This window comes from Coffea eugenioides, chromosome 11, assembly GCF_003713205.1.
Source record: "Coffea eugenioides isolate CCC68of chromosome 11, Ceug_1.0, whole genome shotgun sequence".
Lineage (NCBI taxonomy): Eukaryota > Viridiplantae > Streptophyta > Magnoliopsida > Gentianales > Rubiaceae > Coffea > Coffea eugenioides.
Genome location: NC_040045.1, coordinates 41,639,241 through 41,709,054, shown reverse-complemented (window position 1 = coordinate 41,709,054; position 69,814 = coordinate 41,639,241). Strand labels below are relative to the sequence as shown.

The 69,814-nt window shown below is 37.1% G+C and overlaps 8 protein-coding genes and 1 pseudogene across 10 annotated transcripts; 6 read left to right on the top strand and 3 right to left on the bottom strand.

The window, feature by feature from the left end:
- Positions 1-1,211: 1,211 nt before the first annotated feature.
- Positions 1,212-5,557, top strand: LOC113753316 (HD domain-containing protein 2). The gene is made up of 8 exons (XM_027297438.1): positions 1,212-1,644; positions 2,670-2,794; positions 2,906-2,943; positions 3,796-3,906; positions 3,995-4,074; positions 4,200-4,236; positions 4,972-5,013; positions 5,127-5,557. Exons 1-8 carry the CDS (start codon positions 1,357-1,359, stop codon positions 5,210-5,212), a joined length of 807 nt encoding a protein of 268 aa, XP_027153239.1. The 5' UTR covers positions 1,212-1,356; the 3' UTR covers positions 5,213-5,557.
- Positions 5,558-10,412: 4,855 nt separating this feature from the next.
- Positions 10,413-12,577, bottom strand: LOC113752606 (annotated as a pseudogene).
- Positions 12,578-13,716: 1,139 nt separating this feature from the next.
- LOC113754158 (proline-rich receptor-like protein kinase PERK9) lies at positions 13,717-20,060 on the top strand. Its single transcript, XM_027298510.1, has 8 exons — positions 13,717-15,793; positions 15,942-16,352; positions 16,437-16,523; positions 17,150-17,220; positions 17,300-17,376; positions 17,483-17,630; positions 19,323-19,484; positions 19,588-20,060. Exons 1-8 carry the CDS (start codon positions 14,542-14,544, stop codon positions 19,786-19,788), a joined length of 2,409 nt encoding a protein of 802 aa, XP_027154311.1. The 5' UTR covers positions 13,717-14,541; the 3' UTR covers positions 19,789-20,060.
- Positions 20,061-20,849: 789 nt separating this feature from the next.
- Positions 20,850-21,704, top strand: LOC113754351. The gene has a single exon (XM_027298742.1). It carries the CDS (start codon positions 21,138-21,140, stop codon positions 21,621-21,623), a length of 486 nt encoding a protein of 161 aa, XP_027154543.1. The 5' UTR covers positions 20,850-21,137; the 3' UTR covers positions 21,624-21,704.
- A 2,825-nt stretch (positions 21,705-24,529) lies between these two features.
- On the top strand, positions 24,530-26,068 carry LOC113753761 (probable calcium-binding protein CML16). 2 transcript variants are annotated; one of them, XM_027298002.1, is made up of 2 exons: positions 24,530-25,117; positions 25,722-26,068. In XM_027298002.1, exon 1 carries the CDS (start codon positions 24,613-24,615, stop codon positions 25,093-25,095), a length of 483 nt encoding a protein of 160 aa, XP_027153803.1. In that variant the 5' UTR covers positions 24,530-24,612; the 3' UTR covers positions 25,096-25,117; positions 25,722-26,068. The 2 variants fall into 2 exon arrangements, with proteins under 2 accessions (XP_027153803.1, XP_027153804.1); XM_027298003.1 differs by lacking the exon at positions 25,722-26,068 and adding an exon at positions 25,567-25,650.
- Positions 26,069-26,613: 545 nt separating this feature from the next.
- Positions 26,614-33,892, bottom strand: LOC113752990 (putative phospholipid-transporting ATPase 9). Its single transcript, XM_027297064.1, has 11 exons — positions 32,823-33,892; positions 30,957-32,302; positions 30,590-30,700; positions 30,167-30,443; positions 29,969-30,057; positions 29,770-29,878; positions 28,988-29,188; positions 28,756-28,881; positions 28,555-28,653; positions 28,162-28,353; positions 26,614-27,686 (listed from the first exon to the last, which is right to left on the bottom strand). The coding sequence occupies exons 1-11, from the start codon at positions 33,231-33,233 to the stop codon at positions 27,054-27,056; spliced, it is 3,594 nt and encodes a 1,197-aa protein (XP_027152865.1). The 5' UTR covers positions 33,234-33,892; the 3' UTR covers positions 26,614-27,053.
- Positions 33,893-50,438: 16,546 nt separating this feature from the next.
- LOC113753989 (tRNA(adenine(34)) deaminase, chloroplastic) lies at positions 50,439-56,427 on the top strand. The gene is made up of 4 exons (XM_027298285.1): positions 50,439-54,010; positions 54,096-54,183; positions 55,535-55,662; positions 55,844-56,427. The coding sequence occupies exons 1-4, from the start codon at positions 50,715-50,717 to the stop codon at positions 56,115-56,117; spliced, it is 3,786 nt and encodes a 1,261-aa protein (XP_027154086.1). The 5' UTR covers positions 50,439-50,714; the 3' UTR covers positions 56,118-56,427.
- Positions 56,428-57,674: 1,247 nt separating this feature from the next.
- On the top strand, positions 57,675-59,049 carry LOC113754033 (lysine-rich arabinogalactan protein 19). The gene is made up of 3 exons (XM_027298347.1): positions 57,675-58,209; positions 58,246-58,598; positions 58,719-59,049. The coding sequence occupies exons 1-3, from the start codon at positions 57,885-57,887 to the stop codon at positions 58,812-58,814; spliced, it is 774 nt and encodes a 257-aa protein (XP_027154148.1). The 5' UTR covers positions 57,675-57,884; the 3' UTR covers positions 58,815-59,049.
- Positions 58,881-60,874, bottom strand: LOC113754034. Of its 2 annotated transcripts, none has more exons than XM_027298348.1 (4): positions 60,674-60,873; positions 60,248-60,380; positions 59,731-59,859; positions 58,881-59,135 (listed from the first exon to the last, which is right to left on the bottom strand). In XM_027298348.1, exons 1-4 carry the CDS (start codon positions 60,826-60,828, stop codon positions 59,028-59,030), a joined length of 525 nt encoding a protein of 174 aa, XP_027154149.1. In that variant the 5' UTR covers positions 60,829-60,873; the 3' UTR covers positions 58,881-59,027. The 2 variants fall into 2 exon arrangements, with proteins under 2 accessions (XP_027154149.1, XP_027154150.1); XM_027298349.1 differs by having other exon boundaries at positions 59,044-59,128; positions 60,674-60,874.
- Positions 60,875-69,814: the final 8,940 nt, after the last annotated feature.

Genomic DNA, 69,814 nt, shown 5'->3' with positions numbered 1-69,814 from the left:
TGATTCTCATTTTCAATTTACTTATTACTCGCTTGGAAGAAACCGGGGAGGGACTCAAAGCTCCTGAAAATTGTGTGTTGGAATCATGAAAAAGTTTTACTGGGGAGTACAAGCCTTTTTACAACCAAAACTGCAAAAATCTGGACCAAAACCGAAACAAATTAGAGGAATATAAAGAAACACTACCATTTATTAAGCAAGAGGAAGAAGAATGGTACGAAAGTTCTAACAAATTAATTGGATGGAGAATTAAAGGTCTGTGGATCTTTAACATCGAATAACATTTATCACTGTCCTGTTCTTTAGAAAAAAAAAAAAAAAACGATGAGAGAGAGTCTAAGAATTGAAAAATCAAACCAAAAATGATATCTTGTAAACAACATCTCAAAATCCATAAGCCATTGCTTACTGAGTGAGTATTGTAATTTGCGAAATTGATAAAATTGAAATTGATTTCTTTTTTTCCACCAAGGCTAAAATAAGCACAATGAAAAAGCTGATTAATTATTGTTCTAACTCTTTTTTGGTAATTGATGTGGGAACGACCTCAATTGTATCTGTTAACGGATTTTTTTTTTTTTTTAACTACTACTATTTACTAGACTTTGGCTAATTGAGTAATTTCCAAATTTCATAAGATCATTACTTTAAAAGACCTTCTTTCCCCAAAATTTTATTGATGGATGTTAAACGTTTATCTTAACAAGATAAAGAAAATGATTACTCGTAAATACTACATATAAACAAAATCTTCGGTCAAATTTTACTGAAAGCAACTCTCATAAAAATATTCGTAAATCTCAATCACTAAACTCACTGAAAATTGTCTTTCCTTTTGCAATTCACATACCATGGAATTCTTTCTTATTCTTTTTCGATTTAGATCACTACTATTTGAATTTTACAAAATAATAAAAAAGAAACCTACTATTCAAAAAAAAAATGCCAACACTGATCTATAAATTTCTTCAGGGCTCTTAATTTGGGAGACAAAAGCCCACTAAATCACACTGCACCGGCGATAGTTTTTCTCAGACTCTGACCTTAGTAAGAGCCCATGGAGGCCTTAAAAGTTAAGGCTGTCGTTTATCAAAAGACAGCCCAAAATGCTATTTACAAACGCGTAAATCTCACGTGGACATAAACAAATGAGAGGGAGCCCCGCAAACTTGGCCCAGCATCCCAGATGGCCTCCCCACTCTCCCCACCTTCTTCTCCCCTTCGCCTGAAAATATAAGCCAACAAAAACAATCACGAAATCAAATAATCAAGGCATTGTCACAACAAACTGAAAAAGGGTCCTTTTGTTTTGAGCAGAAAGTTTAAGTTTTATTCATTCTTTACGTAGATTTTTCCATGGCAGCAGTTAAAGGATGCCAATTTTCTGCTTCTTTATCAGGGAGCTGTTATGTAATGCGCCCTCGTCTTCATCGATTTTCAGTAAAGGTCCCATTTTTTGATGGCCCATTAAGGTCTAGATTGGTTTCTCTTTGTTGTCACAATCCCAACCCGGATTCTTTTATTGTGGATCAAACTGTACCCTTGTCAAAGAACCCGACCCATTTGCCGGATGATTGTCCACAGGCCTCTGCTTCTTCTCCTTCCTCTGCCATTGATTTTCTCACCTTGTGCCACCGTCTTAAGGTACTATTTTTGAGTTTTTTTTCTTTTTTCCAATAAATCCAGTGAAGAATACGATGCTGATTGTGCTTCCAATTGATTATGCACTTTTCTTGCAAATTAGTTTGTCATAAGAAAATGTAAAACCTTTTCTCTTTTTTTTTCTGTTGTTGGAATGCTTTTAGCTAACCAGAAATCGGGTGATGTTTTTGTATGAGGGTGGTGACGCTGTTAAGTTGAATGTGTAGGTAACAAGCTGAAAAGCCTCAAGTTGTTACGTTTTGGTGTAGAATTTAGGAGTACCATTCTACTAGGCGTGATTTTTGGCACTACTAGACTACTTACAAGGCATTTACAGAATATGCAGTCAGGCTGGCGTTAGGCAACTGATTAGTACAGCTACGGGGGGTATATGTAGGTTTTGGCCATAGTATCTAGTGATATAGTGCATATGTTATGTAGGGGTTGAAGAAACATGGAATTTGTGAGTAAAGTTTCTTCACCTTGCAAAGGCGCTATTCTTAGGGAGTAAGATATGTATGCACTAGGCAGTTGAAATTGAGAGTCTGAGCATGATTGTGCTGAATACATTGGCTGTAGTTGAAGTTAATACAGTTTGTACATTTATTTATCTATGATGTGAAATCTGGGAGTAGGATTGAGTAATTTTGTTTCCTCGAGACATGCTTGATTTGGAAGGTGGTAGCTTTCTGAATATGTGAGATATGAAGTCACTTGAGTTTTGGGATGGCAAGTAATTGGGTTTTAGAAAAAGAGTTAAAAGCTAGGACATACTGGATGGGTTGCTCTGGAAAGGGATTTTATTTTTTTTGGTTGCTTGTTTGTAGATATTTGAGTTGTGGTAAAGAATGAAAACAATTGAAACTCAGAAGAACCAATTTACCTGGGAACCGCTATTTTTAAGACCTACTTCAGAGTACAAAGCTTTTTACTAGAAGTAATAGTGCCTTTAAATAATGCTTGTAGATGTGTTTATAGTATTCCACAAACACCAAGAGCAAATTCTTAACATATCTGTCTCACTCTAGACCACGAAGAGGAAGGGATGGATTAACCATGGCATAAAGGGTCCTGAGTCCATTGCAGATCATATGTACCGAATGGCCTTGATGGCTTTGATAGCCGGTGACCTTCCTGGTGTCAACAGAGAAAGGTTGAGCCTTGGCAAAATTAGCATATTACTCATTAGTTAACAACGTATCTGTTATCTGTTATTCATTTTTTGTACATCCTCTTAATCTGGTCTTTTATTCATTCCAAACAGGTGCATCAAGATAGCGATTGTTCATGATATTGCTGAAGGTACTTCATTTTCTGACATCTGAGCTCTGACATTATGAATTCCTTCCCAGCTGCATCTACTGTAACTTCTTATTAGGCTCCTATATATTTGTTGACCTTTATAAGGTATTTGGGTGTTAAAATGTTAGTACCTAGGCTCCACACAATAATTCTTGATTTCTGAGAAAATTATGTTAAGCAGAACATCATTTTGCTATATCAGAGAAACTATATGACTGAACTATATGTTGATTGCTCTGAGAGGAGCATGCAGTAATTTGGCTTGAATCAAAGACTTCCTTTTCTTATTGTTATTAATTCCAAAAATATATGGAATCATTGGTTCTCGTGATTCTCAGGTCCTTCTCGAGCACAAGCTCTATTACTCAGTTGGGGTACTAGATTTCTGCAAAATAAGTATAAAAAACGTAAATACTTGGAGAACTGAACACGAACCAATTGTGGTTTCCAATTTTGTTGCCAATTGTGTATTCTATTTTAAGGAGAGTAAGCCTGAAAGCTCTGCAACTGAGCATCATTACCCAAGACAGATCGGAAATGTAACCGGATCCTTTGTATTCGAATAAGCTACTATATAAAGCATGTTAGTTTCTTCATTTGATAGATTTCATGGATTGATGGAAATCAACTTCCAATGCTGATTTTCCATGCCTTGCCATACTGATTTTCCACGCTTGCCATGAGCATGAGCAAATGCAGTCAGTATCTTGATAAATTTGTTGTTGCTTCATTTTTCCACTTATGTTTTCTTTCCTCTCATAATACCATCAATTTCTTTGGCCTGGCTACCCAACTCTTTTTCAACATTTTTGAGCTCTAAAGCTTTGAGTTCTGCTTTTTATTGTTTCACAGCTATTGTTGGAGACATAACTCCATCTGATGGTGTGCCAAAGGCAGAAAAAAGCAGACTGGAGCAGGCTGCTTTGAATGAAATGTGTGAGATTCTTGGTGGAGGAATTAGGGGTATTAATTAACACTTGGGATAGATTACCAATTTTTGTATTTTGTGTCCTATCAATCAAACACAATATTTTCTTTTGTGTCTTTGCAGCTGAAGAGCTTAAAGAACTCTGGGAAGAATATGAAAACAACTCTTCCTTAGAAGCCAATCTTGTTAAAGATTTTGACAAAGTATGTAGCCCTTGCATTTGATTTTATTGTCTCGTTTGCATAAAGAATCTGTTGTAATTACTCGTGACATTTTCAGTCTTTTCTTTTTTATTTTTTTTCCCTGAACCATTTGATATCTTTAACAGGTTGAAATGATTCTGCAGGCACTGGAGTATGAAACAGGTTAATTTTAATTCATGAAAGTTGTGCTAACTATTTATTTGAGTAAATTATTTTCATGATATTGTTACCTGAGCTTTTAACAAAGACATTCTTCAAAGAGTAATTTGTGTGTGTCACATCTATGTTTTTCTTTTTCTTTTTCTTTTTTTGTTGTTGTTGGGGGGGGTGGTGGCGTGGGGAATTCTTCATAAGTTAAGGCTCTTCGTACCCTCTTATGCAAATTTACCTGTCAGCCAGTGCACCAAGACCTCTGACTTGACCTAATGCACTTACTTTTCTCAAGATCTCTTTAGGAGCTTTGGTTACAAACTTCTTTGCAGTCACTGTCGTTTGGATGATTCGATAAAAAAGTCATGATCAGAAGGAAAAGCAACCATTTTTGCCAGTTAAGCACCATCTGAGCTATAAAATTGATTGCTCATTGCACCTCTGCTGCGATGTTCAGTTTAGTATATTGATGAGGGACATTTATCAGATGTGGGGTGCATCTGTTTGATGTTGTTATTGAGGCTTTGCTTTGGATCACCTTACTCCATTAGTCCACTTCATTGTTAAATTTTGGATTCTTGAATAGCTCGTCTAAATTTTTAAAGGTTCTTAAATATTTACCAGATGGTAATGAGTTCATTGCACAAGTAGAAAATTCTGGATTTTGTACACCAAAAATAATTAGTGTTACTTATTTTTACAATTGAATCATGTGATATCTCTTATCTGGTGTTAAAACTGTTGCAGAGCATGGGAAGGTCTTGGATGAGTTCTACCTGTCAACTGCTGGTATATCTTTCATTTCCTTACACATTAGCATATGAACAACATTTTCATCCCTTTTAAGTCACAACTACAGCCAGTCAATTTGATCTTGCTTTGTGATTTTCATCCGCATGCAGGGAAAATCCAGACTGAAATAGGAAAGAGTTGGGCAGCAGAGATCCATGCCAGGAGGAGTTCAAGATTGAAGAACAAGCTCAATTGACAATCTTGTTCATAGGCTTTTTTGTTTCACTTTTGGCCTTGCCTTTGCCTACTTTTTGGCTCGAGGTCGCCTCAACTGCTCTAACTGTTAATACTCCAACAAGGGATGACTAAATTGTAGTTAGATATTGAGGTTTAACCACAGATAGAGGTGGCATGATGCCCTTGATTGCCCACTGAGTCACCAGGGCTCTTTTTTTTATCATAGTAAGACCACCTTGTAGCATGGTCTACCAAGAGTAGCTAGCTTCTTATCAGCCAATTTTCCTCTCAGATGGAGAATGTGGTCTGATGTATTACTGAAACATACCATTACCAGAGCCTGCATTATTTTCTGACTCGTAAATGAACTGTCATTCTTAACAAATTAAATGCAATAATGAGTTGTTAAGCATGTGAATCATCATACGAAAGTAAGAGAACTGACAGTTGAATTTTGGCAATTATGTGTCGAGCTGCATTCGACAAACTAAATTAGTATTAAACCTTTCATCTGTTATGGAATACTCTTTAATTAAAATTAACCTCCCTTGTTGATGACATTGATGAAGAATTGTTCAACGATGTATTCGTGACATGGTGCAGAATCCTGGTCCACTGCGGATGGATCTATTGTCTTGATAACGATTACTTTTGAAAAGTCCAATTGGTTATAAAACCGCGCTCTGCTTCAATCAAGTCCACCAAAAATGTCCCAAATTCTTTGCCATGTTTATCCAATTTTGTTTAATTTACTGTATTCAAGAAAAAACCCTTTTTGGCGAGAAATAAATTGGATGGTAAGGGGAAAGAGATGATTTTGGAAGAGGGATAGATTAAAGGGATAATTTCAGAAACCTCCCCTGAGGTTTCTGACACTTTCACTGGCACCCCCTGAGGTTCTCAAAATTTCACTGACCTCCCCTGATAGAAAATTGGGCCCCTTTGCTGATATCATGAAGGCCAAAATTACAAATATATCCTATGAAGTTGGGTTTTATTACTGAAGATGGAGTGTATTACTATCGTTTAGTTGGAGAAAAAGACATCTAAAGTGATTAATCAAGCTTAACAACAATAACACAAACTTGATGGCTAATACATGAATTAAAGCTGGATTAGGGAGTAAGGCGCCACTTTTGTGCCTGCTGTGAATATATAAATGTTTTTAAGTAAAATTCAAAAAATGTTACAGTAACTTTTTACGAAAAAAAACTAGTAAGTTATCTATTTAACATAAATTAAATATTTTTTAAAAAAGAAATATCCCATAAAGTACCAACTCTTTATGGCTTTTCTCTATTACATGAACCAAGTACCAGGTTTTATGGGCATTTTATTCTGAATCATTTAATTTATGTTAAGTTCATAAATATTTGCAAATAAAATTCAAAAGCCGTTACACAAGTATTTTTACGAAAGGAAAAGTAGCATGTTTTGTATTTAATATAAATGAAGTATTTGAAAGTAAAAAAAAATTTCCATAACATACAAATTCTTTACGAGTTTCTTCCATTGTATGGAAAGTACTAGCTATTTATGAGCAATTTAATTTGCATCATTTAATTTATATTAAATACATAAATGTTTATAAGTAAAATTCAAAAATTGTTACACTAATATTATTACGAAAGGGAAACTACTAGGTTTTGTATTTAACATAAATTAAATACGTGAAAGTAAAAAAATAAATTACCCACTTTTTACTAGCTCTTTACGAGTTTCTTCTATTATATGAATAAAGTACTAGCTATTTATAGACATTTTACTCTGAATCATTTAATTTATATTAAATATACAAATGGTTGTAAGTAAAATTCAAAAAGTATTACACTCATATTTTTACGAAAGTGAAACTGGTAGGTTCTTTATTTAACATAAATTAATTATGTGAAAGTAATACTCGCAGGTAATTTAATTAGTTTAATTAGTTACTTAAGTTATGTTAAATAGATAACATACTAGTTGACTTAAAATTTATGAAAACCGGCATTTTCCCTGACACATCTAGTGCTTACAGTTTTTTGTATAGTACTTACACCCCCTCAACTTTAGTAATCATTCTAATAATTTATTATTCTTTCAATCTTCTGCTAATACAAGGAGCAAAGGGGCAGCCATGGAATAAAAATTCCTTCTCACACATGAAAATAATATTGTAATCAGATTTGGACTGTATTGTTACCAAAAACTCAAAAGCAAGGGAGGTCAGTGAAATTTTGAGAACCTCAAGGGGTGCCAGTGAAAGTGTCAGAAACCTCAGGGGAGGTTTCTGAAATTATCCCTAGATTAAATGGTACGAGAGGAGGGATTGTAAGTGAGAGGTTAGGTTATGGATTCAAGATCTTTTATTTATATTTTAAAAAAATTAAAAAAAAGACTCGTCTATCCTATCTTTCTTTCTTTGTTTTTTTTTTCTCTGACAATGTTGGCAGACGTGAAGATTAATATGTCAATAAAGAACCCACATCAAAATTATAAGTGCATCCATTCTTGGGAAACAAAATTGTTGGTGCAGGCAATTAGACGTGCTTACAAATACTCAACTTGGGGTCGTAGGGCCAAAAAAAAAATAAATGAATAAAAACGAATTTGTCATGGAAATGCTTATACATTTCAACCGACGAGAAAAACCTTTCTACCACAAAAGTTGACATGGAGCAGAATATGAGATACGAGACTTCTTCCACGTCTAGATATTTCGGAAAATGCTTAGGAAAATTTTATATTAAATGACATACTGAGTTAAGCGGTATAGAAACAAATTAAACGATGTCTCACCTTTTTTAATATAGTAATTCTCATATTTATATTTATTGCTTAAAAAAAATATCGTGATTTCACGATTGCTCTCTGTAGGTGGATTCGCAAAGAGGGAAAATAGAAAGAGAAGATATTTTCGAAGAATACGAGATAAAGAAAAGTTTCTGCTCAAAGGGGCAGCGTCTGGGTCAAAAGTTAACGACCTGGGTCAAAAGCATTTTGTTTCTTCCTTTTGTTTTAGGGTTCATGAGAGCATATTTTGGTCTGTAGGTATCCACAAAAGAGATCAATGATTCTATCTCACACTCTCTGGTTCTACTCTTTTAAAAAGTACCAGCATAAGATCATCTTCTAATTTGTTTTTCTGTCAAATTATCGAATCACGTTTCTCTTTTTCTTGAAGCTACTAAGTTAAGTACACCCCCTGGTTGAAATCTTGATGCAAAAGAACGTAAAAAGACACAACTACTACTTATTTAGGACATTATCATCGCTAGTAGAGACAAATCAAACAGGGGTGTATTAAGATACAGTTACTCCAGTACACATTATATATATTTATTGTGCAAACACTTCAACTATTTTGCTAGTTAAAGCTGTGATGCTGACCTGAAATTCCGAGACCACACAAAATATTATAATTTCCCAAGCATAATGAAATCTTGATGGTGCTATCAAAATTGTTAATGCTTTACATAGTTTAATTAATTACGACTATGAATGAAAGATAATTTGTTTGCTCAATTCCAACCTAAACAGTCCTCCACAGGTAACTCGATTGGGACTAGTCGTCAGTCTTTGCTGTCAAATCCAGGTTTGATTCTTATAAAATAACTCGCTGGTATCTTTGAGCCGAGCTCTGCTAGTCTTAATGTATTAGTTTGGCCAAATAAAAATTGGACCACTCCTGAGTGAAAAGAAAAAAAAAAAATTCCAGCCTAAACCCGTAATATACAACATATACTATAACCCTTATTTCACGAAGGGTGTCTGAGACAAAATTTAGAACTAGAGCAAAAGACAAAATTGAGGATCGTTAAATGTTTTCCAGCTGTATTAATTAATACATGATTTTCTGATAATCTACGTCGGCGGCAGACTGGCAGTGAGAAGATTGAAATATATATTAAAAATTAGTTCAATAAATGAATATGCAATTTGAGTCCAATAATTATTCGACAGGAACAAAAATATATCACGAATCACAATTCAGATTTCACGAAAAAGTCAAGGCAACAACATCAAATTTTGGTCTCATAAATATGTTAATGCACCGACAACTTCTATTGGCTGTCTTTTTTCCTTGTGGATAGGAATAATCTGTCATATATGAAAATCACACGTTGTTATGACTTATGACACGGTAGAATATTACACAAGAATGTGTGCAGCAGTTCTCTTTGAATCTTCCCTTAATTAATCCTCCTCTCTTCATTTTTTTTTATTATTCTTAAGAGTATTTATTTGGGGCTGGAAAAGTCAAACTTGGTTTGTTCTTGCAAATGAATCAGATCTGTGGCTAAAGTATCCAGCTTTTTTTTAAAAAAAAAATACACATAGTTGTACCAGAAATTACAGAAATTCTTTCAGTATTATACTTTTTCAGCCGAAAACAAAAATGGGTTTAGATTGTAATTTTCTGGAGTTTCTATGAAAAAATATACGGTAGCGATTAGATGTCTGACGATTAAAATATACTATAACGATTCTTCAAACGGAAAACTTCAACCCATTAGGACAAAACTAAAACTAATTAGGCACTTTCAATAGGTTACGAGGGGGGAAAAATGAAGAACAGAAATTTAAGTACTTTAATTGGAAAGCAAAGATTAATATATAATAAGCTGCCTGAAGCAGAACATGCCTTTGCTTAAGTGGCAGTCGATCTGAAGGCAGCATCCTACTATTTAGGGACACTTTTTGTGAACCACATTTGGTAAGCACTTAGTTTTAGCTGCTTATGTGGAAACAACTTTTTGGAATTTAGCAAAAACTTCTCAAGAGATGGGATGATGAATAATAACAAACACATTATCTTGATATAAAGTTACAGGATTATTTTTCGTTAAAGTTGGATTAGCATGTAAACTTGGCATAGGGTTACATTGATTAGATGTTTATTAAAGTTGCATTAGCATGTAACCATGATTACATAGGCGTTGAGCCCGTGATTATTAACTCACAACTTTTGTGTTTCACGGGATTAACATATGGTTGATGAGAGTCGTGAGGCTTGGGAGTAGAAGAAGTGTTCAAGGCACACAAATTTTTTAAGGGAAAATGGCCATTTTCGTCCCTAAACTTTTTATTTCTGTCGATTTAGTCCCTAACTTTTATTTCTGGCCAATTTGATACATGAACTTAAATTTCGAGTCCAATTAAAGCCTTCTACGGCGGCGGCGCCATCTAAAAGCAATTTGGCCCCTAATTTAACATCAAACAAGGGCATTTTGGGAACTTTAAATTATCTTCTCTCCACTACCAACCTCCGTCACCAACCACCCACCTCCTCCTCCTCCTCCTCTTATCCTTCTCTTTCCATCCACCTTTGAATTTGGATACGAGGGTGACAATATGGAGGGTCAAACTGAAATCCGCAAAGGCAAAGGTTGGTGGTGTCAAACCACACGGCTTTGTTGTTAGGCAGCAACTGGAACTGTATGGCTGAAACTCCAGCATTTTCAGAATGAATCTCCCAATGACCTCGGAAATTTGTACGGAATTCGGGTTCCTTGCCGGAGGGCTGCTGGGTGCCATCAGGAGGTTGCTGGAAGCCATCAAAGTTACTGCCATCTTGGCCTCCAAAACCAAATTGAATGCTGCCGAAGGGATTTCTTATGCCAAGGGAGAAGCCATCCTTTTGGACTTGGCTGATGGGTGTCCTGGCAAAGGTACCAAGGAACGCAAGGGGAAGAACAAGAAAGGCTTTGAACAGAACAACCATTAATTCCAAAATCCCCAATATCGGAGAATGCCCTTTCATGGGTTCCGTGAAATATTTGTCTCCCCTCGCACAGGCCCCCGATCTCCGTTGGCGCCATAGGGTCCTCCTCTGCGTACCAGTTGGTTCGATGCCAGCTCCGCCAGCTCGTGCCCGATCATGCTTATCATTCGCATTCGGAGGGGCCAGTGCTCCTGGTCCGCGCCTCCGGGCACTGCTTCTCGGAGTTGCCCACCCAGGTGTACGGTAGTGTGTAGCCCACCACGGACGGGAAGGTGAAGTAGTGGAAGCCGCAAACAGCCCGGCAAAAATCTTGGACAGTGACACCCCCGGAGGTAAGGATGAGGTAGATGCCGTTCTTGTGGTCGACGGGGAAGCGCTTCGATCGGACCGCTGTGGCGATGACCTGCTGCATGGAGAGGCGGGTGAGGTGGGTGCCCTAGGAGCAGCGGGGGTCGGAGTACTCCCCAACGACGAGAACGGAGCTGGAGATGTTAGCGCTAGTCTGGTCGGTGTAGAAGGAGACGGTGTGCCACCACTGGGAGACGGAGGGGGAAGGAGCGGCGCGGCGATCGGAGGTGGAGATGGAGAGGAGGAAGTCCTTGATGAGCAGCTGGTGGGAGGCGGCCCACCAGCCTTCAGATGAGGTAGATGTTGATCGGGGAGGAGAGGACGAGGCCCATGTTGTAGCGAAGGTCGACCAAGTCGGAGGAGCCCTCAAATTTCTTGGAGGCGGAGAGGGACTTAGGGGCAAGCTTTGGGTTGAACTAGGAGTCCGACTGTGTTTGGCAGAGTCTGCTGCTTAGCGGAGGAATTGGAGGTGGCAGCATCATTGTTGAAGGGGACGATGAGGAGGAAGAGAAGAATTACTACTGTTTTAGTAATCAACATTTTGTGTATAATTCTTGTTTAATGTCACTTCTTTTTAATTTTTGTTACCGCCCCATCATTAAAATTCCAAAAATACCCCTTTTGGGTTGCTCAATTAGGAACTTGAAGGAAACGGTGCGGTGGCTCCGCCGTTGAATTCCTTAATTGGAATCGAAATATAAGTTTAAGGATTAAATTGGCTACAAATAATATATAAGGACTAAATCGACAGAAATAAAAAATTTTGGGACTAAATTGGCCATTTTCCCATTTTTTAATTACCCACTGCTGACTTCTATTATATTTGTCTGTCTTTCACACAAAACATTGAATGCTTGATGGGGTATTCTGAGGATTTTTTTCAGGATCCAAACGTGCAATGAAAATTGTTCTTATGAGTTGATTTGACTACTTCATAAATTGGTAGCTTCCAAGGGGTTTCTTCTTTTGGTTATAGAGCCAAAAATCAACGCCTAGCGCTTGAAAGATGTCACCAACATCTATCCAAAAAAAAAAAAAAAATTAGACACACAACAAATAGAAAAAAGAAAAAAGAAAAAATCAACTTTGCTCTAGAAAACCAAAAAAAATTATTAGTTGTCAGTTGAGTACTAGACAGGATCAATAACATAATAAAATACGTGCGCAAGCTGAAAAAAACTTCGTTAGGAAAAAATCATCATGCTCAAAACCTCCCTAGTTTGAAAGTTTGAACCAACAAAGAGCAAAGAAGTGGAAAAAGTATAACACCAAAATAAATGTCAAATCAACAGTTGGATTCCTAGGCGCTGACCATCTACGTTGCTGCGACATGGCGTAAACTTTGGCTCAAAATAAAGAGAAACAGATTGATTTTGACGTAATAACGAAGCACCCAATTGAATATATGATGCACAGCCTAAGCCAAAATGATGGCTATGATTAGGACATTTTGATTTTGTAAGTAAGAAAGAGATAAAATATATATAACAACACACACAGTCACACACATGCACGCACGCACCCATAGCCTTAGAGAATTGCATTAATCATATCCTAATTCAGATTTCTTAGGAGTGATTCTTGCCAGGGTCACTATCATTTTTGCTTTCTGGATTTTACTGACCCCAGTTTCCGTGTTTTATCTTGAAGTTTCAAGGCCATATATGAAGGCCTCCTGGCTCCTAGCCACAATTGTCCAGCGTATCAGGTGTTAGATGAGTGGCATCACTGACACGGTGTCCATGAGAGTGATAAACTGAATATGAATCTTTTTTTTTTTTTAAATTTTGAGGGAATGTGAATATGAATCTTGAGTTGTTATTCTTTATCTTTTAAGAATTTAAAAGATCGTGTGAGTGTTTATTTACAATATATATATATATATAGAGGGTTGCGAAATGGGAAAAAAAAAAGAAGAAGTTGGGTTCGCTATCAAACTTGTAAAATTATCATTCACCCCTGAATTACAAGATTTTTGTTAAAAAAAAAATTATCCCAAGAGAAAAAAACAATGAACCCACAAATTCTACTTACAGATACCATAGAAAAAATTTACCCTTTTAGAAGGTTAGATGATGGTTTCCCCCATATTAACTAAAATAGGATTAACTAAGGACTAAAAAGTGTGTAATTTTCAGGATTATATTGTCATGTATTTTGACAAACATCCCATGCTACATACATTATGTCGTATGAACGCACAAGTTCATACGCAGTGTGACTCGTTCACTGCGTGAAAATACGCGTATAGATGTTACTAATATTGGTATTTTCAAAAAAGAGCGAGAGAGAGAGAGAGATTTTGTAGGACAATATTCTGAATTTAACGTGTCAGCCTACTAGGAGGCTACTATACAGAGGAGTTTAGTTTTCTTTTTTCACTAAATTATAAAAGGGTAAAAGTAAAAGCAAATAGGAGTTTTCTAAAGGATTGGATGCAGGATACAAAGTTGATGACGAGATTTCTAGATTGCCGAAGGGACTGAAAAGGCAAAAGTCTATTGGAGGCTGTGGGAACATTTGTGTAAATTTGAATGGTCCATTCGATCCAAAATGGTATCGTTCCATCGTGCACTATGAACTAGTGTCAAACTGTCAGTTAGTTTAAGGGCCGTGTCCACATGTATATACAGTTCTGTTGCTTGCATGGTTGCAAGATTGGATTTTTTTTTTTTTTTGGGTGACTTTTCCTTGATTTGGCATCTGGGTTCTTGATGATTTTGTGTTCCCTGATCTGAGTTATGGGTATAACTGCATTTGGCGATCTGGGGGTTTGAGAAGTGGCTTTGTTAAGCGATTTGGATCAGTGGTTTTGATCTAAAAAGGTCATTAATAATCTGGGTTCTGCTCAAAATTTGATTTTCATTAGTACTGTCAGGGGTGGGTTGGTTTGGTGCTGGAGAGTTTATTGGCTGCTGAAAGGGAAAGTGAGAAAGGAAGCATTTAAATTTTAACTAGATTGGGAAGGTTTTAGGGACCTCTGCAAGATTGGATTTTTGGCATTAAAGATTTGGGCTTTGTTTGTTGGCACTTTTTTAACTGAAGAAGCTTTTTAACTGAGAATTACAGAGATTGGAGGATTGATTTAAGGAATTCGACTGGTATTGTTCAGTAAATTGTGGAATTGGGGAGACTAATTAAGAGCGACGAATCAATTGATGATTGCTTGAGAATTTAGACTGATTGATGTTTTTCTGGAGTTGTTGGAATCTTGATATAGTATTCGACTCTTTAGAATTTCCTGATGGTGATTCGTGAATGTGGAAATTTGCTTGATATATTTGGATGCTGTTGATATGGCAACCATATCTCCATCCCCAAATACGACACCTACTGCAGTTCCACCAGCTTCCTCCCCTCCCCCTACTCAGCTGTCTTCTCCTCCTCCCACTTCTCCACCACCAACACCAAGTCCGCCACCTTCTCAGCAAAACTTGGCCTCACCTGCAACTACTCCTTCAGCTTCACCCCCACGTCCTGCTCAATCTCCTTCCCCTTCTCAATCTCCTCCACCTAATGTGACATCACCTTCTCCGACACAGCAACCTCCTATGGCTTCCCCACCTCCTACTTCATCATCTACACCTCCCCAATCTACAGCTCCGCCTCCAGCCTCTAGTCCTCCTCCACCGTCATCAAATCCACCTGCAACCTCATCACCACCTCCATCGTCTGCATCCCCACCTCCACAAGCTACTTCACCCCCTCCACAGTCTAGTTCACCCCCTCCTCCAGCATCCGTACCACCACAGAGTTCACCACCACCTCCACAAGCTACTACACCCCCTCCACAGTCTAGTTCACCACCTCCTCCAGTATCCATACCACCACAGAGTTCACCACCACCTCCGTCAAGTAATCCTCCAACCAGTTCACCTCCTCCACCATCCGCCAATCCTCCTACAAGTTCCCCTCCACCACCTCCTCCAGCTTCAAAACCACCTGGGAGTTCACCACCACCACCATCTAGCCAGCCACCTAGGAATTCACCTCCCCCACCAGCATCAAAGCCACCGCAGAATTCTCCTCCCCCACCGTCATCAAAGCCACCGCAGAATTCGCCTCCACCTCCAGCATCTAAACCTCCACGAAATTCACCGCCACCTCCTCCGGCAGATCCTCCCAGTAACTCACCTCCCCCACCAGTGTCAACTCCCCCAAGTAACTCCCCTCCCCCCCCTGTCCTTACCCCTCCATCTGGTTCTCCTCCAGGATCTCCCCCACCCTCCAGTTCTCCACCAGGAGCATTGTCGCCACCCCCAACAATTCGGTTATCTCCACCTCCTCCTGGTGCATCACCATTAACGCCTTCTCCTAGTGATCCTACTCCCAACAGGGCGGGAACAAATGCATCAGAGAGTGCAGGATCAACAGGTAAGGGCGGACTTGGAACAGGAGGGACAGTAGCTATTGGTTTGATTTTTGGTGTCATATTGCTCGGTTTGATTGGTACAGCAGCCTGGTGCGTATGGAAGCGTAAGAAAAAGGCTTCTGGACCCAATGGGGGCTATATTTTACCAACTTCCTTTGGGTCTTCTCCAAAATCAGGTGAGTTTTGCATTTGTCATCTTTTATTTCATTGGCATTCGGTCTTACCTCCTTTACCTCGGTTCTAGTTGGTCTATGAAATTTTTGACTTGTCAAACGGTGTATAAAAGTTTGGTGATCTTTGATAAAATCTGTAATTTGTGTCCAGAGTCTGCCTTGTTGGAGCTGGAGAAGTCTGCAGCTGATACCAGAACTGGCTCTGGCAACAATTTTGTTCATTCACCAACAGAACCTGGAGGATTAGGCAATTCAAGGTCATGGTTCACTTATGAAGAGTTAATGGAGGCAACAAATGGATTTTCACCTCATAATCTGTTGGGTGAAGGTGGATTTGGTTCTGTATATAAAGGTCACTTGGTGGACGGAAGAGAGGTGGCGGTAAAGCAGCTAAACATTGGTGGAGGTCAAGGGGAGAGGGAATTTAGAGCTGAAGTTGAAATTATTAGTCGTATTCATCATCGGCATTTAGTTTCACTTGTGGGTTATTGCATTTCTGACAGTAGAAGGCTGCTAGTTTATGATTACGTCCCTAACAACACCCTTTATTTCCACCTTCATGGTAAATGTTACATATTGTGGTCAGAATAAAATGCAATGCTGATACTCAGTGGCATAAGTGTTCATTGTCCTTGCATGTTTTCAGGTGAGGGTAGACCTGTTATGGATTGGACAATGCGTGTCAAGATTGCTATTGGTGCAGCTCGTGGAATAGCTTATCTCCATGAAGACTGTAATTGACTTTATTGTCTTGTTATTCATTTGCTTGACTGTCTCCCATCTTCTCTTGTCTAAAAATTATGCAATGCTTCTTCTCATTTGTTTTCTGCTCTATGGATCTATCTATCTTTTGGTCCCCTATCACAACAGAACTTTGATCACTTGCTTGGTTGGGTATCTTTAGATATTTGCATCACATTTCAAGTAGAAATAAAGATTTAGGATAGTCGGATAAAGCCATTGGTTTGCAAAAGAAATTATTTCCTATATAAGGTGAACCATTTCCTTTATCCTTTTCAAGAAAAAGTTGCCTTCCTATGATTATGTTCTGTCCACTTTCCAAAAGATGAAATTGGTGGAGCAGGGAAGGTGCAATTCTTTTAATAGATCAGAAGCTGCAGTTTTCATTTTTCTTTTTCCAACATGAGTAGCTTGACCATTCCTTCTGGGGTTTCATAGATGAAGTTCTGCTTGCATAGTTCTTTTTCTTGTACTTTAGTTTGTAGCTAAGCCATATTATGTCAAATTCTGTTTTGAGGAGTATCGAGTCTCATCTTGAAGTATAATGTATAATTGTTGATTTCTGAAATTTTAATTTAATTTCACCATGCCATTGAATGTTTTTGGTTTACATGGCAGGCCATCCTCGAATTATCCACAGGGATATAAAGTCATCAAATATTCTATTAGATAACAATTTTGAAGCTCGGGTATGCTTTGCTTTTTACAAGTTGCTAGTACATTCTTGTTTGAGATATTGAGAATATCAACACAATGTCTTGGTTACAGGTTTCTGATTTTGGACTAGCTAAATTATGTCAAGATGCCAATACTCATGTCACTACACGTGTTATGGGAACCTTTGGGTAGGCATTGGTTTCATGTGAAAGATAGTCTTTTCTTTTCTAGTTGGCAGCTTCTGAATATATGTTTTTTTTTTTAATTCTCATATTTCTCCTGGGTTGAAAACAGATACATGGCTCCTGAATATGCTTCAAGTGGCAAATTGACTGAAAAGTCTGATGTGTTTTCCTTCGGAGTTGTACTTCTGGAGCTAATTACTGGGCGCAAGCCTGTAGATGCATCCCAGCCACTTGGCGAGGAGAGCTTAGTTGAGTGGGTAAGTTTGTTGGCTAGTTCCTTGTTGATGTGTTGTTGATGTCTTGCACAGGAGACACATAGGCTGTAGTTGTTGATGTGTTGTACAGGAGACACTTACAGAGAATTGTAAGACAAGTAGAAATACAAGTACAAGATCTGCAAATGTTAAAGTTGAAAATTTTCTAAAAACTGCATTTCAGTTGATGGCCAGGAAATATTAGAATCTTAGTGGGTCTGATGAGCCCCTGTCATTGCTCCCCAAGGTGAAATTAGGCCTACTATGTGGCTCAACAAGGAAGTCAGATCTTGGGCTTGGGATTATTGTCTAAATCTTTGAGCCAAGTTGGATGTATTTGGATAGTATGGGGAATCCATAAGACTTTGGGTCAGATACTATCAGCAAGTTGTGCTAAAGTTTTGATTTAGGGTTTGAAGTTCCAATAAGTATGACTGAAGTCAGCATTTTGTGCAAGCATCCAAGTTCAGCAGCATTTGATGACCAATCTGTGTTTTCTAGTAGCACTGGCTTCGAATAAGGTCCACTGGCCAATTTTCATACAGCATGCCTTGTCCTTGCCCCTTCCTGTCAATTGCATTCTCTTGTTAGTGCTCTGCAAGAAGCCTTAATTGTTTTCCCTCGATGCCTGGGTTTGACATAGGCCCTGCGTAGTATTTCTTGCATGGTTCAGGTGGTAACAAACATGAAAGTTCTACTACAATTATAAAGCCCCAGCATTGTGGCTGACAGAGAAAACCTTGAGCTGCAGACTCAGACCTGCTGTCCTGAGTTCATTAACTAAAAGTAGATTGTCATGATGGTTTGTCCTGAGTTCATTAACTAAAAGCAGATTGTCATGATGGTTGTTACTTGCCATAGTAAAGATAGACCTATGTTTTTAAAGCTAGCATCCAAAAAAAGGCATAGCAATGGTCAACAAAAGAAATGCCGTAGTTGTATCCTTGCTATTGGAGAGCAGATTGCTCTATGAGAAATTTTAATTTAACTAAATGCTAAATTTGAAAACGCAATCTGTTCTCTGCGGAAGTTGTCTAATTTTGCCTTTCCTTAGGGGTGTCTTCTTTGGGATTTTGCCTTGGAGTCTCATCTGATTGCAGGTTATTAGGTCCTTGTGTCTGTCCCTTGCAAAAGACAGATCATTCCCCTTTTTCACACGTCCAATGAAGAATTAATCTTATTTGGACATCTGCTGGGCCATTTCTTTTATATATGCCTGCACAAAGTAGAGTATTTCTGCCCAGAATCCTCTCTGTTTCAGAGAGAAAAATGAACCAGGATAACTAGAAATTTTGCAGGAGCATCATCTATGGTTCATTCCTAGAGGTTATACCTGTATTAGCAGATTGTATCTTATGCATCCATGCCTTGAAATTCTCAAGGGTTCTTTGGCTATTCTTTCCATGTTTAAAGTGAATTCCTGTTTTTACTTGTGTACCTTTTCCTATTACACTTCCAACCATAATTCTAGAATTTAGGAACACTGTAGTATTGACTTCAGCTTCTCCCCAAAGATGTAAATGTTCAGATGGCCTACTAACTGGACCACTGCAATTTTTCCTTCTTGATTCTGAGGGTGTTACTCTTTCAGCATCTCTGTTATGAATTTCTTCATTTGATTCCCTTTTCTTGACATGATACCAAGCAATTAGTTAGTAAAATCACCTTTGCTTACATGATCAAATTTTCTGTCAGGCTCGCCCTTTGTTTAGTTATGCACTTGAATCAGAGCAATTTGATGAGTTGGTGGATCCTAGGCTTGAGAAGAATTATGTTGATAGTGAAATGTTTCGATTAATTGAAGTTGCTGCAGCTTGTGTAAGACATTCATCTGCGAAGAGACCACAGATGGGACAGGTATATACATTTTAAGATACATTTAGTTCAAGGTTCTTCTACTACTTACTAAGTCATTCATCTGGAGTGGAGTTTAATGTTCCTTCTATTCCATATGGCACAGGTTGTGAGAGCTTTTGACAGCATGGCTACCTCAGATTTGACAAATGGAATGAGAGTTGGTGAAAGTCAAATATTCAACTCTGCGCAGCAATCTGAAGAAATAAGATTGTTTAGAAGGATGGCATTTGGTAGTCAAGATTACAGTACCGACTTTTTCAGTCAAGGTGGTTATAGTTTAGCGGAGAACGGTGAAAGTAGGTAAAGATCAATACCTTAACAATCCGGTTGGGTTAGCAAAGCCAAGATTCTCATAATGTAAACGCAAAGACTACTATTCTTTGGTATGTTTATTCACCCTCAGACTCTGCTGTTCTCGATTTGGATTGTGTACTACAAACCCTCGGTTAGATATTGTAAATAGGACCAGTTTTGGCTTTTGCTTATATGAGTATGTAATATTCATCCCATTCTTTTTATCATATTTTTTCCTGTAAGTAAGATTTTGATTCAATGAAATTCATTGAGGTTTTTTTTAACTTTTCTGGTATACTGTCTCCTAATAATTTGCATGAAAATTTCCCATGATTATTTATACGTGTATTATCCTTGGTGCACTCTAGATTGTACTTTTATCCTGTGTGACAGAATGATTAACATGCATGTAAGTACGGAAGGTACTTGCATATCTGGTGTCAAATACGTTTTTGTCCGGATCTTACATTGAGGTAAATGTTTTGGAGCTCAAACTCATTTCAGAATCACATTCATGAGTCAAGCAGCTCAAACTCATGAATGCTCTTTGGCTACTAATTTTGTTGGAATCAAAGGATTCATGTTTTGTTAACAAACTACAATTTTGGTGTTTGCTCAGTCTTACCAGATTGCGACCCTTTTGCCCCCCATACTTGAGAGAAATAAATCCCAAGAGTTGGGTTATTTTCAATAGGTGAATACCTCCACGGAATTATGAATAAACTGATACTATAATTTTTGAATCGACAAGCCAAATATCTGCTCAAGAGTGCATCCAAGGAGATGCATGGTGGAAATTTGAGACGTGAAAGAATGTGGGGCTGGTATCTACTGGTCTGGACATGAAAGTCTACAGTATCATGAACATGGTTATTCCCTGTCAATAATTGTAATGCCTACTGTTGCTTTTCCTTTTTGGTTAAAAGTTTTACATCTAAGGAAAAGTTTTACAGAGGGTTTGGCTATATAAAGGATCTCTTTCTTTCAAAGACAAGTATTCTGGACAGGGATGAGAAGGCTTCAAGTAATCCACGAAAAGTACTCCAGGAATCCCTGAAATGTAGAATGCAAGTTATGAGGCTAAGACAGCTTTGCGTTTCCTTTGAAAGCTATGTGCCGCAATCCCTGTTACATCTGTGATCAAAGCCAAAATTCTACATTGAGAGCACATGCTACAGTTTGAAGTCAATGACTCATAATTGTGTCCTTTAAAGCTTTGCAAGATGATAATCTTATTGCTTCACACTTTATTATACTCTTCCAAAGAGGAGAAAGGATCTTATTTTTCAACCAGAAATAACTTCCTTCAATGGTCATCTGGATCATCTTTGTTCCTCTCTCCTTTCATATAGGCAAAGCATGGAGGATCTCAACGGGGTTGCAGCAGATTGCGTTGTGGTATCTTGTTGCTGCCAGTGCTTGATCCTGCAAATTGTTGCCTTCATCTTGCTCAAACTGCCGCTCAAGCTGTTGAGAAAGACGAAAAAATACGCGAAGAGGCTGAGAAATAGGAAGAGAGGAGACGAGATCCTGCATAAAAGAAGGAAAAGAAATGATGATAACTGCTGGAGAGTCCATGAAGGTTCATTCAGGGTCAAGATGGAAGGGTTTTCCTCGAGTGAACTGCCTGAATTTCGGTGTTGTATGGATGACGTTGAGAAGGTTTTGGAGGAGTTTTGCCTTAGGGGTGAGTTTGGCTTTGGAAGATTCTGGGATGGAGAGGTCTCTCGCGGGAGCTTTCCACCATGTTTAGGAAACCAGGAACTTGATTACGAGGTTGTTAATTATCATTTGAGTCAAATGTTTGGATCTTTCAACTGCAGACGACAGTCTTTGATGCTTTAAGCTTCTGTTTGTAGATGTATTTAGCTTCTTTCTGAATTATTAACTTTAATGAGGCAACATTAGAGCATCCCTCAATGCATGGAGTTCACTTGAAGGGGGGAAAATAAAATATTCCCTATCTATCCCCAAAGTTTCGAGTTCTTCTTATTTTCAGTTTTGCTCTAACATGTGAGAATAGTCTGTGTCATGCATCATATCAACAGTTTCTTTTTGAACGCTTTTAAAGTGGGTAATGTCACATTCCTGTCCTCTCAAAACAGTAGTATTAATGCAACATCATAGAAAGAAATTCGACAATTTTTGGTTAGTCATTGTCAAATAATTTCTTATCTTCATTGTCCATTAGACAATGATGATAGGAGACAATGAAGATAGGATGGTCAATTCTTCAACTAGCCAGCATAACTTTATGCCGCATCATGTACGGTCCAATAATGCATGGACGATCCTATTCCTACTGCTTGAGACGGCATCGGACCTATATACGCAGGCAAATGAATCAAGGGAGACTAATAGAAATTGTAGCTGCAATTGTATCTGATACAAATGCAATGATAGGAATTATTACCAGGCTTTCATTCTTTTCTAAGGGGCTTTAATCCAAAATAGATCGTCTCTTTGTAGTAGATTAAGATTTGAATCATATTGAACTCTTGAAAATACTTCAAAAAAAAAAAAAAGATTTGAATCATACTGAACTCTCGTACATGTACAATCAGTTGTACGCAAGTAAATTTACTAATGATACCCTCAATTTTTTCGCCGTTAATGAGGTCAGTATTAATTCATTTTGGCCCCTTTGGAACTGCAAATCCACTTTGATTTTGCCCATCTATAATATAAGCCGTGTGAAAATGCCAAATTCAGCCACAACTTTGAGATGCAACAATATGTTTGAGGGGTTCAATCGGCACAATCTTGTAGATTTAGAGCTTCATTAGAGTCATTTTTGGGAGAATTCCGTGAAAACATTACAAGGAATTTCGCATGCCAGCTTGTGATGAACTGTATACCTATATTGATGATTGGCAGAACCACTAAAATAGGATTAGAGGAATACCAACTCGAATAGTAGTAACACATCAATTTAGAAATCCCATTTATGGGTCCTAGAGTTGGTTAATTTTATCAGAAATCTAAGAATGAGGCTACAAAGTACAAATTCGATTATATTTTGTGTCCTAATATGAGTTATGTCTATATTAAGCCAACCACTACTCCCCGTTGATTGGTAGGTACATACCTAAGCCAATTTCACATAAACAAAAGCATAATTTGGCCATAGTTCAACAACCAAATGGAGACGCACAAAAAAGAAGGGTGCAGATTCAGTAAGGGTCTACCCCTAACAAGACTCAGGCTGCTACAATTGCATAAGTTAAACTGATTTGTCTACTGTGATTAGATTTATATGGCAAAACTTTACAATGAACCTGGCTGCCTAGCATGCGACTGGCGGCTATGGTTGAAAAATACAGCCAACCTATTTGATATTCGAATCGAGATTGGTTTGATAAGAGTTTGTCCGAACTCGGGTAGTTACAATTGAAAGATAAATCAAACAACTCGATATTCGAATCGAATTTAATTTGATAACAGTCTGTTCGAATTTGGTTTGCCAACTAGTCAAACCAAACTTGAACAGAATTTCATATTTGATAACTGTCGAGTTCAATACAAAAACTCATCAAGCTCGATTCAGCAAATAAATAAGCCAACTTAAATAGAATTTCTAACTCGTTAAAATAATCAAACAATGTTAAACACTACGACTGGTGGCTTGATTATGGTACTAACAGAGTACCCGTTTGCGTGTTTTTGGGGCAGCATTAGAAAATTCACCTCCGATTGCGCGTCCATCTGTTGTGTGAATAAAAAACAAGAAATGGAAAAGCAAATGGCAGTAGTAGCTTGTTCGGAAGAAAGCAGCCACGGGGAACAAGATTTGGTAAACTTTTGAATCTTCCAGCCAACTAATTGAATCATAAATCGTCCAACACGTTCACATAAGCAATTTAAGGTCAATTTCCTGAGCACAGAAAAGACAGTTTACCAAGACTTGGTCACATGGTTAACGATTAAAAGACAGACAACACACATGCCTAGGGACCAAAAACATGTTGGGTTAGGATAAATTGCACGAATTCCCTTCAAATTTCCAAAAATTTTGTATAGACTCTTTGAGATATTCTTTCCTTTTTCTCCTCGTGATTACAATTGTTACGTACAACATATGATTTTATCTCAAAGTCAATTATTCTAATGAGTACAAATGAAAAAAAGGTTAAATGTTAATGAAATGATATCACGAGAAAATATAACAAAATGTAACTTGAATAAAATAAAATAAAAGCATATAGGGGTCGTGTACGCATTTTCAGTGCAACTAGGGGCCTGTTTGGCAAATAAATTTTTGCTCAAATCTGTCTTCTACAAGTTTTTTAAAAATTTTAGCTATAATAATTTTAAAAAAACTCATCAAAATTTTTAAACTATACACTTCAAAATATTCAAAAATTTACAGACTTTAAAATTTTTTTTTACAACTTCAACAGTAGGTTACGATAAAATTTTAGACAAACATTCAAAAAACTCATTTGCCAAACGAGGCCTAGAACTAGTGTAACAAAAGAGGTCAACCATACAAAATTCTAGTACAGAATGATAGAAATAACTCTAGATGACAGATAGGGGAAGTCATTGCAATCTGAACAATCATATGGGAAGTCTTTGCAATTATGTCAACCATCAAGGAGATCAGTGCAATTAACTCTTGCTTTCTTTTACTAGTAGTTTTTTTTTTTTTTTTGACACAATGACAAGTTGAACATCATACTTTTAGTCTGGATCACTAAATTTAAAAGCCATAGCACAACCCCACATATTCAACAAACTGACAATTTCCAACATTTTGGTCACAAGACAAAGATCAGTACTCCCCTTTTTCTTTTTCTTCTTTCCTGTACCTTCTCCTCCTACCATCCCAAGGATGGCTAAGCTTCAATCAGATCAACTTAAACAGCTGAGGGACATCTTCATTCGCTTTGACATGGACAGGGATGGTAGCCTAACGCAGCTAGAGCTCGCGGCCCTGCTGCGTTCCCTCGGGCTAAAACCAACAGGGAATCAAATTCATGATCTACTGGCCAACATGGATGCCAACGGTAATGGTACGATTGAATTTGAAGAGCTTGTTGAGGCCATTTTGCCAGACATGAACGAGCAGATTTTGATCAATCAAGAACAACTATTGGAGGTCTTTCGATCGTTCGATCGCGATGGCAATGGTTTCATAACTGCAGCTGAATTTGCTGGCCAAATGGCCAAAATGGGACATCCCTTGACTTACAAAGAGCTAACTGAAATGATGCGTAATGCTGATACAAATGGAGATGGGGTCATTAGCTTCAATGAGTTTGCCAACATTTTAGGCAAATCTGCCTCTGATTTTCTTGGTCTAACGGTCTCGTGATCGATGGATTGGTGATTGTGTGGTATGATTTGTCAATTTTACCTTGTAATGGGACATTCATACAAGATGGCAAAACATCATTGTTGTATGTATCATCATGTCCATGATTCCTTAGGCTTAGGCCTCGTTGGCTTCTACTTTTGATCTTTTTTTTCCATTCATTTTCATACCTATTGTATGTTTTGATATGGGGTCGAATTAGAACCTCCATGTATATAATTAACGAGAACTGTACATATATATATGACTATGTAACAAGCATATGTTGGAGGTCACAGGAGACGCTTGTGAAATGTGTGTGCATGATTCAAGAAAATTGTTCTTCTTTTTATTCTTTTTGACTCGAAAGAAATTTTCTCGAGGAGGAAAATTTCTAAACATTTGCTATTGTGGGCTCGTTGTTGGATTTTATTCTGAAAGTATCCAGAGATAGTTCATATTGTCCATAATTAGTCACATTTCCTTCTGCAGAAATTAAAGTATACGTTGGATATTTAATGGATGTATTTTAGTATACTTGGAAGTTCAGGAACGAAATGTTCAGGGTTCGTCGTGCCTTGATCTAGGTCTGTTCTCCTCTCTTTCTTTCTTTCTTGTTATTCAATCCATGTAACTTTGATATGCAGATGACAACGATGAATACAACTTTGCCAACAGAATGCTGATATTTGGATCACTCAATACGATAGGTTCTGTACCAAAAGGGAGTTATCTTTGATCATCCTCCTCAAAACAGGACCGAAGAAACTTCATATTCAGGCAAATGAACATGACTCGGACAATCTCGATGCTTCTGTCACCCTAAAAATTGATCCATTTGAGTGGTCAAGGAATCTGGTGCTATTGTTTGGAAGACTAAAAACCACCATTATAGAAGGCCTATTGCTACCTGCAAGGGCTCTTAGGACGCTCCTCAGTACCATTGTTGTAACTATGTCCACAAAAATGGATTAATCCTTTGAAGCAAATTGAGCATTTGTTCCTGAGCCATATGTTACTTCATTTTGTTCCTGAGCATTTGCTTCAAATGGATACGCTTTGTGATTTTGGCTGTTCAACATATCATAGCATTGGTATCAACAAAAGCACACTACTGATGCACCATATAATGAAGTCTAAATCTAAATCTGCGTATTTGTTCATTTCAAAAGCTTAATACGCCCTTACCACCAATCTAGACAGTTCAACCAGCTGGAAAAAGAAACTTTGAAGCACAAGTGTCTCATTAGTTATAAGAGGCGGAATGATGTTCATTAGGAGCAAAATTTGAAGAATGCCACCTTGCTTAGTTTGCATTGCATTTTCACCTTCATATCTGATAAAATCAACTACGGTTCCATATCAACTGCAGCATTTATGTAGTTTTTACAAAGTTTAAGATTGGAGAGACGAAATTTGACACGGTTCCAGAATATTACAATCACATAGCTAAACGCTGGTTTGCAACATTTCACACACGCACAGGTCAACACAGAGAGACAGAGATAGAGAGAGAAACCAAAGAAAAAAACGGGTGGCGAGTTCGAATGAGAGATTAGAACTTCTTTATTGTTCAAAAGATATGAACTGCTATTACAGAAGAGTAAACCATGAACAAGAGGGCCAGATTGGAAGGAAAAACTATCCCTTCCCCATGAAAGAATCCATAACTCTGCCTTTCTATGATGTATATATCGATAATTTACAAAATACACATTTAAAACGAATGAATATATCATAGCTTCTATCGCTAATTATCAACATTTACAAACTTCCTGGGCTTGTTTCTGCTACTTCCACAGATGGTACAGCTGAATGCTGTTTCATCTTTGAACTTGCTAATCTTGGGAGTCAATGGCCATGGGCCAATAAGTAGCGACAGCCGCAGTATCATATACACCGTTTACAGTTCTGAATTTAGAGCAAAATTCAGAGGTTCAGAGTCTACAGCAGCTCAAAGTAAGAGGGACCTGTATATGTTATCTGTGGTTTTGCTTCCTACCATCCAGCGGATTCGTTCTTGCCATAGAACGTGCAGTAAAACCCACAGTCGTGGGGCGTATTGATCTCTGTCGCACCATATTGCAGTATTCAGGGTCATCTGAGCGCCCCTCACGCCTTATCCACTGTATCATCCCATGGTACATGGGAAAGAACCGCATTTGAATTGCATTGTAACAGAAGTAAGGGATCAGCGCCGAAATAACCACAAAGATTGTGACTATCCAGAATGCTGGGGCAGGGGCAAGGGCTTCAATGAAGAGCTTGTATGCAGTAGAGGAATACTTGGGAGTTATGGCTCCATATGCCAGGAGGAAAAGGTACCATAAAGCAATTCCACCCCAGATAAAGATATGTTGTATTAAGGTGAAGTAACTGACAGCGAGAGCCATCTGGCAATTCACAACCCAAACAACACAAGTGTACATAGTTGTGCCCAAGACCGCGAATCCTGCAACTTTTCCATTCTTGTTGAAGGCCTGTGGATCTAGCGCTTTAGTGCATAAAAAGAAGATAATAACAGCACTGCAAACGCCATTTAGCATCCAGCCAATAATGCGGCGCCAGCTGAAGAGAAGATTCTGTACACCTTCTTGGTACAGCATTGGGAACTGCAACACAATCCCAATGAATCAGTAAGGAACCTTGTATAGAAATAAGAGGTAAGGTCTAATATAAAATCTTTGGTCATTTCCTTTGAGATATAAATTTATGAGATAGAGACTCGTAAAAAGAAGCAGACTCCTGTATTTACTTAAACTACACATTCTAATTGTCAATAATTTCACTTAGAAGCTATAACTTTTCCATCGTTTATGGCTTCTCATTGATGAATGATGTACTCCATTGGAGATAGTAGGCATAATTGCAATCACCTAACAGCTGTTATGGATAGTGACCAACACCCAAATTGATGTTCATTACTCGAAAAGAACACCCAAATTGTTGTTATTTGCTAAATTGGCCTGTGTTCTCTTATTATATGTCTAGGAAAGATAATCCTTTTATAACAGCTTAAAATTCTAAATATTATAAGCTGAACGTGCCAATTTCAGTAATAAACATAGCTTTAGATGAAAGGCATACCTTCAGACAAAACCGAGCAGATACATCCTGATCAAAAACTCCCAAAGCGATGACCGGAAGTGATGTGAAGAAAATGTTGTAAAGGGTCAAAAACCAATCATTGTATGCCGGCTGGGCAGAGAATGATGCATATGCCTCATATAGAAATACAGTAAAACCAAATGTGACGTTCTTATAGAAGAAGTAGCATATCTGCAAAAAAGAATAGATAAACCAAATCAAATGATGATTAAGAAAGTTTGATGTTGATGCAATATGACAAAAACATGATTTATACATTTGAATGAATTGATCCAAGACCAAAACCGCAAGCATTCAGTTAAAAACCAATATTCTTTTAATTGTAATAAGGGTGCAAATAATATGTAAAGGAGCACAACCAAGATACATTACCATTGAAGAAATCCTTCGGTAGCACCAATGTCCGTGCACCAGAAGTAAGCGCTCCAAAAATCGAAACTGAGCAATTGCAACATCACTTGACATGACAGCCTAATTTGCACAAGAAAATAAGTGTGAAAGCTAGAAGTGGTAGATTATGATAAAAGCATGATGTTTCCTGCAAATTAATCAGGTAAAAAGTAAATTCTGTACCTGCATTCCTTCAACACCACTAATTCCAATTCCGATGTCAGCTTCTTGAAGCATTCCCACATCATTCGCTCCATCACCAATGGCTAATGTTGTCTTCTTGGTTCCATCTTTAACAAGTCTTGTAACCTGCATATCCAGCAGCAATTGCATTTAGCATCAAAACTAAGTCCTCAGTAGGAAAATAATCAGAGATAGGGGGAGCCTGTGGGTTTGGGATATGGTCCAGACTCACCAATGCCTTCTGCTTTGGTGATGATCGACAACAAATAACAGATGCACAGCTGATTGCAAGCTCCAGAAATAAATTCTTTGTATCATCTTCTAATGCATAAGCAAGAGATTTCCCATCAATTATCAAAGCAAATGCCTCAGAGCTTGACCTAACCTGAGCCTTTCCCTCAGTAATCTGCTGGATGACGCTCTGCCTTGAAGCCTATTGATAAAATAATTTAAAGTACTTTTCTTAGACTACATAGTACAGTTATTAAGAAAGAGTTATATAAGCAGATGCACAAGAAAATTGATGTGGACAAGTAAAAGACGAGAAAGTAAGCTAAGCCAATGGAAAATGTCAACACCAACTAACTCATCAAACTACCTGTTTATATACTTTTCAGTATCAGTGTAAGACAATTTTCCCGCAGAAAAAGGAATTAATGAAACTTCTTTCTTGTTTCAACATACTCTAAAGGAGAAACAAGAAACAGACACAATGCAGGAACTTTTTGACACATAACTTAGCCGGAAATTCAGCTTGAAGCGATAAAACCACGAAACTTTTCCTTTTCCAATTCCACTCCAAAAATTATCAGACCTAATACCATCAAAACCTGCCCTTAGCATGGAATGGAAGTTGTATGCCACAGAGAATCATCGATGGAAGTTGTATGCCATAAAAATTGTCCGTCTCTCAAGACATGCAATAATACAGTTTTCAGTAAGCATCAACTGCTCATTTTCTCTTCCAGATGGACACATGATTAAAAATTGGGTGTTTACAGGATTCGTGGATACCTTTGCAATAGCATTCTTGTCATCCCCTTTTTCAAGAGCTATGATTTCAGGGGTCTCTAATGTGATTATTATCTGCTTCATTCCTTGTCTAAGCAAACTACAGGCAAAACTGCAAAATATGATTTTTTGGAGTTAGCAATGAAGGACAAGAGAACCTCTCACACTTAAAAATACCACAAGCATTTTCAAATGACCATACCCTATATTAATTGCAGTTTCCATCTTATCTCCAGTCAGAACCCACAATTTTATGCCTGCTTGAGCAAGCTTGTCAATGCATTCAGGAACCTAGCACAAACAAATCAATAGGGGGAAAAAAGAAGAATAATCAGATCCACATTTATCTTCATGTTTGCTGTAATTGATAAGTTACCTCCATTTAAAACCTAAAACCTACCCCAGGTTGAAGTTTGTCCTCAACAGCTGTTGCACCCAGAAGAATTAAATCTTGCTCAATTGTCTCTGTCACTTCATCAATCAATGCCTCACGATCAGCAGTGACTAAATTCTTGGCCTCTAGAAATTTTTCATTGAATATTTTGTACTCTTCCTCACTGAGCACCCGATAAGCCAGTATCAAAGTTCTAAGTCCTGCATCAGCATACTCATTAACATGTTCCCTGGTTTGATCTTCAAATTCCCTTCCATTTTTTCCAAGCCTTCCAAACATGACGCTGAAAGATCAGTAACAAAGTGGCCAAGAAAGAGATAGCATCAGAGCAAGAGGAAGGAACAAAAAGCATTCCATGAAACAGTTGAAAGTAGACGTAGGAGTACGTATTACATGAATTAGCAGTAATACATTAATTACTGTACCGACCTGTCAGCACCTTTAGAGAGCAATAGAATCTTTCCTTCCTCATCCTTTACTATAACAGACATCCGCTTTCTAGTGCTGTTAAACTCCAAAACATTTAGAAGTTTATATTCCCTGCAAGAAGGGAGAAAGCTTTGTAAAAACATCCCATTCAGGTGAACATAAAGCAATAGGCAGGTATCATTTTTCAACAGCATGAAAAGATTCATTTTTTGTGGCATCTGTATAGTTGGAAGACACATATATTCGAAATTTGGATTTTGTGAGGCATCCAGTTCAACTCAGAAAATCCTGATGTAACAAATCAGCAGTCTCAGAAAGGCCAAATACAGGAAAAATGTGCTGCAAACAGAAATATCGAAGTACTTACCTCTCAATTTTCTTGCCAGATGATGTATCCAACTCATTCACTGAAACAGTAGTTTGCGTCCTCCTATAGAATTCAAATCCAAGTTCTCTTGCAGCAATCACAAAAGCTGCCTCATCGGGTGATTCAGCTTCATATGAAACCTTTCCGGTTTCTTCATCCATTTCAGGTATAGCAGTATGGCAGACTGCCAATAAGCGACAGAACTTCTGTATGACATCAGCATGGAGCTCATTCACCCAATTGCTGTCCGCAATCCTCTCATCATCAAAATTGTAGCCTTTAATAGATGACTTTGTGGCACTCTTAGGGGAATCCTCAACAACATCCTTTCCATTTACCATTAAAGGAGAGCCATTTCTCTTTGCCATCGCTCTCTCTACCTCAGTAACACCGCGCCCATAAGCAGTCCCAGCCACAGAGCACTTGATGAATTCCATGGAGTTGCAGGTCAATGTCCCCGTCTTATCAGAAAGTATTGTATCTACTTGACCAAGTTCTTCATTTAAATTTGAGGTGCGTGCGTGCGCTGGCTTGTCAGTTTCCTCATAATACATGTGGATATCTTGATTAATGAACATGCTCTGAAGAACTTTCACAATTTCTATTGACACATACAAGGAGATTGGAATCAAGTAGCTGTACAACATCAGGGCTGTCAAAAAGTGATATGTTGCAGCAGCAGGAGCTCTCTTGGGATCAAAGAAAATTTTGGCACTGTCTGGTCTCAGATACCATCTATTATGTCCCTTATCCAAGTCCTTTTTCGTTACAATGCCAAAGTAAATTGATCCAACAAAAGCTATCGTGAACAAGACACCAAACAAGAAATAAATGATCTTATCCATTTTCTTCTCAATTTTGCTTCTCTTTGATGGGGGATCAGTGGAATTCTGAATGACCTTGGTATCATGACCAGTGAAGATAACAGACCCATAAATATAGTCTGTGTTTCGCAGTTTTGAGTCTCTAAGTAGTAATTGTTGAGGAGAAAGAGGATGTTGTTGCTCTTCAAATTCCATACTTCCAACAAAAGTGTACAAATTAGCATTTGGATCTTCGCATTTGACAAGTGCCTTAAAATCTTTATAGTTTACGTCCTCATTCATGAATGAAGTTACTTCCAATCCCTGTTTAAGTTTCAGATTCGTCTCGCCATCAAGATTCATGGTCTCAACATAGCAAACTGCATCATCATAACTGGACGAAAGCAGAAGCAGGTCTGCCGGAAAGAATTCATCCTTCTCCACTTTAACTATATCCCCAACTCTGAGATTTTTCCATTCTGTATTTTGGAAAAGCCCATCACCATGGTGTACTTTAACTTTTCTATTGTTAACCTCCATATCCTGAAATAGATATTTTCACAAGCAACATAAGACAAGCTTGAAGGTGGCAGTCAGTTTGAAATATGACTAGAATTTTTGAGGACGGAATCTAAAGAGCAGGCAAGTAATTTCCGATAATAAGACTCAAATTTGTTCGATAAAAAGATAAAAAAGATAAAAGTCCCTGCTGCAGATAAATCTAATTGCTTATACCAGACCATTTATATGTGTTAATTCTCAAAAGCAATCTCAGCTTGTCTACTACACTAAATTTACCAACTAATGGTCACCAAAATACTGAAATTTGCCTAACCATCTTCTTTCATGTCCCAATAAATCCCTGTTGTAGATGTATTGGAACCTTCTACTACATCTAGATATCCAAACATTTCCACAAAAAATTTCTGACTTGGAAAATTCTCTACAAAAGTCTCTCTACTTGTATGAGCTAATTCGTTAATGTCTCGAACAAATTACGTTCAAAATGTAGAAGGGATTTAAATTAAGGAAAAGCACAAGATAGAGGTTAATTATCAAGTACCTGCTGTTGTCGGCGCCAGTCTTCAATACCTTCTTTCACCATACTCGCTCCAATAACAATTATTAGAGGAATAATAGCACTAACAGCGCTATAAGGAGCTAAAGGTGTGAAGGCCAATGTACCAACAACGAGAAAATAAAAATTAGCCACTCTCCTAAACTGCTCAAACAAAGCTTTAGGGAAAAAAGAGGCAACTGTATACTTTGTACTCTTGACATAATTCCCAGGATAATTCCTTAAACCAGCTTCAAAATCAGCTGGTTCGTTGCAATATACCACTCTTGAAAATCCTGGTCCTCCAATACTACCATGGTCTTCTTTAAAACCTCCTCTTCCACATCTAAATGAGTAGATCTTGCTGAAATGCAGCTTCTTTTTTTTACCATCTCTGTTTCTGTCTTTTGGTGCCATTGGAGTCAACGTCAAACTAATAACTCCTCCACTTCAAAATCTCAAAAGGTTTAGCCTTCCAAAGTTGCAATTTTGAACTGAAAATGCAGCTCTTTCTGCCGACAACAGTCTCGAATAGAGAAGCCAGAGCCCAAAAAAGGCCCAAAAATGAAAAATTTCCCACACCCCACCCAAAAGAATAAACAAATTTATCCAAGAAACAGAACCCCAGACAAGGCTTTTTAGCTGAAAAGCTCCCAAATCAAGCAACAAGCACAACCCAGATGAAGAATATGAAAATATGCAGACAGGAGCTACAAAGGTACAACAACAAAGAAAGAATCCAAAAAGACACAGAAACAGAAAACCTTAAGGATTCAGAAGAATATCCTTGAAATCATCAAACTTGTTTTTCCAACAATCCCACCTCAATATTTCCGAGAAACAAGCTCTAATATTTGAAACAAAAATGACTCAGAAACAAAGAAGGCCTTGTCTACTAATGTACAGCTAATTGGATACAAAAAGATCATTAAAAATTATATGGCAGAGATATATATATGGGTGTTGGGGTGGAATGCAATAAGAAGAAGATGAAGCAGAAGAAAGAAGGCAAATGTGTCGAGAATCAGTAATAAGGAAGAAATGTCCTAGTAGATGATTTTTAACTCGGCCCAAAAGCTTTGAACATTGACTTGGATCTCTCTTTCTTCTTCCCTTCTCCGTTTCCTCTGTTTCTCTCTCATGGGTTTGACTTGACAACCGTTGGATTGTAAACACGCATTTTGGCTCAAAGAAACTTTCAAAACTCGACTACTATTTGATGTACTAATAAAACATTTCTATAGTTAACCATAAAAACAACGAAAATGATTGCTAGGAGAGGGTGGAAAAAACAATCATGAAAATCCCAGAATTATATTAAAAAAAAAAAGGATAATCAATTTACATTATAATAACGGAAGATGGGTTCTGATGATCTCGGCTTTATATTATATGTTTTCTCACTTTCATGATGAAAAAAATTTTCGCGGGAAGTATTTCTAGAAAGGGGAAAAGTCGTGAGATATTGGTGGTTGTTTTGGGTGGATTGGTCTTCCCTGCGTATCTGTGTTATATACAGATATACGCAGAGAAGACCAATAAAAGACGGCTCCATCTCAGGTATGCATGTATCTTGTATACATATGAATACACAGAGTAGTTTAATGCTTGTGTGTGTATTTTAAGGTGTGTTAGTGCATGTATAAATGTGATGATTAATTAAAATTCTGAAAAAAGATGTAGTTAAAGGTTACCTTTTTGCGCAGGAGAAAAAAAAGGTGAATTCGTTTGAATTGGAAATACACACATTTATCTTCTCTTTTTCATAGCTGTAACGTGACAGAGAAAGGGAGTAAAACGAATTTTCTTTTGACAAAAAGGGAATAAAATGAATATTCTTTTTGAAGATAAAATAGATTTAGTTTTTATTTTTTTAAAAAAAATACATTTAATTAATACTTAATCAAAAATTTTGATCCCAAAAAAAAAAAAAGAAAAGCTCAGTCAAAGGTGGGAACCTGTAAGATGCGACAGCATGGCGCGTAGGTTGAACAGATGTGAGATTGGTCAAACTTCCATAATACTTTGCTATCTTTTTTCCTACTAATTACTGTCACTAGTAAAATTAGTGGCAAAGCTGTAACACGACCTCTTACGTATTCAGTGATATAACATACACAGCATGATTTGCACCAAAACTTTTCCAATTAAAAATCTATATGACTTTTACATTCCATTATTTGGAATATGTAGTGTCAAATTAATGAATTTTGGGACAGAAAAAAAAAAGGAAATAAGATCTTTAGAGATTTTATTGCAGAAAAACTCGTACGTCGGTCAGCAAGTTATTTCAAGCATTTGTTATTTAAGCTTGATAAGCTAGGATTATGTGTTAATAATTGTTTTAACAAGATCGGAGATTTTAGTATAATAACGCATGCTATAGAACAGGTTTCCTTCTAGTCTTTTTGAGCGTGATTCTTGTTTGTGTTCAATGCACTTTTCTTACCTGGTTTGGCAAGAAAAGAAACCCATATTAGTGCTAATTAATCTCGTATGGAAGTTCAATGATTTCGTATATACTCCCTCCGTCCCACTTTGATAGTTCTGTTTTCCTTTTTCGTCTGTTCCAAATTGTAGTCAAGTTTTCCAATTGAAGAATGTAGTTGTATTTTAATTTTCCTAAAATACCCTTATTCAATGTAAGTTGTTGTTACTATAAACCTACCTCATTTAATGAGGGTTGATTCTTTTTTTACCATCAATTCAAGTTCCCATAAAGTTGTACTCTAATTAATGTGAGGGTATTTTAGGAAAATAGCTATCTAAATTGATTGTTCCAACAAAATTAACTATTTTTTCTTAAACTGTGTAAAAAAAATCAGAACTATCAAAATGGGACGGAGGGAGTAATTTTGAGGGGTTGTTTGTTTTGGTCTGTTTTGCTGCATTTGGCAACGTGGATTGTTAATTGTTTCACAAGAAAAGAGGAATTTTTAGGCACATTTATTGGGTAGTGCTCGTGTTCTTCTAGAAGTAGAAAGATATGAATGGGGACTGGATTCTTGCGCAGTCTTGTCTGTTTTTTATTTGGGTATATGATTTTAGGCAATTTTCTCGAATCAAAATCCAGGATGAGTTTCATAGCCTCTTGCTAGGTAGACTTCTCAATAGTAGTGTTTTTGTTTTTCTTCACGCGGTGAGATCATGACTTGTTGCTGTTTCCAGAAGGAAAAAAAAAAGTTGAATTGATATGATGAGAACTTTAAAAGGGGAAAAAAAAAGTTTTTTGTTTATAAGTTCCAATTGCGTTTTTTTTTTTTTTTTTTTTGGTTTACTGATGTGACTACAACAAATTCACCATAAATTCATTGAGAATATATAGTCAATAGAAGCTTACATCTACTTTTTTTGAAGTAACCATAAATTCACTTCATAAAAGCATAAAGTTCGCCTACAAGATTTACATTATGTTATAATATAACATAAAAAAATTGTATATTTAAGATAGTAATTAAATCAATTTGAAAATGTCACAAAAGAAAAAGTCAACTTAATTTAGAAATAAGACAAGAAAGAGTAGCATACTTGCAACTATAGAGAAGGGATTGGATTTGTTTAACTTTATTCAAATCAACATTTGGCGACTAGATTTCCTTTGGAATAAATTTATGTCTTGTAAAGTACAACGAAGCCCCCTTGACGTCGTAAATCTATGTTGAAGAACACGAATTACGCAGCGTTCAATATTTCCGTTTTCATTTGTAAACTTTTCAATTTATTATAAATTAAAGCTTTTCTAACAAAACACGTCTACCTTAAAATAGGTTTCATGCGTTAACTTTTAAAAAGTCAAATAAATTATAGTTGTATTTAGAGCGATAATACATATTATTATTTACGTTCACATGATAAGTTTAAACGTGAATTAATTTTTTTTTTCAAGCACCACTGGAAACCTAACGCTCCTTCCGTCCTACTTTGACAATTTTGACCTTTTTTTTATATAATTTAAAAAAAATAATTAATTTTGTTGGAAGAGTAAATCTAACCTACTATTTTTCTAAAATACATTTACATTGATATTAGTAATATAACTAATCATTATATCTTTACATTAATTACAACAATAATACACTACCGATGAAAGTTACACCATTTAAGACACGAATCAAAGCAATTGTTGAATAAGGTGAATTATACTCACTAATAACAAAGCACATTAAATAAGAATATTTTAAATAAATTAAAAATTAATTATATTCTTTAATTGAAAAGTAGATTATAATTATTTTTTTCAAAGAAAGTAGGGTAAAATTCGAGATAGAAATTACGTATGAATCTGCAACATGACTAAGTATAATTGGTGAACTGGTCATGTCCTCGCAGTCGTGAATGACATGAAGCATGAGCTCATTGAAGTGATGACCATGTCCACATCCATGTGTATCTGATTGAGGAGCAGGCGGCGGCTTAATTAATGACTGATGAAGCACATGATCTACGTGTCCAGCTCTGAACAACAACTTCTTGTCTTCAACTCAGAACGCCGCCACGCCAAAACCTATTCTGCTCTGCTTGTCCCTGTTCCTTTTTTTTAACTTTAGGTTAGCTCCAACGAAGTAAATAGTACTCGGTTGAGTTTTTTTTTTTTTTTTTAATACATATATCTACATTTATTTTATGCTATGAAAAAGGGTCAGTTGAAGAAATCAAAGGAAAAATCGATGGGAACTGAACACCACCAGATCAGACAGGTACACTTTGAAACCATTTTAAAGTGACAAATCATATATGGTGAAAAGTAAAGTTTGAATTCTTAACTTTTCACCCCGCCAAGTCTTATAGGCTTTGGTGCTCGGTTGAGTATTGATGGAGTAAATTTTATGGAGTACTGTACTATTTTAGGTAAGATTTCCCATTTTTCTGTCATATTTTTTCATGCTCGTTGAGAGATTTTTTTTTTAAAAAAAAAATTTCAAGAGAGACTCAAAATTAGAAGTATAAGAAAATGAGACTTGAGCTCCAAGCTAAGAACTTCACTGTCACCTAACTAAGGTCCATGCAGAGATTTCTTGCCTACACAATTTTAATCGAATTTCTAGTAGGTTTTTTATGCTAAAGCCTATGGGACAGTACTCAATAAATTTTCTATATAGCTATTGGTTAACAAATGATTTTTTTCCAGGAAATTTGAATTCTATTCCAAGCAAATAGGAAAGCGGAATAAAGGGAATAATGAAAAAAAAAGAAATAATATATGTATGAATCTTCTGGTTACTTGCAAATGCTGTAATGCACAGCATGAGCGATGACTTCCAAGAATGTGTAGAGAGAGCCGTGTTGTTCGGTTCTTTTTCTTTGGTTGGTTCCTACTCTTTACTTGTTTGTGCTTATTTTGTATGGTCTCGTGAGTGGGGAAGTCATTTTCAACTTTTAACTGTTTCTTTTCATTGCTAAATCTTAAATTTATGTTTATTTTTTTTTTTGAAGGAACTTAAATTTATGTTCAAAGCCTAACCCAATTTAGTTGTAATACTTCAAGGGTAAAATTCACAATCGTTGATGGGGTTAAGCTTAGAAGAGAATTAATTGTGTTCTGAGCCAAGATCCTTTCTTTTGGTAGCAAGAAATGTCTTGAAAACGAAACGCATGGGTTACATCAGCTTGCCTCTGCCACTCAAGAATGGCTTGATCTCTTTTCTAAAAACAATCCCAAAAAAAAAAATCATAAATAAAATGTAGGAAAAACTTTGCCGCCACCTGTTCAAACAGTCTCTCTTTATCATTTTTTTTCTGTTGATTTCTTGTTTGGATTCCTATTTGGTGATTGATAAATATGTTCACGGAAAATATACAAAATTTTTTATAGAAAATTGCAATCCAAATTTTGACTCCTTCTGTTAAATTTGAGTAGTAGTTATTTAACTCGATGTATTCGGGAATTGAATTATGGATATATTTATAGCTTAAAATTATTGGATAGGTCCAATCTACATTTAACAACATTCAGGTCTTAAAAGCATGAACGTTTTTCTTTTAAATTTTATGTTTATTTGTTCATCACTTCTTGATGTGTGGGCTTCATTTGTCTCCTTCAAATTTCTTGCTAATTTTTCCAACTTGCCCGTACAACAAACTGCAAAGGCCTAATTTAGAGAAGTACAACAGCCGAAAAGTCAAATTCGCCCAAATCATCGTCAAACAAGTCATATGTTCTTGTAGGCAGGTGTTGGCAGGATGATGGCCAGTACTAGTAGGTCGAAAACCATGTCCAAGTAGATAGCTAAACTTCATACGTGTTCATCTACAACTTTATTTAATCGATCACAATAGCACCAGATGAGTTGTTTGCTTTGCTACCCTCATATTTTGAAGAAATGTAAAAAAAAAAAATTGGTTTCCATCCACCAACCGCTATCCAATTTTTTCTAATTGGTGACATGTTTCAATTGTTCCTAAAACCAAGATTTATTATTGTCATCTCATGCCGCAATTTCCAGCAAAAATATCAATTTCCAATAAAATGAATAACTAGTAGTCGAAAAGACCTTGATCTAATAGTTAGAATTGAGACCTTATAAATTAATGATTTTGAACGCAAATCTTCCTACCCCATTTTGCTTCTTAAATCCTATCATTCTCCTGCTTAAAAAAAAATTAAAAATTCCAATAAAAGTAAAATGGACAATTTTGAGAGAGAGAGAGAGAGAGTGTGTGTGTGTGTGTATTTTTTTCCTTTTTTTTTTTCTTGGTGGTTATGAATTCACTTGTTACTAGTATCCATTTTGTCAAGGATAGAGTCAGCTTGATGTTAACGTTAGAACCAGTTGGTAGGGAAATCGAAGAAGTCATCCTGATGATAAATACACAAAAAATGAGTTAACTGTAACTTGAAAGACATTCATAATCGACATGCATGTGCACGATGGAAAGGGAGTGAAAACGAGTGTTTATGGGTTCATCTTTTAGTAAGTTTGTTAATATCCTTTCTTATTACAGCAAGGAAAATGGTCTTATCAGTTCCCGAGAAATATACATACAGTCCACTTCGATCATACTACTGATGTACTTAATTTTATTCTTTAGATTTTATTTTCCCAAACTTGATTGTATTTTGAAAGAATTTGAATTGCGAAGAGAAAATTAAGAATACTCATCCTAAAATCCAATCAAGCAGTTTGTCAAGAAAGAGGAAAAGATAAAATTCTTGGACGATCAAGTTCATCAGGTCAAAAGTTTTACCATCTCATATATTCTGAATAAGTAATTTGATTTTTAACAGATACTGAAAGGGCTTGATGTTAGCGTTAATACAAGGAGGACTTGAAGCAGAGAAAGGGCGGCTGCGTTATGGCTTCATAGGCGTTTGATTGGCCAAGAATATAGTAGCCTTTTCATGAAATAAAACATAGAAAATGGTAAACAAATGTGTGGAGACCACCAAAAAAAAAAAAAAGAAGAAGAGCTAATAAATGTGTACTTTGGAGGACCGGGAAAATCTATCTAGCCTAGTATTAGCAATTAATTCGTGGGAATCTAGAAGGTCTTTTCATCAATTTATATGCAGTGTAAACGTGTAATATTAAATTGTAAATTTCCATGAAGGCAAAACACTTCAAACATTTTTCACTAACAAAATGAGCTATGTTACTAACAATTAAGTTACAGTATGTTTGATACCAATCGGTATTGGTCTAGTGACTAAAGTTGAGATTCTAAGAATTAGACGTTCTGGATTTAACTTCGTCTTTCCATTTCTTTACTTCTTAAATACTACCCTTATTTTTTTGGCTTAAACAAAAAAAATATTAAAGAAAAAGAAAAAAAAAGGCTCATATTCTTGATGTATAGAACCCAACAAGATTTGATCAACTTTGACATGAACACCAATACACTTGAATTTAACAATTGCAGGTCATGACAAGGAGTGATGATGTTGGTTGGGTAGGAGCAGGTTTCTGTCCCACTGATCATGCACTCAAAATCAACAAGAAGATGAGTTGTAGACTTTATTTATCTGGAGAATATGGCCTCAGAACTAAAAGGATTTGACAAAACATACCACATCCAAGTGCCCACTATTTCCCAACAAGCCACCTAAACCACTAACTGCATTTGCATCTAATGTGATGTTAAGATTGAATTTGCGTTGCACAACATTTAATATTCCAAACCAAACCTAAAACAATGGGAAAACAGATGCTACTGGTCTAATGAGTTCAAAGAAACAGGTAAAATTCAATTGTACTCCTAGCTAGTAAAAGCGACATCTGTGCTCAATAATTTAGGCATTGGATAAAAAATATTTGTCAATTTCTTATATTACTCTGAACAAGTTGGTAAAAATTTCGGACTACAGATTTTGATTAAAGAGAGAAACTTGAACCACTCGATTTAAGATGGTCTTTAGGAAAAGACATTTCAATGAACTTTGAGACAAAAGCTGTGTGGTTTCCTCATCTCCCTTTTTATCTTTGAAACATTCCTTTCGTTGTTGTTGTTTACTTTCCATTGGAAGCTCTTTCGAGTTTCACATAACAAAGAAAGGACTACTTAGCTTTATGCATTGATAATTGTGGATGAGGTTTTCTGCTCGTGTTGCACGAGCGTTTGTACGAGTCTATTACTACTATCTAAACTAGTTGGAGGTTGAGGTTTTAGTATGGACCAGATCAACTGTCTGTATATATATCTCATGTTCGACAAAGCGGAGGTTTACAAGATATGAGAAATTAACAGGAAGTTTCATGCCGGAAACTTTCACTTATGTTGGGTCCCCTTGTACCAAAAAACAGGCAACTGGATGGTACAGGGAGTACTTTTTTAAAAAAAAAAAAAAATTTCTAACAGGGAGAGGTGGAATTTTAGAAACAAGCAATGGGAAAGGAGAGAAAAAAATTTGAATCGTAAAAAATTCCATTCCAGAGACTGAAAACACGATGATGCAATAGAAAATCATGACATGAAAATCTTCAAAATTTAACAGCCGTTGTTACCCAAATCTTATCCTTCAGCTAAAGATAATCTCCCCATAAACGTGACAAGTGACAGCACTTTCCGATAGTAAACAAAGATGTAACAGGCACCAATACGAGTCGCTTTAACAGCGAAGTTAACTAGGAATATCCATGCAGAAAAGAAAGCGTCCAAAACCTTGAAAGATTGTAGACAAAATGAAGTACTTATTTTTCTTGGCTGATGACAAGAGGGGTCGTTTATTTAGTCTTGGTCCTCCTGAATAATTGTACCCTTTGGAATATTCCACGCACTAGTGAAACAATCAAACAAACAAAACCCCCGCGTGGGGTAATGGTTCTAAATAATGCTCCTACTCGTCTGTTTCAGCAGCTTACTTCGCCAGCCGCTACCACCCGCACTAAATTGAGGGAGCCATGACAAGTGATGTTTGGTTGATTTAAGTCCCTGTGTAGTGTGTACCAGAAAGATGAGAAATGTAAGTCGTTGGTTAAATGTCTGGGCATCGATCTTAGGCCAACCTGATTGCTACTGATCAATATTGTGGAATTGCAAGTCTAGAGCTCTCGGAGAGTAGGATATGATTTACCTTCTTAATAAGGGTTTTTTTTAAAGAAATTTTTTTTTTCATGGTGCCTAAAAGGCACTTGTTAGTATACTTAGCTAGATGTGCAAACTCACATTTATGGTACTTTCCCAAATTAATAATCCTCTTCTCAAAATAATTAACACCTTAAACCCTTTTTTAAACTAAGAAAGCTGTATCCATTTTTACTTTTCTATCCGTAACTCCACCTTTCTATTTGGAGACAGTAACAACGTGATTTATTTCGATTTATCTAAAACTCGTAGGGCGTTGTGTATTATTTATATGTAATTATTGGTCCGTCTAACTGATCTTTATTGGATTAAGATGTATTTCAGGCGTTAAATTTTTACAAAGATAAATATTAATTAGAGAAAGCATATAAATATAAAAGAAGACAATAATTATTAATATGTGTATACACTGTATGTTAAATAAAATTTAGATGCGTTAATGAGTATCCAATGGACACTCATTAGAAAAAAAAACCCTATTTTTGGTAGCTTGATAATTAGGTATTACATAATTGATTGCCTTACCTTTCTTAGTTTGGAATTTGATACAACGTGATTTATTTCGATTTATCCAAAACTCGTAGGGCGCTTTGTATTGTTTATATATAATTATTGGTCCGTCTAACGGATCTCTATTGGATTAAGATGTATTTCAGGCGTTAAATTTTTGAAAAGATAAAGATTAATTAGAGAAAGTGTATAAATACAAAAGAAGACAATAATTATTAGTATGTGTATACACTGTGTATTAAATAAAATTTAGATGCATTAACGAGTATCCCATGGACATTCATTAGAAAAAAACCTATTTTTGGTAGCTTGATAATTGGGTAGCACATAATTGATTGCCTTACCTTTCTTAGTTTGGAATTTGATACAACGAGATTTATTTCGGTTTATCTAAAACTCGTAGGGCGCTGTGTATTGTTTATATATAATTATTGGTCCGTCTAACGGATCTCTATTGGATTAAGATGTATTTCAGGCATATTTTTGAAAAGATAAAGATTAATTAGAGAAAGCATATAAATACAAAAGAAGATGATAATTATTAGTATGTGTATACACTATATGTTAAATAAAATTTTGGTGCATTAACAAGTATCTAATGGACACTCATTAGAAAAAACCTATTTTTGGTAACTTGATAATTAGGTATTGCATAATTGATTGCCTCACCTTTCTTAGTTTGGAATTTGATACATGTCCAATTGTTCGCTTACTCAATCATCTAGGAGAAGCCATCATCAGTTCCATTAAAGGCAAAAATGGAAATTGAACGTAATCCATGTAGGGAAGTTATTACGTACGTCTATCAGCACCACAGGGATGCGGGAACCAGTAGTTGATAAAATATTGCAGTTACTTGTTTAGATTAAAAATGGCTGGAAAAGGTTGGTCCATTCAGTATTCATTCTTTAGTCAATTGTACCCACTGTACACATGCATAACACCAACAAATCGAATAAATTAGTAGCCCAGAAAAATACAAAAATAACAAGACAATATGGTTATTTGAATATTCTCTCTTTTTCCTCTGGGAGTTTTTGCCATACATCTTTCGGTAATTTGCTAGGAAGTTCGAAAACTATGACCTCGCCAAACTTCAAGCAAATGATGGTCCTAAAGGGTTCACCATTTTGAGAATATCTATCTCTCTCTCCACAAATAAAGGTCTAAGTTGAACCTAGGGCTGTCAACGGTCCGGGTCTACCCGGACCGGATCCGTCAAATTTATCCGGGTATGGGTAGGGATTTAATTCCGTTACCCGGATCCGGATCCGGATCCGTTTTGTCAAACAAAAAAATGGGTCGGATACGGAATATAGTATTTTCCGACCCGTATTGGACCCGGATCCGGATATAAATGGATTAATATTTTAAAAAATATATATTTATTAATATAATTTGATTAAGATGATGTATTTGAGTAATCAATATAATTGGACCCGGATCCTAATCAATATAATTTGATTAGGGTGATGTATTTGAGTAAGGTTAATTTGATTTCTTTTCTTATTTGATTTTTTTTGTATTATTTAGAAATTAGTTTATAAATATATGTTTTTTTCTCATTTTTGTTAGGAATTATAAATTTTGTTAGTTTTTTTCGAGTAGACCCAGATCCGGATCCGGAACTAGAGTAAAAGACCCATCGGGTAAACGGATCGGATCCGGATCCGATATAGTGTGCCGGGTCCGGGTCTGGAATAATGAATTTCTGCCCGGACCCAGCCCGTTGACAGGCCTAGTTGAACCACATATATCAATCACGGTTTATCTATTTGGTGCTCTGAATAAAAGTAGGGTCAGTGTTATAAATTTAACAAAAGAATAAATTTTTGGTGAAAAAATATTCCAATTCGGGGGATGGGTGATAATCTTCAAGTATTAATAGTTGATCCATTTTCTTTTTTAACGGGCTTATTTGGCTCCCTAACACTCAACTTATCATAAGAAAATGGATTAATTTTCTGTATACTGATAGTGTATACACTTTCACCATTAGATGCATGATATATAATTCGAATTTAAATTTGAAACTCAAATTTTACATATGTATTGTGTATCCAACCATGATAGTATACACATTGTCAGTGTATATAAGATTTACTTGAAAAAAATACCTATCAAATTGTTAAAAGATTTGAAGTTTTCTCCCCAAACCATTTTATGTAAACTAGAAGCTATCCCTTGAAGGAGAGCCATGTTTCCAAATTTTGCTCCCAACTGTGGAATTTTGATTCTGAGACGAGTCTCATAAAAGATTATAAACTTCTAATTGATTAAATTTGTTTCCGAGAAAATCATTAACTTGATTGATAATCATTTCCATAAAAAAAAAAAAAGAGAAGGTAGTTAACAGTACTAGAAGATAGGAGAAGACAGAACTAATGAAACGAACTTTGGACAAAACACATATTTAGCACACAAACACAAGCTTCGGACAAAACTTGGAAGCAGACAAATAAACATTATCCTCCGCTAATAAGCAAGTTGATTTGGAGGAACATTATTGATTCTTGAAAAGTTGGCTGTACTATTCATTTGAAAGTACTTAATGACAATGATGCATTGATATTACGAATCAGCTTTTTATTCTAATCAATAGTACAAGAGCACATCAAAAGGGGTGTGTGGCCTCTTGGCATAGCCTTTGTCCCACAATTCTTCTAGTACTTAATTAAATAATGGTAGATTTTTTTTTTTTAAGAAAAGAACAAGCCTTGGTAATTGGCATGCGTCGATAATCAAAATCTGGTGTCTGGGGTAGTTGAAACGTACCGCCATCAATGATGTAACCTCTTCCATGTTACATCAATCGTGCAATCGTTTAAGCACGGTTCAAGCATTGGGTCATCCCTTCTTCATGGAAATCCCATTTCCTTGGTAAATTCACAATTAGCATTTTGGAAGAAGCTCAGCAGAAGTTTCATCGTCATTTCCTATGCAGCTCTATTCCATGAATCTATTACCGTTTTCGTGTCATACTTGCATTAATCAATAATGCTTTCCAATATGAAACCTTTGGCCTTTCATACCTCAATCAAATCTTGAAAATTACAGCCATAGAAAAAACAATTTAATGTAGAGTGAGAAGAGTTTCTCCTTAAATTCTTCATACTATCAATTCAAGAATCGAATATTGGATATGAATTTTCAAGAATGGATCTATAAGACGTGCTACTTCCTCTGTCCGAATTATTTAATCATGTTCGGGAAATTCAACTTTTTAAAAATAGTAATTTGATTATGATGTTTGTACTTTTCTTTCCAACTTTATTTTTACAAATTGAAATTTTAAATTTGAATGATAGCATGCATATAATTAGAAGAAGGGTTATATTGGAAAGAAAGACTAAAAGGTGTTTTGACTTTTTTAATATGATAAATGTTTTGAGATATTCCAAAATAAAAAATATAACACTTTCAATAGGACGGAGGGAGTATTTATTTCTCTTTTTCTTTGGAATTTCGAATTAATTCATCAAATTTGAGGCTCTACAAGCTAATTAATCATACTATATTGTACTTGTGGCGAGTTCTTCGTTCCTAGAAAGTTCTGAAAAGTCTTTGAAGTCAATACTCGATGTAAGGTCAAGCGCATTGGAGTTGACTTCCGTAATTTTTAAGTCAATTCTTCTCACAACACCATTATTTTCCTGCAGCTGCGTCACTTTATAATATGCTACGGCCACCACACGATGTCGCTGAATTAGTCGACTGTTGATCGCTTGACCAATCCAATCCCCGGGTAGAAGTGTATACCTATATATAACGCTGATCCCAATATTGGACTTTCGGAGCCATTTCCAGCTTCTGTTTCTTTTTTTTCCTCGCAATGGCAAGGAGATTCCAGAATAACTTTCCTTTACTAAAATTGAGACAATGGACTGAAGGAGAAATAACTGCGTCTAGATCCAAGGATTAATACCTTGACTTTTTTTTTTTTTTGGAAAAAAAATTAGAATAGTTTTACGATATAGGAGATAGCTAAACTATATTATAGTAGCACTTAACGTAAATTGGCTAATTCAACCTCTCAAAAATTTAACAAAGAAATCGATGGAGGATGCTGCATATTGTGGCTTACTGCGAAGGACCAATCCACCAATGGAATCAGTAAATGTTTCATCTAGAATGGTGCGCAAGATATCAGTAGACAAATTTTTCATTCTAGATGCTCTTACTTAATTTGAATTGTAGTATATTAAAAGTAAAATCCGTGTTCAAGAGTGGAGATGTACACACTATACATTAAAGGGCACACAAAAGATGACCTAAACTAATAAGCTTCTCGTTCAAAAACAGTTGCGTTTCTTGACTATTTCTATTTACCGAATTTGTGACATAGTCATTGATTGATGAGGGACTAAGTCGAAAATAAATGACTAAGGAAACTTTATGTTGTTTATTTGTCTCGCAAGTAACTTGTATTATAAGAAAACTTTTATGTTGTCTATTTGTCTCACAAGTAACTCAGTCTTACTGCAAATTTAGCAATTACTCGTTATAAATAAATAAATGCATAATACTCCCTCCGTCCCACTTTGATAGTCCTGTTTTCTCTTTTCGTCTGTCCCAAATTGTAGTCCACTTTCCAATTGAAGAATGTAGTTGTATTTTCACTTTTCTAAAATACCCTTATTTAATATAAGTTGTTGTTACTATAAACCTACCCTATTTAATGAGAGTTGATTCTTTTTTTACCATCAATTCAAGTTCTCATAAAATTGTACTCTATTTAATGTGAGAGTATTTTAGAAAAATAGCAATCTAAATTTATTTTTCCAACAAAATTAACTACTTTTTCTTAAACTGTGTGAAAAAAGAAACAGGACTATCAAAGTGGGACGGAGAGACTACTATATAAACCAATATGACAATGGAGATTATAGAGTGAATGGATGGATGGTAATAACCACAAAAAAGACAAGTTTTTTGAAAGTTTGCAAGTTTCTCCTAGCCTGAAAACTCCAAAAAAGTAACCAAAAAAATAAAATAAAAAATAAAAGACAAGAGACTGACAGAATGCACTTGCGCATTGGGACGGGTATCCTTAGATTCCACGACTCAGAGAACATGTACTGATGTACGTATCTGTATATACTACCCTTCTCAAAGTACATTTCTGCAACAAACAATTTTTTGTTTCTCTGACGGCATTCATTAGGTTCTGACAAGGGTATTGAATATTTAGACTGAAATTTGTCCCATTTCATTTGGCAGCCAGTTTGCCATTAGAAAAATGGCCTGCAATTCGGCAAAAAAAATAAAAAAATAAAATGGATGTCGCATTGCCAATTTGCCATTGATAAGACAAAATGTTGGTTGGATATATTATATGGCTTTAGATGCTACAGCTAGCACTTTTCTTCTGTGTGTTTTTTTAAGGGCAGAAGCACAAGTGCAGGAAATTGATTATCTCATAATCTGTCTCCTCCCCCTAGCAATCTCTGGGTGGATATAACGCCGGCAACATTAATAAGACCACCATTGTTGTTTGTTGCTTATGACTAGAAAACAAAAGGCAAAAGTCGTGTGGTAATTTGATAAAGAACCTGTACTTCTGCTACAATGTTGTGCATTTTGCAGGCTTAGCTTAACAACTTCCAATGGGCTTTTGGACATTTCTTATGTTTGTTGTGATATTAAGACGGCATTATGCCTTGAGAATCATGTTGCTTTGGTCTGTCAATTTGGAGCTTGTGTGCTGCTGGAAAACCAATGTCAATATCCTGTTGATTCTTCTTTAGGGCATCCATATTCCCTTTTTCATGTATTTTTTTTCAAATTTTTTGACAAAGACAGACTCCAAACCTAGAGGAGAACAAATGGATTTAGGGTCGAACAAAAATCCTCACAATAGCCTGATTAATGTGTTTACTAAGTTACTTATGCAGTAAATCAAAGATCCTTCTAAGAATTCTAGTAGTAAATTTTTTTTTTTTTATCTTTTTGTATCTCTAAAATGTTTATTTTGTTGTTCATCTATACGAACAAGCATGAAAGGACAAGCTAGCTAGGCAAACCTTGTAATAATCTCAAATACATAAATCCAGCAGGCATATAGCTTTTGTAACATTTAAATAAATTCCAATCTGCAAATACACTTCCCAAAACTTTGAGCTATAAATATGGATCCAACTTTGTGTTTATAAAACAATTTCAGCATCGTGTGAATTATTAGAAAATTAGGTATTTCTCTTTGTTTGAAATAAAAAATATATACATGGCATAATGTGGCTGTTGATGTAACTTTTTGAGGCAAAACAATTATAATGTTAAATTTTCGTCCTCAAAGTAAATTTCTCCCAAAATTATATACCACTAGTTTGTAGAAGAATTTGGGCGGCCAGGACAACGGGCTGACCCAGACATGTCCCCTTCGTTAATTGAGACAGTTTTATGAGTAGTGATAGTCAATGCCATTTCATGCAACTAGATGTTGAGGGGACAAATACTTAAAACGCTGAAAACATGTTTATCTCGAGGATTCATCTTTTAGACTGACAGTGTATATTAGCGGGTTTTGATGCATAACGTTGTTATTCATCTTTTTAGATTGATAGCATATATTAACATATTTTGATTCACGACATGTTATTCAAATTTGAATTTGAACTCCAATTCAAAATTGCTAGTATAACATTGACAGTAGAAGAAAAGATTAATTCTTATTTTAATGACTAACTTACGGTATAATCAATAAATTGTAATTAGTGATTTTGGAAAGCCCAATAAATGTTTGTGTGGAATGATCTTGGGCTTTTAAGTAAAAATGTCTGACCTAACTCTTAATCCGGGCAAACGAGATTGCTTCGTACTGGGCCTAGTGTAACATTTTACAGGGGTGGTTGAGGTAACCATGACCCATTCCATGCCTAAGGAAAATTCTTGAGCAAACGAGATCAAGGAAATAAGATATTAAGGGCTCGATCTCGTTTGATTATTTTAATTAATTATAGATTCTCGTTTTCGTTTGGATGGTACGGAGGGAGGGACGTGTAAGCAAGAGGTCTCGGTTCCAGTCCTCCTACTTACACTAAAAAAAAAAGAAGAAGATTATTTTAATTAATTATAGATTCTGATAACTTATTTTTTATTGCTTTTATATTACTTGATTATATATTATTTTTAATGACTAAAAAAAGATAAAATCTATAATCACACAAAAAACAATTATTCTCCCTACCCAATTTCTATAATCACATTTGGTAAAATCTAAAGCCAACGAGAACAAGGCCTTCACTAGATTAAGCTTTTAGTTTTAATTATGCTATTGCAATGCTAATCAATAATAAAGCACCACTAGCCGATTTATTTTAATACAAAAGAAATTAAACAACTAAGCTGGTGATATTTTATCCTCACGGGCAGCATCTTCAACCCTAATCAAAATAGTATGGGATTATGAATGCTGGAAAGGGACCAAAAAAAGAAAAAAAAAAATCAGGCAAAATTTTCATTTCAGTTTTTTGATGCCAGGAACCCACAAATTTTATTATACCACCCGGATTTAACATTTAAGCCGTAGAAGGAAATGATAAACTCTTACCTCAGTTCAATTTAACTCGACTCAATTGAGTAGCACTACAATAGTGCAATTTGATTTTCGATGAGCAAAAAAGGAACCCACAGGGGAAAAAAATAAAGGGGGAAAACTAAAAATAGAAATAAAAAACGAAGTGCTGAATTTTCCCAATCTGAACCAAAGCAGGCTCATCATCACATGTGTTCTAATCTTTTACTCGACTGCTACTCCAGCTTAACGAATCCGAGAAAGATTCTGTCAAAACCCACTTCCCATCTCATCTCCAGGTAACTCTGTCCTTCCCTCCATCCCTCCCTCCACACGCACAACACACACTGGAAGCAATGCAGAACACTTATATAAGCTCAAGTTTCCAACTAAGGTGTAAAGGGCCATTTTCATTTTCCTTCAATGACTATTCTTGCTGCTTAAATGATAGAATTGATCGAAACCCGTTATTGTATTCATCATCATCATGTTGTTCTTGTTGTGGAAATTCGCTGTATAGCAGATTTCCCATTTCTAGTCCTAGCTTTTTATATGGTTTAAGGCAGTCTAATTTGATTCAATGGTCACCCTGTAAAAAACTGATCTTGAATGGTTTAGACCGGTTCACTAGTAGTAGATGTCCTTTTGATGTTGGAAGAAGCTGTTACTGTGAGAAAGATTACATTTTGAAGGGGAGGAATTTGGGAAAAGGGGGGATTAGGAGGATGGTTTTTGAGGAAAAGAGTGAATGGAGTGATTTTTGTGATGATAGTAATGGAATTGATGAGGTTGAGATTATGCTTAATTTGTTGGCTGAGGATGTTAGTGACGAGTGCTATAGTATTAGGAAGGGAAGCAGGAAGTCGTCTAGGGTTAAAGTGGAGAAGAGAGGGAATGGCCGGAAGAATAATCTGAGGAGACGGACGAAAAATGGTGATTTGGGTGTTTTGGAGAGTCAATCTAAGTTTGAGTATGAAGAGAAGGTGATTAGGTCGAAGGAGCGGGAAATGGGGCTGAAAGAGGATGATAGGAGAGAAAAAGAGAGGGCCATCCTACTGAGAAGGGAGAATGTTAGAATGAGGGCTAGAATGAGGGCTAAGGAGGATAAGAAGGACAGTTTGTTGAGAGAAGAAAAAGTGAGAGAGGAAGAAAGGGAGAAACATTTGAGGGAAAATTGGAGAGAAAGGGTGAGGGTTGAAGAGGGGGAAGATTTGTCCAGAAGACAGGACCATGGGCAAAGGGTCAGGAAAAATGGATCAAGTTGTTCGTCTTATTACTCATTTTCTTCGGGTGATTTTGAGATTGATAATGAAGCTCAGCATGAGCAGGAGGAGTGTGAGGGAGAATTATCAAGAGGATACATGAGAGACTCGAGAAGGAATGAAGGAGTTGTGTCTGATGAAGTTCAGGAAGAGTATCATAGGCACGGGGATTATTCAAAGAAACAAGGGGATGTGTTGAGAAAAGAAAATACTCAAGTGGTTTTTTCTGGAGCATCATCTGCTGTTGAGGGCGAGTGGAGAAAAAAATCAGAGAAGAGGCTTACTGATGCCTCCATGGAAGAAACCGAATTGAGCAAGGAACTTGCAGACAAGCAATCAAGGTATAGAGAGATCGAACAAAGTGCTTATGGAGAAAGTGCGAGGTTTGATGATAAGAACAAAAAATTGAACTTGGCGGTGAAATTTGATAGGGAAACCAGAGAGCAGCACGGGCAAACACATGACAGCGAAACAAGAATGAAATCTAAACAATTCACAGAGATGTCCAAGGCTCATGTTGCTGATACAGAAACTTCTTCTGCATTCCATAAGCTCTATCATGGTAGGAATGAAAGTTCTTCGAAATCCATGAGTTCTGAGAGAAAAGAAAGCGACCATCATATTGCAGCTGGTCACCTAAGCAGGGAAGATGAATATAGGAGGAACTCGAGCAAACTCACTGAAGTATCAAAAATTCAAGAAATGGACGTTAGAGGGACGTCTAGTGCAGTGAGACAATCTGATATTAGAATGAAGAAGCAGGAAGATTATTCAAGTATGGACCTGAATTCTGTAAACAACAGAGAAGAGCAATATCGCCATGCTAGCCAGAGCAGCAGATTGCTGGACTCGAACGAAAAGTATAACCAAGTGACTCAAAATGTGCATTCAGAAAGTACTTCAGTTTCAAAGAAGGAAACTCAACATAGCATGGAAAAACACGAAGCAAAATCGAGCTCTATTCATAAGTCAGATCTTGGATTGAGAGAACGCTTAGAGATGACTACAAAAAGTAAAAATGGTGTATCTGATGTGGCTGCTGATAATGAAAGAACCAGTATAGTAACAGAACCTCCTTCTCAGTTACTAGTCAGAGTTTCAGTTCATGGTGAATCAGCAAGTGGATCAGCAACTGAACAAAGTGCTGATGGCTTTACTGTATTACATGAACAAAGTCACACTACAGGCGATCAGGCCCAGGGGGAGCCTCAGAAATTTTTGTCACATGAAGATGCACTTGGATCAGCTGATCGATTACAAAAATCTTCTGCTCATTATATTGAAGAGTATGTTCAGAAGGTGAGGAATGAGATTTCTACCTCTGAACCCAGTGATGTGAAGAAAACGTATGAAACAAAATTGGTGCATGAGGAAAAGGATAGTCTTAATTCATACAGCTCTAGAGTTTCTCAATCAAGGGAACAGGACTCTAGGAGTTTATCTCAGAGTTCTGGAATCAAAGGCCCTTCAGATGAAAGTTGGGATGTAGCTGAACCATCTATGCAGGAACATCTTGAAACAGGAAGAATAAAGACTGAAAACAATAATGGGACCACCGTCGTCAAGAGAACTGGCAGGTCTTTGTGGAACATCATTGGAGATATAGTTCGCTTGCGCTGGGCTTCACGTTCTGAACATGGTTCAACGGCAAAATCAGGTGGAAAGAGTTCCCCAAATCAATCTATGAGTAGTGAAACATGGTTTTCTGGCCATGACCCTGATGAAAATGTTCATGTGGAGACAAAAGGAGATAGGGTAATCTTAACAGAAGAATCAACTTCTGTCAACCAGCAGCAAGACGAAAAAGATTGTTCTCAAAGTCAAGGGCAGGTTTCCAGCTTATCAAGTTCAAAAGGTGAGATGAAGCAGACAGGAGGAGGATCCTTGTCCTCATCAAGCGTCTTGCAAAGAGATTCATCCATTCAAAGGAATTCTTTTCGTACTGGTGAAACAACTTCTGAGAGGAAGTCTGAAGCTTCATTTCCTGAAAGCAGAGCAGCAGAATCATCAGTTACACTGCCTTCCTTGCAGCTTAGAAGATCGCCTGTTGTAGGAGAAAACTCAGCATCTAGGAAAGCTGAAGGATCAGGCAGTGGCACAGTTGTACAGATTGATACACCAGTTCCAACTACTCTGACAGAAAATCCTAGGTCTGTGAGCAAGAACGAGGAATTGGAAAGACGGAAACTTGGAAGGAGTGATCAAGTTGTAAAAGACAGGTTTGATGAATGGGAGGCAGCATATAGGCTTGAAATGGAGCAAAGAAGGGTTGATGAAATGTTCATGAGGGAAGCACTGTTAGAAGCAAAAAAAGCTGCTGACAGTTGGGAGGTGCCTGTTGGTGCTGTGCTGGTGAGAGATGGGAAGATAATTGCTCGTGGATATAACCTGTAAGTTGTAGTTTGTTTGTCATTTTTACATTTTTTTAAAAATTATTGGAAGCAGTTATTTGAGGTAATTCATATGATATTTCAGAGTAGAAGAGTTGCGTGACTCCACTGCTCATGCGGAAATAAATTGCATACGGGAGGCATCAAACTTACTTCGGACATGGAGACTCTCGGTAAGCTTTTTCTACTTCTTATGGTTCAATTGTATTCTCAAAAGGACCCTTTTCAGATGACTTTGGAACTTCATAGATCGTTAGTAAATTGTGAAATTATATGTTTGTAATGCCTATATGAGAAGCATGGTGAGTTTATAGATACAATAGAACATAGACTATTAGTATTGCAAAATGTGTTATAGTTGCATTAACTTTTGGAGGACCTTAAAAAGTATATGCATGTCACTTAACTAATTTTGGATGATTTTGGTGCAATCTGAGCTGTGGATTATGGGTTCCGCATAGAAGTTGTATTTTTCCATATAAGAATGTGTTTACTATTTCTAAATGCCAAAGTGTAATTTGAAAGGGGACCAACATATATTACCTTTATATTTTCTCCCTATGTAATGTGACTCTTTACTTGTACCTCTGTTGGACTCTTCACTTTTAAACTGGAGTGCCTGTATTCACTGTACTCCTGTACCCAAGTCCCAGTAATATAGTTTTCTCTTGCTTGTCCGTTTCAAGTTAAAATATAACTGTAATAAAATCAATTGGAGCACATGGTTGGGTTGAAAATTTAGAAGAAAAGAGGAGACATCTAAACCTTGAGTTTGGTGTTTTTTTGAGAAGTCTGAAACAGGAGGGGAAGTTAAATTGGATTTTTGCTCCTTCACACAGAAATCCTGCTTCTCCTGCAATTGAGTGAGTATTAGGTCCTTTAAACCTTACAAACTCTATCCTCAGTTTTTGAACAGGACAAAGTGTAATGATCATGCGTAGACCTATTTATGAGCTTGTATTTCCTACCTGTATTTGATAAGAATCATTCAGCTGCCTGTTACTGGCACAAAGAATTGAGCAACTAGGCCATCCACTCAAGCAAAACTTCGTGTATTCTCTGGAGGAAGTGCTTTTCATTACTACTGCAACGAACTACTATATAATCCAACTTGAATGCATGTTTGCACTAGTTTGGTTTTCCATGAGTTCTGCATGTTTATCAAAGAATATCATACTATGTCTTCTAATCCATCTACTTATTTGTTTCTTATTACTGTGATTTCGTTATATATTCCTACTCAGTGAAGCAAGCCAAGATTTTGACTTTTCATAAATTATAAACATCACCCTGTTATTGACTTCTAACTAGAGTTATAGAATGGTAAAAAGGTGGGCCTCTGATTTTTGTGTTTAGACTGCCATTTATGCAGTTGTGATAGTTGTGTTAGTCACTTTGTGGTTGAAGTTTTCAATTTGTGTTAAAGGAACACTTTAGTTGGTTTATCTCTAGCACTACATGCACCTTGATTCTCTGCAAGTAGTCGAGCAATGCCATTCGTTATTCAAATTTCTTTGTTTGTAGGAAACGACACTGTATGTTACCCTTGAACCATGCCCCATGTGTGCCGGAGCAATACTTCAAGCTAGAATTGACACCGTCGTTTGGGGAGCTCCTAATAAGCTTCTAGGAGCTGATGGGAGCTGGATTAGGTAAGCAATATCATATATTTTCTCTAGATTGTGCTCGAAGAAATTTCATAGTTCTTTTCCATTGGTGCAATAGGAACTTAATTCTCCTGTCTGCATACCTTTCTCGATAATTACTATGGAGTACTTTGTTTGGACATCCCTTTTTTCTTTCCTTGTATGATCTTTCATCAATAATCTGCAGGCTTTTCCCAAATGGTGAGGGAGGAAGTGGATTGGAGTTATCAGATAAGCCTCCTGCTCCTGTTCATCCCTTTCACCCGAAAATAGTAGTTCGACGTGGAGTACTGGCAGCAGAATGTGCTGACACAATGCAGCATTTCTTTCAACTGAGGAGAAAGAAGGACAATAAATCAGAAACAACCACCCCACCTTCGTGTTTGCCCATTTCACACCATCACCCGTCAAGGTTTTTGACCAAGATTCATGATGCGTTCCATCTTATGTTCTGCTTGTAATTGATCAGATGGTGTGACTCATTATGGATGCTGTAAAATAAAGTCTTAGAAGTTAAGCTGTCAAAAAATCCAACTTTGTGTTCATTCTCATGTTTCTACAAAGGAAAGATGAGAAAGGGGATGTAGGAACCCTTTTTTGGAGAAAATTTTCTAAGGGTCCATAGTGTCTGGTAGTCACAATGTTGTAGCGCCTTGGCTTCTGGGAATCACATTGTTGTACAGAGACATGATGTCACTGCACCAACTAAACTTTCTTATTTGTCTTCCACGGAAGTGTTATGTGATGAAGCTCTTTTAGCAACTTAATACATCCCTTCCTCTGTGATAAAGCTTTTTAGAAACTTATGAACCTTTAAGTTTTGAATTGAAGATCCCCAAACAATCTTCTTTTGTATGCATTGTGATGAAAGTCCGTTAACAAGTCATGTTAAGTTTGAACCCTAGTACAAAATCCTCAACACGAAGAAGCTGTCGGTGTGATGGTTGGAACTTAATTTGAGAAAATGAGCTTTCACACAAGTTTAAACACAGTCATTTTCCATCTTACTGGACACGAATGACTTGCTGGTAAAAATCATTCAACAATAAGATGTGACATGAAAACAAGGGGTTCTAGAACGTCAAGGTGTCAGGCATTAGAAATGGTTAATAATTTAATTTACTGACATTTTTTTTTATTTTGAAGTAAACTTGAGGGTTATTTAGCTATTTTAATTGGCTTCTTGCTACAAACAATTTCGTTTTTGCGGTTGTAAGCCTACAGATACTAGTTGTTTACTCCATTTATAAGAAGCAAATCACAAATGTGTTCTCTCTGAGGTAACATTAGCTTAGGTTCTAACTGAACATGTTTTAGATTTCGTTTCAAAGAAAGTTGTCCAGAGATCGTGTAAACCTAGTTTCAAGTTTAGATTCAGGAGCAAAAGGTTGTTAGCTTAAAGAGTAAGTGATGAAATAAAGTGTTGGATTTGTTAGAAGTTCGGTGCATCAATTCAAAGCAAGAGGCTTAAAACTCCTGCTGTGGGAAGATTAGTGGCTACGCACAACAGGGAAAAAAGATCAAGAAATGCTGTAAAGATGGTAGCTTGAATGGCTATTCTTGAATTTGATAAAGACTCCATAACCAAGTTCAGTTCTCATGTTCTAATCATGAATTCTGTTACCGATTAGCAGTGGGTGGTCCAAGGATGGTAAGCAGTCTTTGTTGGCACAACGCTGGCACCATAATCTTTACATAACCTACCATTAATCAACTGCCTCTAATACACCACATGCTTTGTTGATGATAATAAATAGTGGTTAAGGATTTTCTGCATCAACCTCAAGGTTAAGCTTTCATAATCTTTGTTGTTCTCACATCTTAGTACAGAAGATGTCAGTAATTATTTCCCCCCTTTCTCTTGCTTTTCTTTTTTAGTGACAAAATTATCAGCAGTTAAAAATAGACTAAAATGGAGGGTTGACAGATCGTAGAATCTCAGATATGAACTCAGGAGACATTCTGAAAGCAAGAATCTACCACTCTTTTTTTCAATATCTAGAAGCATATGTCAACGCATGATTGCCATTTTACGAAGCCCAAATTTATGCCATTCTATCATTAGCCTTCCCAACTGATCTAACTTGACAATCAATAGGGGAGCTGTAGCACTCACAGGAAAACTACATTTCTCCCTCCAAATTACCAACCCTTTACTCCAAGGGTGTCTGGAACTGCATACTTGTATATATAAGATCCAATTTGTCAATCAGTCCAAACAACACAAAATGGCCACATCTCCGTGGCTTTTCCTCTCAGCATCTTTTGCTGTTTTTCTAGCCTTAGCCAACGCACAAGCACCTGCAGCTTCTCCTTCTAATGTTCCAACCACTACACCTCCACCTTCTAACCCACCTGCAGCCACGACGCAGCCACCTGTGACTTCGGCAGCTCCATCTAATCCTCCTACAACATCACCATCACCTAAACTGCCACCAGCCTCGAGCCCTGTCACACCACCACCTCAATCTCCCCCACCACAAACACCACCACCTCAATCCCCTCCACCACAGCCACCACAAAGTTCACCTGTCTCGAGTCCAACACAACCACCAGCATTGCCACCGCCAGCCCCCATTGTTTCACCACCAGCATTGCCACCTGCAGTACCTCCACCGCAGGTACCTCCTCCTCCAGTCCAACCTCCACCAGCACCTGCACCAGTGATCGCATCACCAGCCCCAGCACCAGCAGTACCTGCACCGGTTCCACCACCTAAGGCCCCACCAACCCCAGCCCCAGCTCCACCTATTAAACCACCAGCCCCAGCACCAGAGTTAGTACCTTCGCCTGCGCCAGCTCGACACAAGCATAAAAGAAAGAGGAAGCACAGGAGGCATCATGCACCAGCACCAGCACCCACACCCCCCAGCCCTCCTGCACCACCTACGGTTGAAGGTTCAGCTGTAACCACACCAGCACCATCACCCACTCTTGACTTGGTAATGTGTCTGCCAACAAGTGCTAATGCAAAATGCCTACTTTGTGTATTAAGTTAATACACTGATTGAATGATTATCAATATTTCACAAGATAACACGTATCTCTTCATTTGGTTTCAGAATGGAGCAGCATCATTTCTGCGGCTTCAAGGAAGATCAAGTATGTGGTCCGGCGTAGGATTAGCAATCACTGCTCTATTAGTTATCATCAACTAATTAGAAACTGTGTTGGAGAGGCATCATTGTGTAGCCATACATGAGAAGAAATTTAGAAGCAGGGTATTCATGGTAAATAATTCAATGAACGGGACTGCAGAACCATGATTCCAGATATGCAAATTGATTTCATTTGTCAATCGATATGAAACAAATATGAAATGTAACTACGATACAGCCATAATGCATCTTGATTGTGGAATGAAACTTCCATTAACATCTATTTGCATTTGAATCTGAATCCATTTCCTCTCTGAAATCATACTCAACCACCAGTCCAAGATTGTCCACTAATTTGTGATGTTGGCGACAACCTGAACACTGAACAGTAGCAATATGACTCAGGAAGCAAAGCAGCAAGGACGCAAGTGAGAAATAGTCAAAATATAATATGCTTTGCTTTCTCATCAGTAACTAAATTATCCCGCGACAAGTGCCAGAGAGCTTCATCCCCACACCAGTTAAGAAACATGCTCTTGGTGGATAATCAAATTCCATGGCATTGTTCAAAAGGAGAAAATGGAAAGAGTAACAGAGATGGAGAGAATAGAACCAAAATCACTTTAGGTGCTTTATGATAAGAAAGAAGGACAGAATTGTTGGAATCAAAGTACAACCCATTGTTAGACATTGATCAAACCAAAAAAGGCAGCGAGAGACATGAAAAATTCATTATTGAACTTCCAAACTCTCATGCATCATATGATTAGTTCACTTTCTTCTCTTGCCAAAAGATAAAAAGGCAACAGAATGTTGTTCTGTCTTTTGACTATCTTAGTTTCTTACCTGAGTTTCTTTTTTTTTCCGTAAGTATTTTCTTTCCTGAGTTATAAACTAAAGTAGAACAATTAATGGCTTGCAATCAATAGGTGAACTGATCCAAAAAGGACATAGTCAAGAATCAATGTACAAATACCTGCACAAATACTGTTCCTCTTTCATAAGCTAATCTGTTTACTAACTTCTCTGATCTTGAACCACATAAATTACAAGTGAATTTCACCAATAAACTCCTTCTTGGAAGTTTAATATCAAAGGCTGCATCCTGCAAGCGAACATTTGCTAAGCAAAACCAAGTAGAAAAAGATGCACTTCAGAAATAGAAAACACTTCAGAAAAATTCAGAAAGCATAATTAATTCCTCAACCATATGTAAAGTAATGAGATACTCACACTTAAAAACAGCAGCAACAAGGTCAAATAGCAAGAACATATACCCGGTTTTGCATATTGATAGGATAGAATTCTTATACAAAACAATAGAGCGTGGAATATTATAGCTAGTAAACAATCCAGACAGCGCACAAATTTCCAAAAATGTGCACATATATATGTATGAAACATGCTATTTGAAATCCACTAGTCCTGCTCCTCAACAGACATTATAAATAAATTCATTGCAGAAAGGTAACAACAAAAAAGTATTCAAATACCTGTGGAGAATGACTTGAATTTGAGGCTTCCCTTGATTCTGGGTATACACCAGCATTATCTCCCACTAAACAAGACAATACTGGCACCCCAAGAAACTGCTTTGATGTTATTTTTCTTTGGCAAACCCTCGACCTGCAAAACCCAATAAATTATGGAAGAAACTCTACATTGGTGCCGCATTTATATGCATAGAAGTACAGAAAGATAAAATCTTTGCTTTAAAGGCGAGACTATCTTAACGCAAAAACCCAGTAGAAATATATTAGAAAGAATCCCAGTAAAAATTAGGCCAAATTAATGTAAAAAAAAAACAACAAAATAAGGAAAACATGTCTAGGTTCAAGAACATGCATAGGCATAAACATTGATTTTTTTTTATGGGTTTAGCAAGTTATAATAATTTTGAGCAAAGCAGGAAAATTTACCTTGAGGATTTTATAACGAAATTGGGTGGTGGTCTGGAGGAGGGTGGGAGAGAAAGAAAGGTAATGGGGAGATGGCGTTTATGGTTGGTGAATGCTGAGATATTCGGAGTGTTCAAGCCGACAGAAGCATCAAACCCCCATGTGGTTGAAGCCATTTTTTCTTTGGCAAGAGCATGACTGAATTACTGGATATTTAGTTAGTTAATTTTTCTTTATTCAGGGGTCTAATTAGAAAAATAGATAACATAGAGGATAATATGGCTAATAGTACATATTCGTAACTAGAACGACGTCGGTGACTCCTTCTATACCATACGTTCCCCTCTAGGGGTGGGCACGGGTCGGATACTCGCCCCGAACGACAATTGGCTGACCCGACCCTAACATATCGGATCGCTATTTTTTTTACCCTAATCCGCTCCGATTATCCCCGGGTACCCGATCCTCGGATACCCGAAAAAATAGGGGCGGGTCATAGGGTACCCGCCCCTATTTAAAGAATGCAAATTCTTGTATATGAACCTGCCGTACGTGATTAATCCAGCCAAAACAAAGACAATAGCAGCATTCGTTTCAAACTAGACAAAGACAATAGCATATTCAATTCTCAATAGTTCAGACTTGTGTCAACAACTTGAATGTCAACAAATACAATAAAATTTCAAGAAAAATTACAATCCCTAAAATGTTTTATCAACCTCAACCTTCTACAACACATTAAGGAGCACAATCTTCAAGAATAATCAATCTTCAATATTAATAATAGAATGGTCCTCTGTCAAACCTGAAAAAAAATTAGCTCTGCAACAAGACACGTTAGGATCTATGCAGCTTATTTTGACCCTGAAACTAGTGAATTTGATCAAACACAGATGGACAAACTTACTCTTATTCTTGATCCTACTGATGAGTTCATTTGGACTGATGATATGTGTAATCAGGTTTACTCTTATTTCCAAGAACTTGTGGATCATTACGAGGTAACTTTTTTCTTTTTTTTCACTTTGCTTAATTATTTAATTCATGGAACAGGAACTTGCTTTTTCGTTCTCTTTTTTTTCCCAGTTTTTGTCATGTTGGCTGAATTAGGATGATTAGTACTATAGCAGGTCTTAAATTACGTTTACATTATTATTTTCTGGACTATCTGTCCTAGGCTCCTAGCCATCACAATTTGCAAGATGCAGCAGCATTCAAGCACTAAGACTACTCAACAAATCAAAGTTTTCACTGAAGGTCGGCATTCTAAAAAAAACAAAAAAACAAACCTGCAGATGAAGATCGGTGTAGAACTTCTGCTTGAGGCTTGAGAAATCTGTTGAACAGTCTGCTTGAGGCTTGCAGAAATCGAAATCCAAAGTCTCTGTTGAATCGTCTGCTTGAGGAGGCTTGCAGGCTTGAGTTCAACTTGACAAAATTGAAGAGATGGAGAAAGGGAGTTTTCGAGAAAGAGAAGGAGAAAGTAAAGTGTCGGCCGCTGATCTGAATGGATGACCATTCCAAATTTTCCAATTGACCTTAGGGTTAATAACTTTAAGATATTACACAATTACCCTATATTTTTAATATTTATATATTATACCTCCGGGTCGGGTACCCGCGGGTTTTTATTTCTATGATCCGTATCCGTATCCGAATGTTTAGGGTACCCGACCCTATCTGATCCGTTGATAAAAATCGGATCGGGTATCCTATTTTTCGGTGCGGATCGGATTGGATTTCTCGGGTTTTCGAGTTTTCGGATTTTTTTGCCCACCCCTATTCCCCTCCTTCCAAAGCAAAAGTTTTTAATGATTCGTCCTAAGTATTTTCCATTTAATGATTTGTGACCTTGGAACATTGGCTAGAGCAGGCTTGTAGTAGAATTTCTGGAACAAAAAGGTTGGGCTTAATTTCCCTTTTACACCCCTCAATTTGTCCCAAATCAAAAAGATCAATTAGAAGCTAAGCCCAATTTATTTCAGTTCCTAATAATCCAAAACTTGACCGAATTACAATTACAAGCTATAGTAAAAGCCTACAAATAGAGTGGTTCTAAACACTTGATATAACGAAGTACTAGAAATATTTGGAGGGTCTCACGCCTTTGTACTCTGGTAAGAGTCGCAGAAAATATTTTATTACCTTACAAGTTATGACTAGGGCTGCAAACGAACTGGTTCGCGAGCGGCTCGATGTCAGGATCCTATTTGCATAATCGAGGAATTTGGGGGAAAATCAAGCTCGGATGAGCTTGATGAGAAGAAATTGCAGAGGGAAGCGTGTGAAGAAGGAGAAAGAAAGAGAAGAGAAGAGAGAGAGAGAGAGAGAGGAGAGGGAAAAATGAAATTCAGTTAATTTCTTTCTTACATGGATCCTTGGCCCAATCATATTTATACAAGTCGAATGAAATAACTTCCACGTAACTAATTCTGTTATGGAGCATGTGCTCCTACACCGACTCAACTAATTGGCTAAACGACATCGTCCCACTAAATGATTAGTTAAACGACATCGTGTTACTTATTCTTATATGCTACTTAGTTGCATCAAAACGTCATCGTCACAGTGTTAATTCCTGCTACCCTGACATTGCCTCCCCCAAAGATTAAGTCTTGTCCTCAAGACTGGAAATGAGGAAACTGGGATAGGATGAAATCCTTATCTTCCCAAGATGCTTCTTCCGCTCCCAATTGGCACCATTTGATTAGAAGTTGAATGACTGGCTGTCCATTGCGCAGAATTACTCTCCTTTGCAACACAGCTTCTGGTTGTAGGGAACATTGGTCAGCATTGTCAAATTCAGGTAAAGTCTTTGACACCTGTTGTACTGGTCCAATCTTTTTCTTCAGTAATGACATATGGAAGACAGGATGGATTCTGGCTTCTGCAGGCAATTTGAGGCAGTAGGCCACTGGTCCTACCTTAGCTTCCACCTGAAAAGGGCCATAGAACCTGGCAGCTAGTTTAAGGCATTTCCTGATGGCAATAGTCTACTGTCTGTAGGGCTGCAATTTGAGAAATACCCAGTCACCTACTTCAAAAGATCGTTATGTGCGATACTGATCAGCAAAGAACTTCATCCTCTGTTGAGCCTTAGCCAAGTGGTCTTGAATGCTGCTGGAAATTCTGATACTCTCTTGAAGAAGTTGGGCTGCTGCAGGAACTATTGTGTCTAAGTAAGGGCCAAGTGGGAGGGACACAGGTTTATAGTCGTACAATGCCTCAAATGGAGTCAACTGCAGGCTGGAGTGGTAAGAAGAATTATACCACCACTCTGCCATTGCCAACCATTTACTCCAAAGCTTTGGAAATTCCCCAATCATACATCTGAGATAAGCCTCAACACACTGATTCAGCCTCTCAGTTTGGCCGTCAGATTGAGGATGATAAACTGAACTGTAATGCAGACCAGTTCCTAATAATTTGAACAACTCATTCCAAAAGGTGCTGGTGAAGATCCTATCTCTATCAGTGACAAGGGACTCAGGTAAACCATGCAGTTTAAAGATGTTGTCTAGGAAAAGTTGAGCCACCTGTTTGGCAGTAAATGGATGAGCCAAGGCTATAAAATGTCCAATCTTGGTGAGTCTATCAATAATCACCAGTATGGTATCATAGCCCTGAGAGTTTGGCAAACTTTCAATAAAATACATGGTCAGATGTGTCCATGCCATTCGAGGAACAGGCAATGGTTGCAGTAGACCAGGAGCATGTACATGTTTTGCCTTATACCTTTGGCAGGTGTCACATGACTGTATGAATTGAATAACATCTTGTTTCATGGTAGGCCAATAGAATAGGGATTTGATTCTTTGCCAACACCTCCTTTGGCCTGAGTGCCCTTCCAAGGCAGAAGAGTGCAAGGCTTGTATGATCTTTTCCCTGAGGCCAGAAGATGATCCCACATAAATCCTACCATCATACTTTAGTAGATCATTATTCCACTCATACTTGGGCTGAGATGTGGGGTCTAACAGTATCTGAGCAATAATATCCCTACAATGTTCATCTGATGAGTAGCTATCCTGGAGTTCCTGCATCCAATTTGGCTTAACTGTCGACAATGCTAGACATGATCCTGTAGCAGCAGGATCATCCTGTCTTCCCTTATATAATCTGGACAAAGCATCTGCCACCTTATTCTCCACCCCCTTTCTTATACTGAATCTCATAGTCTAGGCCTAGCAACTTAGTTAGCCACTTGTGCTGTAGTGTAGTTATGAGCCTCTGATCCAACAGATATTTTAAAGACTGGTGATTAGTCTTGATAACAAAATGGTATCCCACTAAGTAGTGCCTCCACTTGGTTACTGCCATAACCAAAGCCAACAATTCCTTTTCATAGGCTGACAGTCCCATATTCTTTGGAGACAAGGCCTTGCTTAGATAGGCTATGGGATGTCCCTCCTGCATCAGTACAGCTCCAATCCCACCTCCACTTGCATCTGTTTCAACAGTGAAAGACTTCTGGAAATCTGGTAGCCTTAAGATAGGAGCAGTGCACATTATGTTTTTCAAAGTTAAGAAAGCCTCCTGGGCACTTGCATTCCATGTAAAGCTGTCTTTTTTGAGTAGTTCAGTCAGGGGCTTGCAAATAATCCCATAATGTTTGATAAACCTCCTGTAATAGCCTGTCAATCCCAGGAATCCCCTCAACTCCTTTACTGTCCTTGGGATTGGCCATTTTATAATATTATCAATTTTTTATTTGTCCATAGACACCCCTTCTTCTGTTATAGTGTGGCCAAGGTAGTCCACTGTCTGCTGGGCAAATGAACACTTGGAACGCTTGGCAAATAGCTTATGTGTGAGGACTCGTAAAATTCTTATTTTAAACCCTAATTTTGGCTCAATTAATTATTTATTTGGATATTTGCCCCGAATATTATTTTTCAACCTTATTAGACCTAAATATATGGAATTATAGTTTTATTATATTTTTAAAGTGACTTGTTTCAAAAATTAATTTTTTTTGGAGGCTCGTTTAGTGAAAAAGTGAAAACGCGTTTGAAAATTTTAACCGATTGAGAGTACAATAAGTTTGAAAAATTGGAGACTTGTATAATAGTCCTAAAATAGGTAATTTTATGTTTAAATACTCAAATGATAGTTATTAGTAATATCGTTATAAGAAATTCTTGGAGGTTTCGCTTTATCGCGCTTGAATTGAAAATACGCGTTTTCACGCCCGCGATTAATTGAGGGACTTTACACCATTATTTTGGGACAATTAATAGTGAATAATATTTATATGAATATAAGTATATTGGAGGTTTAGTGCACTAGCGAAATAAACTCGAGAGGAATCGAGCACGAAACGCGCGCGTACGCGCACTATTGTAGAGTTGACTTTTGCTTCATTTTGTACCACACATTTAAGCTTCTCAAGCTTCCTTGAGAAGCTTTATTAGCAGCAAAAAACTCCTTCTTTCAGCTTCATTTCCGGCATGCAACCCACAAGGAAGAACACCCAAGAGTTCTTCAATTTTTATCACCAAAATCTCACTCAAATCTCCTCTAATTCACTTCAAATTTTACACGCATATAGCTTAGCACTTGGAGATCACATTAAGCTACAAAGGAGAGTTGCAATCCACGATTTTCTTGGACAAGGAGAGGGCCGAAATTCTGCCTTTGATTCATCACACAAGTAGGTGATGATCAACCCCTCAATTCTTGGCTTATGGAAGTAATATAGCATTTATAAACCCTTGCATGCTTATGGGTAGGTTGTCTATGATGAAAATTTGGTTGTGTGGGCTCTATGAACTCCCACTTTGGTTGATGGACTGATTTGGTGGTTGATGGACTGATTTGGTGGTTGATGATGATAATTATGTTGGTTTAGTGCTTAAATTAGTGGTATAATATTGGGTTATTGTTAAACTCCAAGATGGTGCAATGGCCAAAAGTGACCATTTTAACCCTACCTTGTCCGACCACTTTTGTGCAAAATTTTGAAGTTCTAATGGCTTGTCTATGTTGTTTACATGTTATATTGGTTGTGAAAAAAGTTTCATTGAAAAATAACTTGATTTGGTCACTCAAATGTTAGACTTTCGAAATGTTAGAAAACTGGAATTTTAATCCCATCACTGCCCAGGCAGTCTTCTTGTTTCAGCCATAACTCATTGCTCCGATGTCGAAATCGAGTGCCGTTTATGGCACTAGAAACTAAACATTCCTATCTTTCCGTTGGTGTAAAATGCATGTCCTGGTTCCACTTGAGCTAGCCAAACCATTCATTTGAAATCCACCGTCCTGTTTCGTTACTTCCTGGAAGGCAGCTCATGAGCTGCAACTTAATGCTCACGAACGAGCTGGTTATGGACAGATTTTGAAAATGGTTTCTTCTGAGCAAATGTAGCCTTATGAGTTTATTTTCCAACGCCACCAACCACGCTCAATTCTGAGTTGAATTGAGTGATTTATGATCAAAACTCGAATCTGGTCTGGTGAAGGAATACCTTACATTTGGACAGATTTGAACTAGCACTGATTTGGGACTTGTTATCCGAAATTTCTTGGTGTAAATCACCTATCAAATGTACCTTGGACATATTTTAGACATTACCTACTGGAATGAATTATGTTTGAGTCGTTTCTTGGTCAAATGTTTGGAAAACAGCAAACCGGAAGCTCAAAGGCAGTTTAGCCTTAGAACTTCTTGCGATTTCAACGGTTTTGTTAACCGACTTTCCGTTCATATTTTTCTATGAAATTTGGCAAGGGAGTGGCCCTTATATGGTAGTATATTCATACCAAATTTGGTACCGTTCTGAGTCTATTTTGCTACCAAACTAAAGTCCCAAAGTTTGGAACTCAAGTCTGGAAACTAGCTTAACAGTTTCATTTTTCCTCCAACTTTGAGCGACCGTATCTCGGTGCTTAAAACACCGATTCTTGATCCGCTTGTTCTGTCCTAAACTTTACTTGTAACTCTAATTGAGTTATAAATTTTGGAGGCTGGTTTGCAACGTATGAATTTTACCGAATTTCCAAAGTTAGCGAAAAATCAATCCCAGCACAATTCTGAGCACCCTGAAACAGTAACTTTAAACCCATTTTTGAATACCTTCTACTTAAATTCATGGAAAAGTGTCTTCCAAGAACTTTTAGTACTTTCAAAGATATTTCCAATGGTGTCAAGTTTTCTAATTTTGGACTTGTGTAGAGTGAGATACGATTTTTCAAGGGTTTGTATTAAAACAGAAATTTTCCGAATCCCAAGGAAATGGAGTTTTTCAAGTACTCCTTATTCCTTCGATATTATTCGAACGTTGTATCATTGATTTCCAAAATGTAAACTTAATTTCTCTTGTACTTTGAACTCGATTTAGGATAATTAAGGCTCGTTTCACGAGATTTTTCTAGAATTGTACTATGATACGATCTTCCTCAATAGTGGGGATATTTGAATGATAGTCTATTATTATTTGCTCAGGCGCACACGAGAACCTTTAAGAGGATCTCACGGTGGACGCTTGAACTTCAAATTAAACCTACTTGCTCTTGCTACTTGGTGAATGTCAAGTATGTGTTAAATGCTTATGTGATTGAGATATTAGTTGTACAAGTGTTATACATGATACGTAAACTTGCCGAGCCAAGTGTGTATTTTATCGCACTCGTTCTCATTTGAAATGATTAACTCATGCTTGAAATGCTGAAATATATTAAATGCTTGGATGTATCAAATGTTTGAATAATATGAACACGTTTAACTCGTAAGTTCTGAGCGAAAGCATGTACCACACCGATTCGGGTGGGAGGTGTCTCTCATACCGTCTCAGTGCTAAAATCGGTTCCCTGAGCGATAGCATGTACCACACCGATTCGGGTGGGAGGTACCTCTCATGTCGACTCAGAACCATAAACAATGATTGGTAATTGTACATGAATATGTTTAACTCGTGAGTTCTGAGCGAATAGTATGTACCACACCGATTCGGGTGGGAGGTACCTCTCATGTCGTTTCAGAACCATAAACCTTTCTAAGTCGATTGGAACGATGTCTCATCGACTATTGGGCGATAGTATGTACCACACCAATTTGGGTGGGAGGTACCTCTCATTCGATTCAAACTCATAAATGGAATAAGTAAAGTTCTACGGACTATTAGATTGAAATTTGGCAAAGCAAGTGGAAATGAGCTCCTAAGAGCTCCCGTATCCTTCCTGAATGTGTTTTGTGAATATTCAGGAATTACTTGAATGTTATAGCTTTACCTCTCGTACCAGCTTTATTGCTACTTGAATTACCTGTTTGCATGATTTTCTTGGCCTCACGAGCATTCGCTCACCCCGTTAGATTTGTTTTCCTTAACAGGAACTGAAATGGGAGGAATTTGGAGAACCTTACTTGATGGCTCATTTGATTAGAATTTTGAATGTATTTGTTTAGACAACTTTTGGGATCTGTATATTTTGGGAATGTAAGGTATTTTTGGTAGTTTTTGATGTAAGACTTGAACGTTTAGTAAGGAATTGACCTTTCTCTATATCTTCGACTTCTAGTATCGACTGGTTATTTTAACTTTGATTTAAATTTGTACCGAGTCCTGGCGAGAGTTGGGCTGGCGTCCCGCCGATACCCTTGGGTTTGCCCTTGGGAGAAGTGGGGGCATCACATTATGCTCTCTTAGGACTGATAAAACTGTTTTCAGATGCTGCAAGTGCATTTCTAAGGTAGAACTGTAGACCAAAATATCATCAAAGAAGACAAGAACAAATTTCCTCAGATGTAGCTGAAATACTTGGTTCATGAGAGCCTGAAACGTGGCTGGAGCATTGGTGAGCCCAAAAGGCATCACCAGAAACTCATAGTGGCCACAGTGAGTTTGAAAAACAGTTTTGTATGTGTCTTTGGGTTTAACTCTGATTTGGTGATAACCAGAGGTGAGATCCAGTTTGGTCTTGTATTTGGACCCTGCCAGTTCATCTAGCAGCTCATCCACATTGGGTATGGGATACCTATCCTTGATAGTCATCTCATTCAACCTTCTGTAATCTACACAGAAACGTCAAGTTCTTTCCTTTTTTTTCACCAGCAAAACTAGTGAGGCAAATGGACTGTTACTGTGAGTTATTATACCATGCTACAACATGTCCTCAACTTGCTGTTTTATTTCTCCCTTCTGAGAGTGAGGATATCTATAG

Excerpts from the sequence above, each read along its gene's own strand:
- LOC113753316 (XM_027297438.1), top strand. The coding sequence starts at position 1,357 with ATGGCAGCAGTTAAAGGATGCCAATTTTCTGCTTCTTTATCAGGGAGC. Across the intron at positions 4,075-4,199 it reads TTGTTAAAGATTTTGACAAA|GTTGAAATGATTCTGCAGGC; the intron begins GTATGTAGCCCT and ends TATCTTTAACAG. Across the intron at positions 5,014-5,126 it reads GTTCTACCTGTCAACTGCTG|GGAAAATCCAGACTGAAATA; the intron begins GTATATCTTTCA and ends ATCCGCATGCAG.
- LOC113754158 (XM_027298510.1), top strand. The coding sequence starts at position 14,542 with ATGGCAACCATATCTCCATCCCCAAATACGACACCTACTGCAGTTCCA. Across the intron at positions 15,794-15,941 it reads TGGGTCTTCTCCAAAATCAG|AGTCTGCCTTGTTGGAGCTG; the intron begins GTGAGTTTTGCA and ends ATTTGTGTCCAG. Across the intron at positions 17,377-17,482 it reads CGTGTTATGGGAACCTTTGG|ATACATGGCTCCTGAATATG; the intron begins GTAGGCATTGGT and ends GGTTGAAAACAG.
- LOC113754351 (XM_027298742.1), top strand. The coding sequence starts at position 21,138 with ATGGAGGATCTCAACGGGGTTGCAGCAGATTGCGTTGTGGTATCTTGT.
- LOC113753761 (XM_027298002.1), top strand. The coding sequence starts at position 24,613 with ATGGCTAAGCTTCAATCAGATCAACTTAAACAGCTGAGGGACATCTTC.
- LOC113752990 (XM_027297064.1), bottom strand. The coding sequence starts at position 33,233 with ATGGCACCAAAAGACAGAAACAGAGATGGTAAAAAAAAGAAGCTGCAT. Across the intron at positions 30,444-30,589 it reads CTCTCTAAAGGTGCTGACAG|CGTCATGTTTGGAAGGCTTG; the intron begins GTCGGTACAGTA and ends CTGATCTTTCAG. Across the intron at positions 29,189-29,769 it reads ACAAGAATGCTATTGCAAAG|GCTTCAAGGCAGAGCGTCAT; the intron begins GTATCCACGAAT and ends TTTTATCAATAG.
- LOC113753989 (XM_027298285.1), top strand. The coding sequence starts at position 50,715 with ATGCAGAACACTTATATAAGCTCAAGTTTCCAACTAAGGTGTAAAGGG. Across the intron at positions 54,011-54,095 it reads ATTGCTCGTGGATATAACCT|AGTAGAAGAGTTGCGTGACT; the intron begins GTAAGTTGTAGT and ends ATGATATTTCAG. Across the intron at positions 55,663-55,843 it reads GCTGATGGGAGCTGGATTAG|GCTTTTCCCAAATGGTGAGG; the intron begins GTAAGCAATATC and ends AATAATCTGCAG.
- LOC113754033 (XM_027298347.1), top strand. The coding sequence starts at position 57,885 with ATGGCCACATCTCCGTGGCTTTTCCTCTCAGCATCTTTTGCTGTTTTT. Across the intron at positions 58,210-58,245 it reads CTCGAGTCCAACACAACCAC|CAGCATTGCCACCTGCAGTA; the intron begins CAGCATTGCCAC and ends TTGTTTCACCAC. Across the intron at positions 58,599-58,718 it reads CATCACCCACTCTTGACTTG|AATGGAGCAGCATCATTTCT; the intron begins GTAATGTGTCTG and ends ATTTGGTTTCAG.
- LOC113754034 (XM_027298348.1), bottom strand. The coding sequence starts at position 60,828 with ATGGCTTCAACCACATGGGGGTTTGATGCTTCTGTCGGCTTGAACACT. Across the intron at positions 60,381-60,673 it reads TTCGTTATAAAATCCTCAAG|GTCGAGGGTTTGCCAAAGAA; the intron begins GTAAATTTTCCT and ends TGGGTTTTGCAG. Across the intron at positions 59,136-59,730 it reads GAGGAACAGTATTTGTGCAG|TGTTCAGGTTGTCGCCAACA; the intron begins GTATTTGTACAT and ends GCTACTGTTCAG.